We start from the raw sequence: 71,131 nt of genomic DNA, 5'->3' as shown, positions 1-71,131 counted from the left end.
CAATACTTGTGTTTCTCACAGAATTGAGCAGAACGTCTAGCGAGCACGGCACGTTGAACGCGAACAAAGATCGTATGACTGTCGGGTGGTATGATTCTAGCTCTTTCTATTAACGCTTACTGTTTGCTAATTGGTCTCTAATTTTAGATATCCGGTTTAACGCGCTTTAGATTCTTTCTCTATTTTGTTCGCGATGTCATAAAATATCATAAAACTTTTTAAAATTAACTTTTAATTTCTCAAATATACTTTCTAATAAAATATAATTGTTGAATAAACGAACTTTTGTTACAGTAAAATTCTTAGAGTAAAATTCTCAATCTATCCAATAAATTTCAATTATCGTAGCACACTGACAGAGAAGGAGGTTAGTCATTTCAGTTCTATTCCTCACTCCTTTATGCTTTCCCTAGTAATTATGACATTGTGTCAACTAATTCCAGCAGCCAACTAGTTTTCTTGCCGTCATCGTCGACATTTCTAGCTAGATAAATGAATAAATCGAAGGTGATTATATATGTGTCATTATCACTCTTGAGACTCGTGCACCCAATCTCTTTTCGGCAGCTAAACTTCTAACTAGGCACGACTGCTAACTAGGCTGTACGCGTATTCGAAAGCAGTGGCGTCTCTCTCTCTCTCTCTCTCTCTCTCTCTCTCTCTCTCTCTCTCTCCTCTCCTCTCCTCTCTCTCTCTCTCTCTCTCTCTCTCTCTCTCTCTCTCTCTCTCTCGATATATGGTGTCGACGTAGACATGTGCATGGTTAGAGTTACAGTTAATAGTGAGGTTTAATAATTATTTAAGACTAAATAATAAATAACTAGATTAAAAATATATTTATAGATATCCGTCTTCTAATGTAAATACCTTGTGTTTTGTGAGTGTCTTGTGTGCGCATGTGTGTGTGTGTGTGTGTGTGTGTGTGTGTGTGTGTGTGTGTGTGTGTGTGTGTGTGTGTGTGTGTGTGTGTGTGTGTGTGTGTGTGTGTGTGTGTGTCATTGTGTGTGTGTGTGTGTGTGTGTGTGTGTGTGTGTGTGTGTGTGTGTGTGTGTGTGTGTGTGTGTGTGTGTGTGTGTGTGTGTGTGTGTGTCACTGTGTGTGTGTGTGTGTGTGTGTGTGTGTGTGTGTGTGTGAGTGTGTGTGTGTGTGTGTGTGTGTGTGTGTGTGTGTGTGTTTGTGTGTGTGGTGTGTGTGTGAGTGTGAGTGCGTGCGCCCGGGCAGGCGCGCGCGTGTGTAGTCAAGTCAAATAAATAGACTGACTAAAATCAAAAGTTCTTAATATTTATACAAACGAATTTCATGTTTTTCATCTACTATGTTAAACATTGATAAGGTTGTAACTGTATTAGTGAATTTGAGAGATTTTTTTGTAAAAAGGAATATTTTTACGAGAGTTTAGTGTGACACAGCATTTCAATTGTCAGTTTTCTAAAATTTTGTGATTTATGACAGAATGGGTTTTGCTCATATAAAGTATAAAAAATACGATGCGCTGCTGGTTGTCTGAGCTGTCTATCTATGTGATGCAGAACTTTATCTATTGTCTATGTAAACTTACGGAATCTCCAAAAATCACATGAAACAACAAAGTTCAACCCTCTAGTGAAGAGTAAAATATTGTAATTTTAGTAAATATTAAATCTTAATCTTATTAAGTAAAGTCGCACAATTGGACATTTTCGTATATTTTTATTTGCTAGAATTGAAATGACGAAAGCAGTAGCTGTTGTACACAGTAATGCAGTCCGTTATACGTAAGCAATTCTGGCCTATTTTGTCTCTAAAATATACACTATTTATACACACATGCATTCAACACTAGACGTTCTCTTCAGTCCGGCAACATGCTAGTTGGCTTCTGAGTGATAACGCTCTCAAAATGGTGACTGCAGTTGCACGTGAGTGATCATAACTAAGTGAGACAATGTCATATTATTACTGTAGAATTCGTTGACTGTAGTGCTTCAACTTCACAAGACTAACAAATGTACCTGCTTTCCCAATAGTAATGGCTCAAACCGTAATTGATTGTCCAACGGAGGCAATCATCTGCAAAATTTACTTTCGGTTTTAATAAAATTAATTAAATTAGTAGCCTATCCAAATCATGCCTATTTATAGCTCCATCTTCTGAAATGGTCAGCCTGGATAGAAGTAGAGGTTTCATCCATTGATTCTCCACTTCCTAACGTATAAAATATATCAAATTAAAAGTATATAAATTGGCTACATCTATTTAGAATAAGGTTATAGTATAAAATTGCATTACTTGTGATTCTTATTCTAAAACTGCAGACATGATTACTAGCCCAACCTCACTATTGTCTTTCTCTTCGTCATTTAAAACAAGGAAGAGTATGTCGTCAAATACTAGAGAACGTAAAATGATGATTTCAATAACGATATCGGTTTGCAATAGTTAGTTTAGAACTGCATGTACTGTGAATAGTCACTGACAGCCAAGACACGAAACAGTCGCATTGTTGCAGCTTTCGTGCTCACGGGCTAGGATTGATCCACTTGACTGTCTCTTTCCAAGCGTATGTCTCCTCGTTGACAATAACACGTGCTCCCATTTAAAAAATCAATTTTAAATTTTAATTGATTTTATTTATCATGGTTATCTATCATATATTAAATAATTTTATATACAAATAAAACTATAAAACATGGAATAAACAATATGGACAGTCGAATATCAACAACAGACCAGAGACAACTGCTATTAAGTTTAGTATATTATACCATTATTGCTGTTTGTATTATTATATAAATGTCATATTTTCCTGGTTACCTCATTAGAGAACACTTCGAATGCAAGTCTCCTGAACTGTTGCCACAAACGACACTCACTCCCATTTTCAATTTGCAGGAGCACCAGACTTGTTGTATGTGCCACTGTCATCGGCTGTGACGAGACCGACATTCCTGACCAAGACGAATCGACACTCTCTTGTGAAATGTACAACTGATCGTACAAAACAAAAAATGACATGAAATATACCGTAGCCATGTAACATAGCCTACTTGTAAGACTCTATTTTTCTTCATGCTGTAAATATTAATATTAATAATATCTAAAATAATTGTTATGTTATTATTCAGGGCTAATATATAAAAATATTTGTAACCGTTTCGCTCGCTTGGATTTCTTCTTCGTTCAAGGAAGTTGGTGATAGAGAGTCTTCTCTTCTATCAGAAACTTCTACATTCTTGACTATTTCGTCGATCATTTCGTGCAACAACCTTATTTATGAAAGAAACTAATGGCGCGTTGCATGACAATTCGCTGACAAAACATACATTTCCACTTCGTGTCTTGGTTCTTCTCGTGCTTCGTCGATATTTTTGTTGCAAACTGTTGCAAATGTCGCAGATTCTCTCAATTTGATCTCGCTATCAAAACGTTCATCGACGACTCTGAAACAAAAAATTAAGAAATTAATCAGTAATTGTCAGAATGCGACGAGTGCTATCACTCATTGTTTTTATATGTCTTCGTAGTAACTACGATGTATGCCATTAAATGCTATGACATAATTCGTGATCGCAGAATGCTTTTCATTTTAGCAAAACTAGACGTTAATTTAGAAATTTATATTCTACTCAACTGATGACGATATCGTTGACCTTGAAACATTGAGGGTAACATGTTCGGGAAAGTGTAACATGACCACCTTTAACATTTATGCATGAATATCATTTCAATTTGTTGTTTTGAAAAGCGAGAATAATATTTTTACCGCGGATCATCACTCTAACACAGCAACAAAATGTACCGCTTTACAATTATGACGTCATAAATGGTTACCACGACTACAAAAACAGTCTTGGTACTTTGTGCTTCTTACCTCGCACGTACCGATGCAGTTTCTGAGATCGTATCTTTATCATACAATGCAAAAACACAAATTTTACTATTTTGTCAATTTTTTTTGTTTTAATTTATAAATTTTATTGCCTTCAGTAACTTGCTGATCTTTATCCTCATTCTTACATCTAGACCAACATCAGCCCATTTGTAAGTAAGAAATCTCTCAACGCGCTTGTGAACAACAATACGATGCAATCGCACAATGCACAATACACAAAGTGACGCAAACAAAGGATGTCGATATTAATTAATTAATAATTGACATGCTATATACAGCGTGTACAGTAATTAATTAAATGGAATACTTAGAAATATAAGTATAATTATATTTACGCGAACAGCAACAAAAATGCACTTTACTGCCACTTGTTATAATTATTGTCATTTTTAGATTAATTAATATTGATGCCATTATTAGCCTAAGGCTTTCAAGAGTGCATGCGAACAAAGCTTTCTGTGTGTTTACAGAACGACACACAGTGACGCGATTTGGTTAGTGCGTTTGCTAGACATTTGTTTGTTGATTGCTGGTTTCCTTGGCCAGTCTACGCGCCTAATTAAAAGCAGTAGTATGAGAAGACTCGTGGCACGCACATGCCTCGCTTGACAATAAAAGAAGCACGCTACTGGGTGCTGTCAGACGGACTGGGCAATTGGAATTGTCTCAAATACTATTGCTATAAATTTGGTACATCAGGTTAGTGTTTTCCTACAATACATTTTATGTGTACGTGTACACAAGTTTTTTGCCTCATTGTAGGTGAGCCTGATGTCTGAACCAGTTGTACTTGTATCACAGGCTACTAAAACTGATATTTATGCTTCAATTAATCAATTTGATGCCCCATTTAATGAAGGAGAAACTCTTGCATTGCATTCAACGATTGCATTTGATACATACATTTCATCCTACGGGTCATTTCAGAAACGTCTCTGTTGCTGTTGCTTTTCACTATCAGCTCGAAAATTTCCTGAACGTTTATTAACTAATTAGGCAGCTCGTACGCAAGTTGAATTTGGAGTTGCCAGGAAAATCACTACATCCGTAGCGCGCAGTTAGGTTGTGTTGATTTCTAAGGAGTCGATCACAGCTGCGTAAGAAGCCATTGCTGAGAAGGGCACATAATTTTTCAAATAATTAGAATTCCTCTCAACTGTGAATTACTACTAATACATGAATTATCGGGCTAACATAAAAGCATAAATATCATGTATATTTATTACATAGGCAGACTCAAGTTTACTTTGTAGTCATTACTAGGAAATTAGAGAGTTGCAAATGACATAGTCAAATGCCATTTCGAAAACCTTAACCAGGGTTTGTCACCGGATCCACTTCGATGTGTCATATGTGGAACGGCTGGTACCGGTAAGTCGTATCTTATCGGATGCTTAATTTCTCTACTCAGAGGTGCATGTTGTGTCGCGTCTGCGACAAGGGTAGCAGCGTTTAATGTGAATGGTAGAACATTGCACTCTTTGTTAAAACTGCCTCTCGACTTTACGGCAAGTAATGAATTGCGTGGTTCTACACTACAGAATCTGCAAGAACGGTTAAAGCAATGTCATTATCTAATTATAGACAAAACGTCAATGATTTGTCGACGTTAGTTAGGCATTATACATCAGAAGTTGTGCCAAGCGCGTCCTGACCATGCTACAGAGCCTTTCGGTGGTCTGTCTTTGGTACTGGTCGAAGAATTTGGACAGTTGCCTCCAGTGGGAGACTCTATGTCGCAGATTCGAATGGTATTTTGTCGAATTTAGGTAGAGCCATGTACACAGAATTTACGGAGTCGGTCGTGTTGTCCGAAGTTATGAGGCAGGCCGGCGGTGAAGATGCTCAAGTCAGATTCAGAAAGGCCTTCTGCGACTAAGAAATTCTGCCGTCGCTGAAAATGGTTGGCAACTTTTTATAACCCGTACCATTGAGTAGGCACGGGTAAATAGAGAAAATTTGACACTGTTTGATGAAGCAATCCGATCATTCTCAACAGTGGAAAAGGTGGCCGAATACAATGTCGCTTACCTCCGTCGACTAGGCAGGCCTATTGATCACATCAAAGCTATACACAATTGTGCGGTAGCCAAAAATGCCAGTGAAGATTAATCTGGGGGTTTTCATGCGAGTGTAGTCTTATGCGAAGGTGCCAGTGTTATGTTGTCTCCCAATATGTGGACAGAGCAAGGGTTAGTAAATGGGAGCATGGGAACGATTGTGGCTATACTGTATCGTTCTGGTGGACCTCCTGACCTTCCGATTGTTGTTGTAGTGCGTTTCGACAAATACCATGGTCCCACATGGGGAGGCGAAAGATGCGTTCCCATCGCACCCATCAGTCGATCGTGGAGAACAGGAAATAGGGAGATGTCACGACGACAGCTTCCACTTAGACTGGCATTGTCAATCACAGTACACAAATCTCAAGGTCTTACTTTTGATCGAGCTTTGATTGACTTGGGTAAAAATATTCGTTGCGTGAGTTTCTTTTGTCGCGTTGTCACGTGTAAAACGTTTACAAGACCGTCTTTTACAGCAGTTTGCTTTTAAGCGGCTGAAGAGTCTTGCAAAAATAAGAATGTAGAAGTGAGAAAGAATGATGAGCACAAGCTTGCAGCCAAACATTTAGAAAAAATTGTCATGCAAGCAGAAAGCCACGACTTAGTAGAAAGCAGTCAGAGTAATGTTACCCAATTAGAAACTGGGTCATCGCATGTTACTTGTGCGACTCCGACGACGATACTAGCAATGTCGAATGGCGGTCGATGTCAGTCTTCACGCAGTCAAGCACACAATATTCTCTTTGCACAAAATTAAGAAATTTTTCAAGATGGTGGAAGGGGCGATTGGTTATAATATTCAAATGCTTTTCTCAAGCTCTTATGGGGATACAACGATACCGCCAAACTTACAGAGAGCAGATTGTAGAGTTCATGAGAGAACGCGCTGTTTCAATTGCTGTCTACGTAGATGGCGATTACAGTAAACACGTTGAGTCAATGTCAAAGCAAGGTACATGGGGAACTGATGCAGAAATTATGGTGACTGCCACCTACTTCGGCTTACCAATACACGTTTTCTATTGGGCAGGCCAAAGTAGGAATGGCATACGCATGAACCTCAGTTTTCCTTTCAGTTTCCTATGGATGTACCTGTTGACAGTATAGAATTGGTCAACTATGATAGACATCACTATGATATGGTTCACTTGATTCAATGAGTTCCCTCTTTAACTTAATTTTGCTTAGCGGTCAGAGGTCTTTTACGTAGAGGCCATGTCCTTTGGAAAGATAACAACTTTGATGACAGAGACAAAATCGATGGACAGACGAGTTTGTAATTTGTCCCTTAATTAATTAACTTGTGTGTGTGTCACTGTGTGTGTGCATGTCTGTCCAATGTGTCAGATTGACAACTAGTCTTGCTGAGGGTTTACTAGATGTATGACAAAAGAAACATACCTTGCAAAAGACACTTACAAAACAGACTTCTTAAGCACATGAGACAACACTATCACCTACCATGCATAGATAACTTGTCTGTTATGAAATCAAGTCAATAACTGATTGTAGACCACTCTTTCTAATCCCTGACAAATATTCGGTGGATCGTGTCATAATGGGGATTGCTTGGATAGTCATCGCATTCAAAACGGCCAGCTCCTTGAGTAGGTGCAATTGCCCAATGATAGCGATTACTAGTGTAAAAGACAGATTCTGTAAATCCTGGTGTTGGTCGTGTGACATACCAAACACCGTTGACTGCATTTGGAAGGTATGCTGTGTGTCCAGGTAACTTTTCGGTTTTCGAGCTAAAATACAATCAAACCGTCTACATCAACTTTTCGTACGTGTCGCAAGAAAAAACCTCCAGTCTGATGCAGTAAAATGCTTCTTTCCATCATAAGCTGTGAGGATAATATTTCTATTGCTTGTTTTAAAATGAATGACTCGATTGTGATGGCTTGTTGTGCAGTAAAATCTCAACTCTTGTGCCCACCTACACGTAACATCGAGTTTAGAGTTTAGTCACGTGACATAACAATACCAACATATTTTTAACCCTGCAGATATTCCCATGTTGTTGAGTAGTTGATGTGAATATCCGTCAGGGCTCGTCGGCAATGCAGTAATCACATCGAATTTAGTTCCTCCGTTGTGTTTGTATGCATACAGGAGCATCCAACCACCTCCGTCTGTTCTCATATCACAGTAGGCCTGCACAAACAGATTGACTAATCAATTGAATTTAATGTTGTTTCAGAAATCTCACCTGAAAGGGAGACTGAGATCCCGATGGTTGTATCCAGTATACTCCATTTTCCACCGCCTGTCTTTGCTGTTTGATTTGTTTGCATGACAGCGCAGGAGAGACTTTTGTGCCCACTAGGTAAGAGTGACCATCGACTCCAACCCACTCAACAGTGTTACATGCCTATTCAAAACACAGAAACTCCTCGGAGACACAGTTCTATGGTATGCACGCACAAGACCTAGAACCGGAAAGAGTCTCTCGTGGCCAGACTCTAAATATACCGATGCATGTACTATTTTTTCCAAGTACAGAGGATTTCATCTGGCTGCGAGACACTAGACTAGGCTGTGTAGTCTAAGCTACCAGCGGCGTAACAAGCTCTCTGACGTTGCATGGGGGGTGGGGCACACGAAACGACTGCAAGTGAGCGAACAAAGAAGCCAGTCATGAACAGCAACACCTTAAATTATTTTTTTGAATTGCGGTGAGCTCGAACAATTATGTTCTTTCACAATACAGGCGGTTGAGGGCAGTCAAGATGACGCAGCTACTGGTAGCTACCAGCTGTTACAAGGCGAGTTTGGTGCCCACAAGACTCAAACTCAATTAAAAGCCACAATTCATCGAAAGGTAGAGAGAATCACCACAATCACAGAAAGTTGACAAATCTGGATTTGTGGCAAGACAACACTCAAGGCGCAAATTGAGAGTGGACTAGATCGATCGAGACAGTAATCGTAGCCGACATATATAGCTACATTTCCCATAATTGAGTAGACATTCGATCAGCTCAAGTAAAACATTATTGTTGACTTGAACAGAAGATTAGAAAGACAGAAGATGGAGCGTCCGTCTGGTGGAGTAATTACATGTGGTGGTTGAGGCGGAGCTGTTGTGCCCTAAATGGTAGTTTAAGTTAGCGTCAGGTCGAGAAGACGGCGGCCATAGGAAGCCGAGAGAAAGCTGATCAACACTCGAACAATGACTTGACAACAACAAGCTTAAGAAGGCAAGGTCTCCTCAATTGTCTAGACGTAGAACATCAAACTAACGGTTGTAGGTTGTTCTCTTGTGCTGCATGCGATATGGTAACGTCAAAATTCTACTTCGTGCAAGCTACAAGTACCTGGTTTATACCAGAATTCTATATTTAGCTAACGCGTGTTATTAATTTAATTAATTATCACAGGTACGGCAGTACCCTGTATGTAGGGATTGACCAAGTTGTGTGGGCGTGGTCATATTTTAGACCTCCAGAAATCACCTTAAAACGCTGCTAAATATCTTGAAAACGACAGATAGAAAACCTTACAAGTTCAACTACGCTTGAATACTTCTGACTTAATCTCAGCTTGTCTTCAGAAGGAGAAAAACGCTCGTCAATTTCGGAGTTTTCGCTGGATTTTGTCTTATTTCTTCTTCTTCTTCTTCTTCTTCTTCTTCTTCTTCTTCTTCTTCTTTTTCTTCTTCTTCTTCTTCTTCTTCTTCTTCTTCTTCTCCTTCGTCACGCATAACTCTTGACTACGGCATATCTAAAGCTAATACTTTGGGAAACGACGTACAATAAGCCGACCTGTATGCTTTTGATGATAGAAAAAATAAAAATTTTTAAAGAGAAAAGATTTTTAAAGTGGATTTAAACCTGCTACCCTACTTACGTTCAACCGCAATTGTTGTAAGCAATTGTAACAAACAATAACCCGTCAGCCAATCACAAACTCTTGCTACGCTACCGTCAGTGAAGCAAGCCACACTCGTTTTCTGCGCATTCCTCTGGCAAAACCAGGCAAACTAAACAATTAATTTCCAAACTGTGCAAATAGATGTTACCTTGTGTGTTTGTTTGTTGTGTGTGTGTGTGTGTGTGTGTGTGTGTGTGTGTGTGTGTGTGTGTGTGTGTGTGTGTGTGTGTGTGTGTGTTGCGATAGCTCAGTTGGTTAGAGAGTCATCTTATGGAGTGATACATCCGGGACATGCAAAGTTGCATGTTCAAGTCGCAGTAATGGCGAGATATGGCATAATTTTCTTGGGCATGAAACTTACACACAACTGCCTGTCTGGACTTACGAGTATGAATGAGTACCTGGTCTTTGGTTGTGGTGGCAAGCGCCTTCGACTGCGACAAAGTCTAACAGCCACAGCGGTCCGGGTAGAACTTCGGGTGCCCACACCACAGTCTCAGTCGGTGCTCCTGCGAGCACCTGCCCAGGCTCCAAGAAATTGCTAAGCACGACCCATTGCTCCTGCTTAGTGCACAGGAACCCAGCCATCTGGAATGGGGGGGGGGGGGGCATTACGGGTTTAACGGCAGCTCCTTATCCATTTGCCATGTTGTGCTATTTTTGCCATTTTTGGGTGTGTGCTTGCATGTGTGTGTGTGTGTGTGTGTGTGTGTGTGTGTGTGTGTGTGTGTGTGTGTGTGTGTGTGTGTGTGTGTGTGTGTGTGTGTGTGTGTGTGTGCGTGCGTGTGCGTGTGTGCGTGTTTTATTGTAGAGAATGTAATATTTCTGACATTTCCATTCTTGGTTGTAGAGATATCTATTAAATTCGAAAAAAATATTTATTCAAAACGAGAAACATCATCTTTACGTCAACCATATATATATAATACTTAACTTGTCTATTGCAAGATATCTTCCTGATACGAATTTGAAGTTTCCGACTTAAGGAATGATTGAAGTTGTGCTGTTTCCCCTTCTGCATATATTCGTTGATCGTTGACTTCTGCTTGTTTCCTTTTGTCTACTCTCCTTTTCTGAAACCAGCAGCAGTTAAACTATTGTCCTTTTCTAAAGATGGTATTTAACATTTGAGGTATTGTATGTTCTTGAGGTTGTGTCATCTCTCGAAACGCTATCTGACCATATTTACATTATTCGTTTGGAGACCGCGCTATACAACCAAATGCCACTGGAATGAGTCGCTAATGATAGAATCACATTCGTTTAAGATTGAATGCCAAACCGGCGTGCGAGGTATGCGAAATTTTGACCAATACCGATAGCACTGTTCAACTCGATACCGATACTGATGCCATTATAGGTGGAACAATAGAACAAATGCAATTTTATTAGGTCAATATTATGAGTGCGCTTCAGGGGAACTAAGTGAGAGTGTCAGGTAGAGAAAAATATTTTAATACTGTGCCCGAGAGACCCAAACAATATGTCGAATTTATGTTTAATATCTTTGTCGATTGCAACTACTGTAGACCACAACACAATTCACAGTTTTGCAACACACATTGTCATGTTGTCCATTGATAAGTAAAATGGATCGTATAGTAACGTCATCATGTTAATAAGAAAACCGCAAATCTATTGTAAATTATAGATACTATAGATGTAACCTTACTGTTATTGAACCTTAAATTGATTAGCCACGTTTACTGTGTTTATTACGATAATTAGCTCTCTTCTGTTCACTGAAATTCTCCCAGTTTATGCAAATACAATACATTACCAGCGACGTTTACGAAGATTTCTTCTTTCCCATGCAAATGATCACATGAAACAATCCGATCCGCTATATGATTCCGGTTTGACTTCTTCAATACTACTCGCATTAGGAGTGGGAAGTAGGGACGTCGAAATAGATGATTGCGGCAACGTTTTTGTCACGGTATCAAGCTAGTCAGTTTCCTTCGAGTCTGTTGTTGCTAAATTTGCGGGATTTTGAGCGTGGGTTGAAAGGATGTTAAACGGTTTCTAAACTAAGAATCATAGTACCTTCTTATGCCAAGATTTCCTTTTTCTTTTAGGAAATGTTCGTACTGCGTTGATAACACAAAAGCAAATTCATATGAAGAACGTCTTTCTCTCTAAATTACGTAGATAAGTGTCTATGGTCCATTTTGTGTTGGAATGGCAGGTAAGACTTCTAACGTTGCGACTTCTCTCTTTTTGAAGAGAACTGAACTTGTCAATAGAAATGATTGACTTTGTAAACGATTACCACGTTTATTGAAAGTCTTATAACGCGACAACACAGATGCAATCCGATGTGATTTTGTTCGAAATTCTTCTGATCGTATATAAAGTAACTATCTGCTGATGAACTGCTGCAGTACTTGGAGAAGATCTTTGCTTTGTGATTGGCTTTGAAGAAATATATACGGTACGAGAAATAGAATTAGTTTTTCGCTTAGAAGTTGCAAAGTTTAAAAAGAAGGTTAGTGGACGAGAAACAGTCAGAGAACGACAAATTTTCCTGAAATGTCTTGGTAGCAGATACGTTAGCTGTAACGGAGATGAAGCGTTTGACCGGAAAACTACTGGGAAACGTCACTGAAATGCTTTTGGTTTTGTGATCTACTGCGTGGTTTCACTTGACGTCCGACTTCAGAAAAGCGGCGTCGCGTAATAGGGGCTAGAGGGGGCTGAAGACCCACCACTTTTGGGGGGCGTTTTCAAAATTTTTAATATCAAAGACCAGAGCCAAAGTCTAAGCTGCAAGTCAGCCCCACCACTTTTTACGCCCACGCGACGCCGCGGCTTCAGAAACAGTTCGTTTCTTTTCACTTGAAGTTTCCTATACACAGTGACAGCTTGAAGACTATCCCTTTCGTCTGAGCTAGAAGAAGAATATGATGTTGGTGTTGAATCAGGTGATACGTCAGGCGTGTCTATGTGCCAATACGGCCAATTCGAAATATTGTCAAGATAGAAGTGTAGCAACCAATCGCTTCTTTCCTTCAATAGTTTTTGTTGTAATTTCGCTAGCATGACTCTGTTCATCTATACGGGTGCTATATATTTGTCTCTAGTAACCATGAGTCTTCTCCTAACTCTAATACCGCATATGTCAATAATCGTTTGAGTAACCTACGATAGCGACATTTCTACAAATATCAAAATGGTACAGTAAATGAAATAATATATCATAAATACAACAAATATGCAATAATAATAAGTTTCGAATTTTTCTTAACTTAATCAATCAATAAATATAAATACATGGTTTTGCAAAAGTAAGTTTGACAGTTAGATAATATAAGTTCTCACGCATTGTCTTTCTATCAAATCTGTTCCCATGTCTCGGTTAGGCCCAAAAACACATTCTCTTCAAAGCCCCATTCTTTCCAACAGGGTTCTACTGTAACAAAGCGACTCCTCCACTTTCTGCAGAGGATTAATTTCAATTTAGAAACCAACGACGTTCTTCCAATTTCATGGTGGCGACGTCTATATTCGATAAATGGATTGTTATTCTGCTTCATGTCTTACGAATCTATAGAACGTGTTGTCTTTCGATAATAAGGCGACGATTCTCCGCTCGTTGTAGCCATTTTATAGAGCAACGTCGAACAAAAGACCGCTGCAAATATCTTGATGCAGATGATGGCAACCGGTTTAGTATTTGGCAAAATGACTGCTTTTAAATATTGATGACCGGCAACTGCTGTCTATAGATACTGCATTTCTTTCATTATCCGCCGCGCCGTATATTTTTAGCTAGAGTTCGAACTGTGGCGCTAAATGAGAGCAACGCTTATTGGAGGACGGCGTCTATTTGTTGAAGGTTCTGTCTCCGTGCTATAGCAGTGTGCTAAACTGTTTACGTGTAACATTATACACAGGGCCGAATCTAGAGGAGGGTTCAGGCGGTTCAACTCCCTCTTTTCCAATAGGCGTCGTTTAATAATTTCATATATTTTCATTAGAAAAGAGAAAATTAGTAATGCTATAAATATCTGCTAACGGTGAACCCCCTCTTTCAAATTCCTGGATCAGGCGCTGATACACTATAGGTTTGACGTATTTCTCATGTCATCCTGTAGACTAGAGAAGAGTTTCCTTCACTACGTCATGCAACAGAAAAAGCCATACTATTTTTTATTCAGAATTCTTACCTTAAATATATCTTTTTAGATCTACTAGAATTCAATAAAAAAGTGGCGTTTATTCGAGAGAGGCGTTAAATTAAATTTGTAGTATTTGACGAGGCGTTTAAACAAGTGCGACGTTAATTCGAGAGATCATTAATTCGATGGCTGTGTATAATCGACGAAATACGGTTGGCTAATTATTTCATTAAGAATAACCAATATAGAAGCAAGCAATATTTGTCTTCGTAAATAGTTTTGGTTGAAACAAACATGAAAATGTTTCTAATTTATATCTATTATACAAGCAAATTTTAAAATGGTTATAAATGAGTATAGATACATTCATGCAAGATAGAGATGAAATACAGAAAGGAACTTTCCAGAAGATTGCTAATTTTATTTCCACTTGCTAAATTTAAATTTTTATTTAAAATGCTCGAAAATCGCAGAGTCCAACATTTTTAAAACGTATCATTAATGTGTTGCAGGTTTATTTGAACGAAAACGAGACTAGCCAATTCATGAAATATACCCAAGACATGCAGCAATATTGTACATAAAATGGCATATTAAAAACATCACGAAATCTGGTTAATAGCAATTTATAAATAATTTTAGATCAAGTACATTGTTTAAAATTGCTATTGTACCATTGAATCAATTTGTGCTATTTTATGCTTGAACATTCACACAGCATTTACTATTAATTTTCTTTGTTTTGACAAACATGTATTCGTTCGTCTTTAGACAAAAAGTATTATATGAAGTAAAAAAGTTACGTTTATTCAAATTTAGAGACATGTTAATCGAATTAGTTTTATGTCAGTATCTGCTAGCTATTAAAGTTGAGGCTCACTGGTGTTTGTACCTTCAATGTTTTTATCAGGCAGAGAAATTCCAATCTCAAATTTAGTATCTTTATCAAACAATTATTTTATCTATTTTACAAAATACTACTAAATTTGTCTTACCACATTGGGCTCTACACGTAGTCTCGCGTAGCCAGACTCTCTCCGTCATCGCTATGCCGAAAAGACTAGTATATACACCAGAGCCGTATAATACGGTTCTTATATACACTACGGTAAATGTGCATTGTTAACATGTTTGTTTGTGTGATTCATTGGGCCAAGAGATATATATCTGTAATCAGACCAAAGCCATTTAGCGACAACTAATAATGAGCACAACTACGACTTACTAAACTCTCGCTTACTAAACTCTATATTGATTTCATGCTCTAGTCAACAGCAACAGCTGATTATGACATCAAACAGCTGTTGTAAAGTGGTCGCAAAAATCCCGTATAACAGTCTCGCTCACGTGGTCTTGGTCTTAGCCAACCCATTTAAAGAGGTATGCTAGTTTGGTAGTACCTGGTCCAGCAAACAGATAAGTGCTATTGCCATAGGTGAAAGCAGACCATCTAATTATGCTTGCAACGGTAACATGTTGGTAAGGCTGAAGGCCAGCACCATTCACGTTATAAATGACAGAAGAAATGTCTCTGGAACTGCCGTCGTAATGGTTAGCAATTGCAATGTATGTTTTGTCACATGCTGAAAACGCTTGAAAGTCGCTTGCTCCTTTGGAAGCAATAGATTGAAATTTCTCAAATTTAGCGCCATTCCAAATATAGACAATGGAATCGATGTTGTAGCTTTTGGTGTTGTAGTTGTAGGAATTAGCAAACAAAATAAAGGTAAATTGATTTGACGTAAATGTTTCAACATCGTATGCACCAAACGTTGGAATAAACTGAAATATCTCAAACTGTGCTCCTGACCAAAGGTAGATCTTAGAATCAGTGTTGTGTGTTGATCTGTGTAATGATGAGCAATGGCAATGAAGTGTAAGTTTCCAATTTGAATGTACTTAATTGAGATGGCTCCCAAAGAAGGAATGGATTGGAATAATACAAACTGACCAGATATCCATTTGTAGACATGCGAATTTACGCTGTAGGAAGAATCGTAGTGATTAGCAAAAGCTATAAAAGTGTCATTTTCGACATTGAAATGTGCAACCGAAAAGGCGCCTTTCGTTGGAAGATATTGAATGTGCTCAAACCTTTTGTTTCTCCATTTGAGTATTTGAGAGTTGACACCGTATTCAAGAGACGTTCTGTCTCCATAATATTGTGCGATTGCAAGATATCGCTGCCTGTTAATTTCAAAGTATTTTGCATCAATAGCCCCATCGGTTGGCACACTCTGATATATCTCCAGTGCATTTCCATCAAAACTGTATATTATAGAGTCTATTCCATATTTGCTGTCATCGTTCTGAGAAACGACCATAACGTAGAACGATCCATCAATTTCGAACGTTTCTGCTCGATAATCGTCCCTTTGCAGGAATGCTGGTAATTTTTCTTGCGTACTGTATGACACCACACTTGCCGCAATTCTAAAGCGTTTAGAATAAAATTTAATTTAAATTTAATAAAACTAAATAAAGTCATTCAAATTATTTGATCTGACCTTTTGCAGTGCTCGATGAAAAGGGGTCCGCCTTCCACTTGTTGACCTGTATTATGTTACCAAAGACGCTCATGGAAAAATACAAGTGACAAATACTTTCTTAGATTACTGTTTTAGGGAAAAGTGTGACACAAATATACTAACACATTTATTATTTTTAGCTACTAATTAATAATTGCATTTTTTCTTCAACTTGATTGCAAAATTGCACGAGACTGTGCACTTTGTACGGAATTGTATTTGGCACTGTTTAAAGTCAATTTGCCATTTGCGGCATAACCATATATTTGTATGAATCTTCTTATTAAATAATCTGCGGTAGAAATACATATGTTAAGTAAAGAACTATTATTGTTTTCGAAACTTTACTTAAAATAGAGTAATGATAGATTACTTTAGTAAAACACATGTATAATCAATTCATTTGTTTATAAGAAACTATTGCATTACTACAAAATCCAATTATAGCATTTCGAATTTTTACTTCAAAAATATGGTCATACTTTTTAATTCTATGAACTTTCAATTTTATTGCGTAAGACTCTAAAATGACTTAAGAATATTACTGAAATATTTGAATTATAAAAATTAAAGTTACAATTATACTGTAGGTCGTATAATTAAAGTAGATATATATCTTATAATATTCTTACTTGAGTTTTTAGTTGCATCACTTCACTTTGCAGATGTTCCAACTGCATTCTACTTAATGATATTTCTTGTTTCAATGTTTCTTCTTGGATTTCCTACAAAATTTTACGAATTGCTATTTCCATTTAATTTAACTATATTTATGTATAACAAAGCCCTTCCTTGTTGCAATTATATGGTTATCCTTTCTGTCCCTGCAAAAGAGCCGTTGCTGGAAACTGTTTCTCAAATTTTTTAAAATTATTTTATTTAAATTTCGATAAAATGTTAAAAACCTAGTAACTAATTACGACAAACTGTATTTCTAGCAGTTAAGTACTTTAGCGCTATTTTGTCCATCTGGTCCGTCTCTTCCATCTCTTCCGTCTCGCCCGTTTGCAATGCATAGCAAACGGTCATCCTACATGTGATACAAGTTCTTCATTTCATTTCGTCATCAATGTTGCAAGAAATTTGTAAGCAGAGTATTAACTTATTTTTATTTTAATAATAGAAATCAAATATTACATTTAAAACTCATTAACAACAGCTTTATAATTCACCCTTTCTTTGCACCAACTAAACACACTTCTAGAATATAGACGTGCCAGCTAAAAGACACTAAGATAAAAGATATTTAATCTTTAAATATTTTACAAAAAAATTTCAACTTTAATGTAAAGACATTGACTGCTTTCTATCTGCAGTGCAGAGTCTGAACAAACTTCTAAGAAGGACTATTAATTATCAATCAAGTAGTACTGCCTACATTTAATAATTTCAGTAATGACTCCACATTATAGTATTAAACATTCAGAGACATCAAACTTCCGCGTATGATACATATGACCCTACACAAGCATTCAATTTAATTAAAACAGAAGCACGTGCGTCACGGGAACTTAATAATGGATGTGACATACTGAGTATCACGACACTGTAAGAACGTTATATATTAATATCGAATTTTATTTAGTCTACATTAATGAACTAAAGATATGGCAAACATTTAGAACCGTGTTCTGAGGTAACGTAATCTCAGCCGGAAGCAGACTAGACTCTTGTCAGCTCCGCCTACAATTCTTACCTGACCACTAACGCCTAGCTCAGCTCGCCTTTCTCTCTCATGTCTCTTGAAATTTCGGGTAGACACTATGTTGCCTCCGAAGGCAAACAAACAAAATATCGTTAGCCTCATAAAATTTGACTTGCGAAAAGACATCTTGCAACTTAATAATTTCCAACGTTAGTTGCTGTACGTAATCTAGTTGCGTCATTTGAGATTTTCCAATACTTGTGTTTCTCACAGAATTGAGCAGGACGTCTTGCGAGCACGGCACGTAGAACGCGAACAAAGATCGTATGACTGTCGGGTGGTATGATTCTAGCTCTTTCTAGTAACGCTTACTGTTTGCTAATTGTTCTCTAATTTTAGATATCCGGTTTAGCGCGCTTTAACCGCAATTTAGTTTCTTTCCGTATTTTGTTGTTAATGTCATCAAATGTCACAAAACGTTTAAATATTTAATTTTTGGCATGTGCAAGTATACTTTTAGATAAAATATAATTATTGATTAAAATAGACTTTTGTTATAGTAAAATTGATTGACAATACGTTAGTTACATTAGACGCAACTTTGGCATTTTATTCTAATTTATGTCTTCTTTAACTGTAGTCTAACGCAAAACTTTCATGTGCAACATATGTTATTGCCAAAAGCGTGGATATGGACAACCGTGGATTTTGTTTTTATTTCCCGAGAGCTATAGAGTTACGGGTTAGGGTTAGAACTAAATTTAGGGCTACTGTTAGGGTTGGGGTATTGTTAGGATAGGTAAGCATGGTTTGTATTTGTGATCAATGGTTTGTACAGGCAATCCATGAATTGCATGGATTGCCCTAATCTGCGCTTTGCGCATAGCACAATATATGCCAATCTACAGAAAAATGTTCCTACATGCATCATTTTACTTGGGCAATATCTCTTAACTTTTAACTATGATTACCGCAATTTATGCAATTGCAATTTTTTAATTTTGTATCTTATTTGTTCTTATCTTTACGTATAGTTTTCCATTCTAACAATATTATACTATTCCGTAGCATTCGTATCTATAGTGTTACAGAACAATAGGCGCTCAATTTTTGGTAATTTGCTAAAAAAATTGGATGTGCAAATATCAGAACACGTTTCTACTTTTAGTGCAGTTTGCACATTGAAGAGCTGCTTGGCATTGTCTTAGAGAGCTCTAAAGGCGCAGTTAAGATAGTTTACTTTTCGTTGGCTTCCTTGTAACTCTCAAAAGCCGGAACTCTGAAACGGCGATAAGCAAAGAAGCGATCTCAAATTATGACAAGGTAGACATATATTGCTTTCACGAAATTGTGTGTGTGTGTGTGTGTGTGTGTGTGTGTGTGTGTGTGTGTGCGTGCGTGTGTGTGTGTGTGTGTGTGTGTGTGTGTGTGTGTGTGTGTGTGTGTGTGTGTGTGTGTGTGTGTGTGTGTGTGTGTGTGTGTGTGTGTGTGTGTGTGTGTGTGTGTGTGTGTGTGTGTGTGTGTGTGTGTGTGTGTGATTAAGGCAAGAGGGTACGAAAGAAGAGAAGAGTGAACGTCAGGAAGTCGAGGTTATTTTTCAATGCACTGAAAACTTTAGCATCAACGTACAGAGTTCAAAATCTTACTAAACTAAACTTAGTATTATATTTCTAGCATAGATAAGTGTAATTATCACCAAGGAATGACTAGTGCTAGCAAGCTTTGCAAGTTTGGTCCGCTTTCCACGTTTATATTACGTGACGAGAGACGTCATCGTCTTTGACTGCGTAACCGCAACAACAGAATTTTTTGTTCACATTACCTTGGCTATTCTTCACGTATCACAACTGGCAGCAGGTTTCTACTTCCGTCCTTCAGAAGTACAACATATCCGCATGCTAATTAGTTATTTTGTAGACGACACTAATCATTGTCGGCCATTGAGTTGTCCGCAATGTACACAAACAGTTTCCTCTTGGGTTGCTACAATAGACAGCAAGACTTACAATCCGACTGTCTGCACTTGCTGTAATAAATGCAAGTCAGTTAATTAAGCGGGTCTGTGAGATTCCAGCGACTCGCCTACCAACTCGACCGTTCGTGCGGACACATACAATTCATTGTCATGTTATCCGTTTGATGCAGAGCGGTCGCTGCCGTGCTCGCAAAACTGGAGTACATATGTACTTTCATTTTCAATCAGATAGGCGTGGCCTTGTATGCTTACATATTATCGGCTGCTGTAATTTCAGGTTCATCGTCAATGAGGAAAACGTTGCTCACTTATACTCGGATTACTTTTCAGTCGTGGACCTTTACAGCATTTCTATGTACCTCAATGAAACTTTTTCAGTTTCTATATTAGGTTAAGTACTTAAATCATATACACTCATTATATATTAATTTTTTTCGTTGTACAGTACCTACCGACTATCACATTAACCATTTTCTTACGTATAATTTCCGGATTGTTGGTATACGATTCGGCGATGAACTTCCAAGATTCTTAATCAGAAAAACAAAATGTGTCTCCAAGTTTGGAACAATCATGGAAGACAAAAATTCAAACATCAGCATGACGTTCTATTTTCCAATATCGGAGCCAACCCCAGCGGTTGTCTGGAAACACAATGATAACCATTTGGAACTGACATATTGAAATAGTATCCAGTGTTGTCCATCAGATAAACCATTTTATGCAGGAAACGGAGTCATCGATTTAGTTCTACCCATAGAGATCTTTCAAGATGGCGACTATGTCGGTTATGTTTCTAACTATAAATCATTGCTGACCTGTAATTCCAATTCTTCTTCTGTTATCATCGACGCTAATTTCGATACCCAAGTCAAGATTTCAGCTATATCGATTTCAAAAAGTTAAATTTTTCGTGCGTTTCAAATGGTAGTCGTATAACACGCGAGCCTCCGACGGTACCGGTTGGACATACGGTCACGTGCACCCTAAACAAAACCACGTGTTTACAAAATTCGAAGCAGCTGGACTGTGTGAAAAAACTGCTCGCAAAAATTTCTATTTGTCAATGCAACACTGTCATTGTACGATGTAAACAACATCGAAGGAAGAGAATGGAAACAATTGCTATCCACTGGCACTCCCGTGAACTACTCAGTAACTAGACGAAGTTTTGAGTGGAAGAGTCCAACAATTCCCGAAATTCTAAGAGCAAAATAATGCAAACTTAGATTTCAGTTGATAATGCTAAATCAAGTTGTGGCAATAAAAGACAAAACGACGACCCCAACAGCAGAGTTTGCAGTCGAAACTAATTGCGACACTGCAGCTGGCAGGTGTACTCTTGAAAGAGGAAAATGCAATCATATCACGTTGAAATGCGACTGCAGAGCGACTTGTGGAGCTCTCTATGTTCGCTACGAAAGTCGACCAGTGCGATGGCGAGCCGTGGTGCAGAATAAACGTTCCGTGGATTGCTGTCGGAATCGGAAGCTTCGCCTTCTGATTACAGCCGCTGCCACTCTCTGTCGTCTACACACGCGGTGCAAAAAGCGCAGAGAACATGGATACATCGAAGTACCAAGTACGGAGTGACCATACGATTGTGTTGCAGTCCCATCCTTTCATGTTGAGCCTAGATTCTAAAAATATTATCAAAAAATATTGCCAAAAGTCTTAATTAATGCATGTAATATAGGACTGTTTGCATAATACATAATGTCTCAAAACAAGTGTTCGAAGGCTTGAATCTTTACCAACCCGGCCCAACATTAGCAATTCTACCGCGTCCAAGGATTCAATGTCAGTTTGTCATCAGACTTTCAAACGACACGGTCTCTAGAATCACCAGTCTTTTTGTTGTAATACAGAACTCGAGCAATGAAGACTTGCATGTTCTTTGGCCTGCGTCTCCTGTACCCTCATGGTAATGAAATTGTGGAGCACAAAGAGCAATGGATGAAGGTTTGTGTAGGGTGGTGTGTGTGTGTGTGTGTGTGTGTGTGTGTGTGTGTGTGTGTGTGTGTGTGTGTGTGTGTGTGTGTGTGTGTGTGTGTGTGTGTGTGTGTGTGTGTGTGTGTGTGTGTGTGTGTGTGTGTGCGCGCGCGCGCGCGCAAAAGGGATTTCCTTTGTATTGACATATTCATACATAGAGACATTGCTGAACACATGCATCAATAGATCTCTAGATTTTTTGTTTAGAAACTAGATTGGCTTTGTACAAACTAAAGATACTCCAAATGCAACATAGTCAATGCATACGTATTTTACATTTCATTATTTCGTTTCAAAAAGATTTACCTTCGACAGAACATCCATCCACTCGGCCAGATATCGGCAACACCTGTACTCTGTACTATTGACATGTTAGCAGCGTTTCCCTCGCCCTCCATAACTTTAGGCGTGCGAATCTCATCCATATACACATATCTGACAGTCCAAGTACACAATTCGACCTAATTCTAGATGTATTCATTCCACATGCTAGTTATCCCCTTCTCTGATATGGCAGTCAACTCAAGCAAAATGTGTCTCAAATATGATGAATACAGAATTGGTGCTCAATGTGATGATATCATCAAGTCTCAACACCAAGGCTCAAAAGGTTAATTACGACACAGTCTAATAAGGAGGCCACAAACGACTGAAAGTGGTATGACGTCTTCCAATTTATGACATCACACACTCATCAAGTAACACAATACTCGGACAGGCGTAATTAAGCATCAGTTTATAGCGCATATGTATATATTGGAAAGTCAACACAAAAGTTTGGACAAAGAATTTAGCAAATGACATGATTTTATGTTCTTTAGACGAGGCCTGGTTTTAGACTATAGTCACTACAGTGCGTACGTGCACGTACTGTGCATGAGTCTGTCATGGTTTCTCTTAAACATGAATGTCGTAGACACTACCTAGAGACATAACGGGATGCTCATTCGCTGTTTCTCCACAAGCTAGCTGCCATCCAACGTTCTAAATTACAGGAAAACATGCACCGCAGTAGTAGTCAGCAGAAGGGCAGTAGGCTTACTTGCTACTTTAGAGGTTCTAGCTACTACTTACTAGCTACATCTAATAAATAAGTCAATATTTATCCCGGATGTGCTCATTCCAAGGACTTACTAGTCTTAGCATGGAAAGGGATTGCTCTCTGGCAGATCTTGTGAACCAGCATATAGGGAAGCTACGATGCGACGCTCTGATTAGATTTTAGTATCTCTGCAAAGTCTCCAGTATGCGGCAATTGAGGACAGATATATTATACAGAGCAATTGTTAATGTGAGCGCTTCTGAAAGAGGCACGTGCCCCCAATGTCTCCATCTAAATACGCTACTGACACACCTGTGTACATCTAATGTGTACGTTTTGTTTGTCAGACTCATTGGGCAAAGAAGTAATACCTGTACTCAGACCAAAGCCAATTAGAGACAACTATTAATGAGCAAATTTGTGACTTTGTAAACTTTTGTTTACGAAACACTATATTGATTTCATGCTTTAGTCAACAGCAACAGCAGACTAAAAGACATCAGCAAGCTGCTGTAAGGTTGTAGCAATAATCCAGTAACAGTCTCACTCGCATGGTCTTTGTCTTAGCCAACCCACTTAAAGAGGTATGATAGATCGGTAGTACTTGGCCCAGCAAATAGATAAGTGCTATTACCATAGGTAAAAGCAGACCATCGATATATGACTGAAACGATAACATGTTGGTAATACTGAAGGCCAGCACCATTTACGTTATAAATGGCAGAACTGCCGGCGTAATGATTAGCAATTGCAACATATGTTTTGTCACATGCTGAAAACACTTGAAAGTCGCTTGCCCCTTTGGTAGCAATAGATTGAAATTTTTCAAATTTAACGCCATTCCAAATATAGACAATAGAATCGACGTTGTAGCTTTTGGTGTTTTGGTTGTAATAATTAGCAAACAAAATAAAGGTAAATTGATTTGATGTAAATGTTTCAACATCGTTTGCACCAAACGTTGGAATAGACTGAAATATCTCAAACTGTGCTCCTGACCAAAGATAGATCTTAGAATCAGTGTTGTGTGTTGATCCTGTGTAATGATGGGCAATGACAATGAAGTGTAAGTCTTCAATCTGTAAGTGCTTAATTGAGTTGGCTCCCAAAGAAGGAATGGATTGGAATAATACAAACTGACCAGATCTCCATTTGTAGACATGCGAATTTACGCTGTAGGAAGAATCGTAGTAATTAGCAAAAGCTATAAAAGTGTCATTTTCAACATTGAAATGTGCAACTGAATGGGCGCCTTTGGTCGGAAGATATTGAATGTGTTCAAATCTTTTGTTTCTCCATTTGAGTATTTGAGAGTTGACACCGTACCCAAGAGACGTTCTGTCTCCGTAATATTGTGCGATTGCAAGATATCGCTGCCCATTAATTTCAAAGTACTTTGCATCTCTAGCCCCATCGGTTGGCACACTCTGATATATCTCCAGTGCATTTCCATCAAAACTGTATATTATAGAGTCTATTCCATACTTGCTGCCATCGTAGTAAGAAACGACCATAACGTAGAACGATCCATCTATTTCGAACGTTTCTGCTCGATAATCGTTCCTTGCAGGTATGCTGGCAATTTTTCTTGCGTACTGTATAACACCACACTGCGGCAATTCTAAAAAGTTAGCAATAAAGCGTAATTTAAATTTAATAAACAAACTAAAGTCATTCAAATTATTTGATCTGGCCTTTCACGGTGGTCAATGAAAAGGGATCTGCCTTCCACTTGCTGACCTGTATTGTGTTACAAACAACGCTTATTGGATAATAAAAGTGCCAAATAATTTGTTTAGTTATTGTTTTATGGAAAAGTGTGACACTAATATACTAACACTTTTATTGTTTTTAGATACTAATGAATAATTGTATTTTACCTTCAATGTGATTGCTATTGCACGGGTCTATGTATGCACCTTGTACGGAATTGTATTTGTCAGTGTTTGAAAGTCAACTTGCCATTTGCGGCATAACGATATTCTTACTTGAGTTTTCAGTTGCATCAATTCACTTTGCAGATGTTCCAACTGCATTCTATTTGATGATATTTCTTGTTTCAATGTTTCTACTTGGATTTCCTATAAAATTTTACTAATTGTTATTTTGATATAATTGAACTATATGTATAACAAAGCACTTTCTTGTTGCAATTATATGGTTCTCCTTTCTGTCCCTGCAAAAGAACCGTTGCTAGAAACTGCATCTTAAATTGTTTAAAATTATTTTTTTCAAATTTCGAAAACATGTTAAACAATGTAGTAATTTCATTAAGAGAAAACGATATTTCTAGCAGGTAATACTTTAGCGCCGTTTTGTCCATCTCGTCCGTCTCTTCCATCTCTACCGTCTCGCCCTTTTCCAATGCGTAGGAAACTGTCATCCTACATGTGATACAAGTGCTTATTTCATTTCGTCATCAATGTTGCAAGAAATTGTAAACAGAACATTAATTATTTCTATTTTATTAATAGAAGTCAAATATTAAATTGAAAACACATTAACAACAGCTTTATAATTCAACCTTTCTTGACACCAACTGAACACAAATCTAGAATATAGACGTGCCCAGTAAAGCTAAAAGATATTTAACATTCAAAAATTTTGCAATAAAATTGCAATTTTAATGTAAGAACAGTGAGTGCTTTCTTTCTGCAGTGCAGAGTCTGCACAAACGTTTAGGAAGAAATTTTAATTATTGTCAATAAAATAGTACTGCTTACATTTAATAATTTTAGTAATGATTACACATTATAGTATTAAACATTCAGACACATCTGATCAAACTTCCACGTATGATACATATGATCCTACACAAGCGTTCAATTTCATTAAAACAGAATCACGTGCGTCACCGGGAACTTGATAATGCATGTGACATACTGAGTATCATGACACTGTAAGAACGTTAAATATTAATATCAAATCTTATTTAGTCTACATTAATTTATTAATTAAAGATATGGCAAACGTTTAGAACCGTGTTCTGAGGCTAGGTAATCTCAGCCGGAAGTAGACTAGACTCTTGTCAGCTCCGCCTCCAATATGCAAAATACAATTCTTACCTGACCACTAACGCTTAGTCTCTCATGTCTCTTGAAATTTCGAGTAGACAACATGCTGCCTCCGAAGGCAAACAAACAAAACATCGTTATCCCCATAAAAGTGGACTTGCAATAATAGAGCATTTTGTAACTGAATAATTTCCAACATCAGTTGCTGTAATATAATTGTGTCATTTGAGATTTTCCCTTACTTGTGTTTCTCACAGAATTGAGCAGGACGTCTAGCGAGCACGGCACGTAGAACGCGAACAAAGATCGAATGACTGTCGGGTGATATGATTCTAGCTCTTTCTAGTAACGCTTATTGTTTGCTCATTGGTCTCTAATTTTAGATATCCGGTTTATTAACGCGCTTTAACCGCAATTTAGTTTCTTTCCCTATTCTGATGTTAATGTCATAAAATGTTACAAACGCTTTAAAAATTTAAGTTTTTGCATGTGCAAGTACACTTCTAGATAAAATATTATTGTTGATTAAATGGACTTTAGTTACAGTAAAACTGATTGACAATACGTATCATTTGACGCAACTTTGGCATTTATCCTAATTTGTGTCTTCTTTAGCCATTGCCTATTATATACATGTACGCAATTTGGCACAAACAGAAAAGAATGCCAATCTCAAGAAACAAAGTACAACAATAGATATACAATGAACACTGCCACTCAGCCAATGAATGTCTACGTTAGTTCAGAAGTGATCTATCCTCCCAGTATTCGAAATTCCTTTCACTCCATATAAAGAAAGACGTGCAGATGCATAGTCAAGTGGTATCATAGGATATTGGTGTTATAAATGTAGTATTTTTCACCAAGTTTCTCAAGACATTGAAGCATCGGCAATCAGTCATCCTTCTTAACAAACTTCAAATATGTGGACAGAAAAAGACCATTTCATTAGGTCTTTCAACATACATGCATATACCATACATGCATACAAACGTGCCAGTGGCTCAAACTGTTGTTTTTGTCTGCAGCTGAAATTAAATTTTCAGAATGAAAACTCTGTCAAAAGAAGCTACTGTCTCTAAACAGAAATCTACTGAAACAACAGAAAATGTCATCGTGACAGACTCTCAGGACAAAGAACAGGCAGCCATTGATGTGACAGACTCTCAGGACAAAGAACAAGTAGCCATCGATGTGACAGACTCTCAGGACAAAGAACAAGTAGCCATCGATGTGACAAACTCTCAGGACAAAGAACAAGTAGCTGCCAATGTGACAGACTATCAGAAGAAAGAACAAGTAGCTGCCGATGACTGTATACCACCACTTGTGAAGAAAAGAAGGACAACCCACAACCAAAGTGTCAGCGACAATTTCAAGTACCAGATGAGATCAAAGCTATAAAAGACAACAGAGTGAATGACAACTGTGACAAATTCCATCAGTTGATGAACTACCTGCCACAAAAGTACACCTACAAGATTGATAAATTTGAAAGGATTGAAAGTGAAGGTTTCCTTGGTGCTCCACCTATTGCATTTGAAGTTCATCTGTGGTTGACGATTGACACAGCAATTGATGCACAAACATGGATACAGCAGTTAGAAGAGAAAACAGAAACTACATACAGAGTAAGCAAAGGAACTTCATATCGAATGAAAGGACAGAAAGTAGTATACAAAACAATTAGACATTGTCAGCACAAACAGAAGAAACCCGCAAAAAAGATGACAGCAAGTAGCAGAGACAAGAAGTTTGGTGTACCAAAGGAAGGGTGTGAAAGAAGCACATGGGAGGAAAAAACTGGATGTCTATCCAACCTGTCTGTTTCAGTATTAGCAAAACAACATCCCTTAAAATACCCACAGTATCCATGCTCTGTCAAATTACACTTCAACCACAATCATCCACTGCACTCAGGACATGCATTAAATTTTCGACCAGTGTCAAAAGAAACCGAAGATGAATACATACGGCTATTTGAGAATGGAAATTCTGCATCCAGTTCAAGGCATGAGCATGTGAGATATCTACAATTGGAACATGATGGAAAGCCAGATATCCAAAGACTATTAGCTGATCGATCCACAAATCCTAATGTTCAAGTTGTCCAAAGGTTGTTTCGAAACTGGAGAGAATCTACAGTGGGACCTGAGAATGGCAAGGCCATGCTTGAGAGGTTAGACCATGAGGTAAACAGGTACAACAAGACTGTTGCTGCTGATGGTGGACAAGCATATATACAGAGGTACACTGCCACTCTGAAACAAAGATAGAATGGAGACAGCGAACTGCAAGAACATGCATATTCCAAGTCAAAGGTGGACCAGCAGCAACTTGAGAAACCATTTATACTTGCCATCGTTACACCTCTTATGGCAAGAGCGCACAAGCTTGTCCTACAAGCAGGAGAAATGGTCTTCTGCAATGCTACTGCAAGTCTGGATAGGCTAAATACCCCTGTTTTTATTATAAGTGCAGCAACTGCTGCTGGAGCTGTACCATTAGCTGCAGTGATGACTTCAGGAGGAGATGTAGAAACTTTAGCACAGGCTTTTGAAACTCTCAAAACAGTTTTGCCATCAGACACATTCTTTAGTCGAGGAGTAAAAATAGGGCCCATGGGATTTATGACTGATGACTCAACAAGTGAGCGACAGGCCTTGAAAACAACATGGCCTCAAGCTACACTGTTTTGTGTGCCTTTCATTTTTTGCAAAGCACTTGGCAGTGGCTATGGAATTCATCGTCAGGCATTGCCGGTAAGGACAGACTATTGTTTATGAGCATGCTAAAGGAGCTGCTATTTGCAGATTCTTTTGAAAAGTTGCTTGCTGCTAAACAAAGAATTGACAGTAATGTAAAAGTTCAGCAAAACGTTAAGTTTCGAAACAGGTTGCAGTCCTATTGGGAAAGGCGAGAAGAATGGTGTGTTAACCTTAGAAAAGATTTTATAACTCGAGGAAACAACACAAATAACTACTCTGAGGCAGCAATTCGCATTACTAAAGATATAGTATTTGATCGACTGAAGGCCTACAACAGTATCCAGATGTTCCAATTTGTTACAACAACAATGGATCTCTACTGCAAACAGCGTTTGCTTTCTCTGGCTAACAATCGTCTTGATAACTTCGTTGCTCTTCGATTTACCATTTCAGGTAGTACAGCAGATACAGTTTCATCTCATAGCATCCAAGCCACTGACTCAGATGACGTATTTCACGTTCAAAGTAGGACAGACAATCAACAAACATGGAGAGTGGATTTGACTGTAGGAACTTGCACCTGTCCAAGAGGAAGAAACGGTCAGCCACGTGGACATCAGCTGGCAGCTTCATTAAAATACAAACGTCACTCTTTAAACAAAATACCAACATCATCAGTATGTGCCGCCAACTGTATGCCAAAATAGCAATCGGAGAGGCAGCACTACCAGTTGCATTCTACAGCTATCTGCACCAGGAAAAAGAAGATACCTATGTGAAAAATCTAGGGATGCAACCAGAGTGGAGTAAAAGAACCGAACCATTTCCAAGCTCTCAACACACAGAAATTGAAGACCAAAAAACAACTATTGACTATGAACCTGCATCACTAGAATCTGATCATGCAAGTGAAGACCCACAACAGCATCAGAGACACACCACCTCTAGCAATTTTGAAGACACTCTAACAGATTTGACATACGTCATGGCAGACATTAAGAAAGGATTGGCAAGTAGGGACACTGTATTTACAACAGCTATACGAGAATTTTGCAGCCAGTACAAGAAAATTAGAGGTGCTGATGGCAAAGAGAAATCTTACACAAAGCCATTGTTAATATCTGCTCTGCACAAGTTTGGAAAGGAACACGGACGTAAAATCAGAAGTAACAAATACACCATTACACCATTACAGTACAACCAACAGCTGTAAGCAGACGAGCCATTAAAAAATGTGGAGGAAAACCTCTTAAGGCTGGTCGTCCTTCATTAATGCAGAGAAAATCAAACAATACCAACATGAAAAACTTATGTCGTCACACTCTACCAAAAAGAAAGCTCCGGTTAAAAAGAGTTCACAGTCTTCAAACAACTATTGATAATAGGAGACAGAACGCTTGCTAAATGGCCGGTATCAAGCAAAGTGTGATGCTCTAGCACACAATAATTGTTTGCCTCCTCTTGTTTGATTCTTGTCTAGATTGATTATACAGTTACTTGTTCTAACTTCAGTTTGTTTACATCAGGTAGTTGTGCATGCACTTTTGATTTGAGTAAAGCAGTCACTCATAAACTTTACTAATGTTTGCCTTATTGCATGATTTCTTTCTTGTTTGTGCTCTTGCAAAGTGAGTAAATTAGTTTTAGTCGAAACGACTGTGCAGACTATTTGTCTTAGAAAAGCATTGTACAAGGAATACTTTGTCTAATTCTCCGTCAGCAAAGCATGTAAGGAAATTGAACATGTACAAACAACATGTAAAAAATAGGTTCTTTTAATAACACATTTAGAGATTGTTCAAAGTCCAAGGTAGAGTTCACCATTAATTAATTAACATAACAAATTTCACTTTCACTAATGGCTATACAACTATCTGTAAAAGTAAGCAAATATAAGGTTCCTAGTCATTGGCTGCAAACATATATCATGAGAATTCTAAAGGCAATTCAGACTGTACAAAAACAATTAAGCTGCCGATGAAAGCCATTCTAACAGCATTTAAGTTCCATGTAACATTTTTAAATATTGAGTATGCCGCTACCCCTGACTTTGGCCAAGTCTCTAAGATTTTCCTGCCTTTAGAAGAACCAGTTGGCACCTGTCTGATAGGCCTTCTGTTAGACTTCTCCCCTGTACAAATACTCTATTTCAACTTCCTTACACCATTACACACACACACACACACACACACACACACACACACACACACACACACACACACACACACACACACACACACACACACACACACACACACACACACACACAGTATACTAATTATATAACTCAGTTACTGTCATTCATGTCACCAACCATATAACAACCAATGCCTAGTTTGAAATATAATGGCAGTTGCCAAAATGCATATTCAATGTATACACCTATAAGTGTCACAACACAATGACTGATACCATCAACTTAACTAAGAGTCATTAACTTAACTTAACTTAATTAACATAATTTAATTTAAACCAATGTGTTAGCTCTAAATATAGATTACCTCAATAATAGCTAGCTGTGTGACAACCAGCAGTGTTATCAATATGTCGTCATCATCATCATCATATTCTATGCATTAGTAATTAGTACGTTGTTTACATTAAATGATCCGATTAGTAATGATTATGATAGTACATTATTTTGTGTACGTGTTTATCCAACTAGATGATGCTTAGTAAATATTGTGTACACACACATATCATATGCTGTTATTTTAATTGTACATTACCTTATTAGAGTGTTTATCTGTTAATAAATCTTTTTAGCAACTTAGTTGTGAAATAGAATTAAATTACCTGAGTACTTTGCACTTTTCTGCATATTATTTAATTAATTGCACACAGGAAATAAATTTGCAATAAATAGTACATGATTTGATGCATGCAGTGCATGCAACAGTGTCAATATTGACGCATAATTCAATCCAGTTAATAGTGTGCGTAGCACATGCACCCGAAAAAAGATTTTATGAAAAATGAAAATTTGCTTAACTGTGAAGAATAGTAATTATAAATGACTTTACCTGTCGTCTAATTAATTGAAGTTGATTTGTGTCGAGAAAACCACGTTCAGCAGACGACAAAAGCTGAGGCCCCCTTTCAATAAACGGCGCAGGTTACTGCTCGAAAGATGCGCAAAAAGACAGCACTTCGTTTATATCAAAATCGCGGTTGCAAGATGTCCATTGACTGCCGAGCCTCGTACTACCAGACCACTGCAAACCGCGAGGATGTGCATACGGGAACAGCTAAAGCCACACCCAACTGGGCCCAAAAAAAATTCGCTCGCTCTACGGCTCTGGTAGTAGCCAGAGCCGTATCTAGAGAGAGAGTTGTGACAACCCGGATTATGGGTGCCAATTTGTGTCCAGCCAACGGTAGTAAAAATTTTTGTATAAATTGTACGAGCATCGACAAAGCTTGAAGTTAGTGGAAATTATTACTATAGGTATGAACAACACTTTCCCTAATTTTGAGGGACTTTGTATGTAGGTAGAGTATTTTTCGACAGCGGCTATGTAGAATCCAGATGACGATAGATGGGGTTAGAGCTCACTTGTCGTTTAAAATATCTGACGTTGCTTTCCTTGGTACTTGAAAAACTAAGTGATGGCATCAGCGGGAAGTGAAACTTTGAGTGGTGTGCGCTGCCTTGGAGTTCTGACTGTCTCAGTAGTTAGGCTTTCCCAGATATTACAAGCGCAGCCAGACTGAGATTAGTCAACGAAGGGGCACAGGAACACCTTTAAAAAGTGGTTTCTTTATTTTTGGTTTATAATATATTAAAAATATATTACATTTTAAATTTCTAATTACCTCTCATGTTAATTACATCCAATTATGGTCCATGCACCATATAATTTCAATACAATGGGCTTGAGAACAGTGGCAAAAGTAAAATTGTCAGTAAAGTAGTAAGCAACTATCTGCTTCCACCGTGATGCTAACCCACCCAACCTAAAAGTGCGTGGCATGCCCATGCTTAACTTGACCAGGCAGTGTGACTTCACCTCTGACCACTACTTGTATCAAACTCAATCTGAGGCAACGGACATTTCATCCATTGTCAAACAGCAACGTTTCTCCTGTTGACAAAGATACTGCAGTTTTGAGTGAAGATGGTCTATGGTAGAGTTAGAAGAGATGGTTGACATTCTTCGTTGAAGAGTACGAACAGATGGCAATGGATGCTGCTGTTTCAAAAGTAGGTTGTATTCAACAGATCCACAAGCACATCAAAGTTCTTAATTAATGGTTGACGATGTCCAAAGCATGCCTCTCATGCTATAGGCCTCTTGAAAGAGCAGTGAGCTGGTCTTTTCCAAAACATGTCAATCTTTCCTTTATTTTCAGTTTCTGATGCAAAATTGTTCTCTTCTCGTGTTTAGCTTGAACTAGCTCTCTCGTCAGTTTCCTTAATTAATTATTTTGCATTCTAGCTAAGACAGGGTGTCAACTGAGGAACCTCATCATCACACAACTACTTCTCCTGTATCATCAACTGCAACCACTTCTCCTGCAGAACAAACAAATAAATGTTTTAATAATTGCCAAAGAGAACAAGTGCATTTATTTCATCACAAGTACAAATTCATATATTTTGTATATTGCTCACCGTCATTTGAAGAAACTTTTGCTCCCAACCTCCATGAAAGAACAGAAGGAATGATCCAACGAGGCGAGGGGAGCTCTTGATTCTGGATCTACTCTTCGTCCTAATTGGAGGAGACTTTCTCTGAAAGTCAGCTTTGCGATGAGGGAATATCGTCGAAATGGCATACTGTATTCCCTTTCAGCTTTCTCTTCCTGTCAGCTCTGCGTGCAATTCTCGAATTGGGACTCATCAAAACAAGCCTAAAAGCGACACAAGTAAAGAAACAACACTCCCTAAAAGTTTTCATGCCTTTTACATTACCTAGTAGAGAAATAAGCTCGTCAGAGATGCCGCCCAACAACGTCGCCTCACTTTCGCCTCCGAGATCTCCCTTCCTTCTTGCAAGGTCTTTTGGAAAGCAACACGGCTTGTACCATTTTACAGTTGTATTGCTGCATCCCCAAGCGAAACAGCAAGGCTTTCCGCAAGCAGCGACTACACAAAGCGACTATAGCTGGATTTACAATATGGGAACGCTTGAGCGTCGCGTCGCGTGCGTCCAGTCACGTTATCTTGCGTGGGAGTGGCACGAACGCGTCACACGCGTCGTCCCATTCACAATACGATTTCAGCGCACCGTAGACGTCGCTGCCTGAATTATTGAACTGACCACTCGCGCTTCGATTTTCTACTAGCAGAACTCTGCCGGAACCCCCAGCTTGCTCAAAATCAATTTCTAGGCGTTCTCCCATGCACCCAGGTCTTTGTACGTCTTGCAGTTGATCATCAACAAGCAAGGACAGCTCCCTACACAATCTATAGACCGCTCAACGTCGAGTACAGCGGCCAAATCAACAATCATTGCCCAAGGAAGCCACACGTGCATTTATAGTTGGCTGTGATTGGTCGAAATGAAGGTGCTACTTCCGACGCGACGTGTACAGCTTCCGATTCGACGCTCAAATAGAACTTGGTTCTATTTGAACGCGTCGCGTCGCGTAGACCATTTACAATTTGAATTTGTACTACGCGACGTGACGCTCAAGCGTTTCCATATTGTAAATCCAGCTTATCTCTTGATTTCCCGATGCGTTCACTGCGCAAGTGCACACAAAATGGCGCCCGTACATCACGTGACCAAATCGTCACGTTGCAACTCTCTCTATACGGCTCCAAAACTTCGGCCGCGCAAAACTCACCCATGTACACATATTTCACCGTCCAAGTACACAACTCTAATTCTAGATGTATTCATTCCACATGCTAGTTATCCCATTCTCTGATATGTGAATCAACTGAAGCAAAATGTGTCCCTAATGTGATGAATACTGTAATGGTGCTCAATGTGATAAACTATATCATCAAGTCTCAACACCTTAATTATGGCACAGTCTATGAAGATACTCCATGTTCCCAGTGACGGCCTTGTGCTCTGATTGTGCCTCTCGGATTGGTCTTCAGTGGCACTTTCACTTCCTCAGTGCTCGAGGTCTTTGCTGTCATGGGTGCAGGCAGTTTGTACTCCAACAGCATGTGGTTCTGTGGATGAAGACCGACACAAGCACGAAAGATGTTCTCAATACAAGCTCTTTGGCGGAAGAGAGCGTTCACTACTGGAGTGTCTCGTGGCACCACCGGAGCTTTGAGAAGATAGCTGAGGAGTGAGAGAACAGAGTTGAAGCCTGTGTACTCGGCTTGACCATCTGAAGATATTAACAACATTTAAGTGGTGTGTGTGTGTGTGACAGCATGCTTCCCATATTCATGGCAACGTTTACAAAGTGTCATGACATACCATCCAAATCCTAGGGTTGGATATGAAGACAGGAGTAGTGGTGTGTGTGTGTGTGTGTGTGTGTGTGTGTGTGTGTGTGTGTGTGTGGTGTGTGTGTGTGTGTGTGTGTGTGTGGTGTGTGTGTATCGCATGACAGCATGCTTCCCATATTCATGGCAACGTTTACAAAGTGTCATGACATACCATCCAAATCCTAGGGTTGGATATGAAGACAGGAGTAGACACACAGTACTGTCCAAATTGTACTCAAGTGTTTGATAAACGATAATTCAAGTTTTGACAACCAAGAATTACATTGCAATTATGTACATTCTCAGGGATTTCGCTAGAGATTATAGGAGCGCAGTGGGATGGATGGGAATATGACGCATGCAGTCTGCTCAGTTGCACAGTCCAAGTCAGATATGCGCAATTGAGCCGATTTCAAGTATCCTGGCCAAGAAATCAACTTTGATTACCACTAAGCCTTCTTCTTAGTGATGTCCATAGGTTGTAAGTGTACAAGTTCCATGGACGACTACAGAAAGTCTGTCTAGTCAGGTCTTGATTAACGTGCATGGACTGCTGTTGTTGATTTGTAAGAAGGCATGACTAGAGTAGTCTAGATTAGATTGTAGGTGTTCCACTTTTCGGACAAGGTGTGCTTCCATATCTTGGAAAAAGCATCTGGAACTGCAATCAACATGAGTACAGTAATGTACACATCTGGAGCTAAGCTATTATCCCGTAATATTTTGTAAGAGCTTGGAGTTGTGGCTAATTTCACCTTTATTAAGTAATATAGTATTATGTTTCAGTGCTGTAGTATCGAATTCTCTTAGGTATTTCTCAGCTGTAAAAACTTAGTTTGGATTCCTATAGTGAGAACCCTGCATACTTGCACAACACTCTCGCACAAGCATTAGCTGTTACAGTAGGAGTCACCCATAATTACAATGTCATTATCATATTGAAGCCCATCTGCAATCCGCCAATAATTTCAGTCTGCTCACTAATACCAACCTATACCATACATGCCCTCAGTTGCTTTCGCAAGTGCAGCATGATATATTCTGCCAAATTCATATGGGTATCCGAGGGTCACTCGCATGTTTCACACACCCATGTTGTAAAGCATGTGCCAACCGCCCTGTCCAAGAATCGTTCACTGGACAGCTATGCTGAATCAATGCCAATGCCTTGGTACATGGAAGACCAAGACCACCTTGACTCTTCTCAAGGAACAAACGAACAGTACAAGCCGAGCAATGCAGTATGGTCCATTTCTTTAAAAAAAAAGAGGTAAACATATGGTCCAACACAGTTTCTAACCAAGTCTGACTTAAGGTAACGAGACAAAGATGCCAAGAGATCCTAGGAAACAATCCTTGGGAATACAATTGAAGTTTGTGATGACATGAATCTTTACAATCATGAATCAATCTTTACAAGGCTGTGAATTTTGCTCTATAGTCATTCTTGACTTTACTCATGTTCAAATGAGAACTGATGGGTAAACCCACGTTGAAGGACTTGTTGTCTACACACTTTATTGGTTGAGCAGATATAGTAACAGATGGATCTTTGGCATGAAAACTTGGCTTAAATGACAAACTGAGACTATGACATTTTGACGTTAAATGCAAGGCCTGTAAGACCTGACCATTGACACCATTCAGAAACAGAATCGCAAAGTTGTTGGAGACCTTGAGATGACTTGGACAGCAAAGAGATGTCGTCAGCAAAAAGAAAAGGACTCACCGAATTAGACTCGTGCCCAGTCCTCCTCCGCTAGGTTGCTTACATCATGTGCGCTAGCTGTCACGTGTGTATAGGTCCATGTGGTTTCACACGTGTGGTTGGCCTAAGCACGTAGGAGAACTGGGACCATACCTCATCATGTGACATGCTTTGAGTCTAATTAAGTTATTTAGCTCAGCCCGCTGGTCTCAGCTAAGATTTCTAATAGGTTGCAAAGGCTCTGCTAAACGGCACAGAAGGTGGTAGATTAGCAAGAGCCTAACAACATGCCTACAACCGGTCAGGTCAGGTCAGGTCAGGTCACCTGGCCTCACAAATCAACGCCATCACGCACATGCATGATCCTCTTCGCAAAACTACGCCGGCTAGCAGAGTCTAGCGTAGGATAACGCAGCCCATGATGGACATATTTTGTACAGTTGACTACCTTCACAAATCTAAAGCAGATCTAAATCTAAATACAAATTCAGATTGTCATATACCCAGATGTGTGTCTCTTTTGTGAGCTGCTGTACAATGTTCCTTTACATACACAATTATTGCTCATGCTCCAGTTTCGTAAACGAAACTACTGAAAGTCTGTAGTCAGGCATCGAGTGACGTGGACCACTGCTGTTGCTTTGCATGAAGCCATGACTAGTCTAGCGTACATTCTAGGTGCTACTTCCCAAGCAAGAAGTGTGCTTTCCGGGTCACTGGAAGGCCATCCGGGACTAGAATCAGAGGCAGCGCACCTGGGACTGCAATGAACACTTGTGCGTATGTTTGGAACGAGGCTATCATCCCGCAATATTTGTAAGAGCCTAGATTTGTGGCTTTGTCGCCTTTACTGAGAAGTAATATAGTATTGTGTTTTATCAATATGGAAACATTCCTGAGCTGTAAAACTTTGGAATCCTATCTACCGTTTCTAAGCGTGGCGAGAACCTTGAAATCACTAAACCCTTCTATCTTGGCAAACTAAACCAATTCACACCATAATCAGCTTTCAGTTGTCCCATCTCACAAGCATGAGACATCTGATACAAAACAGTCCAACTATGATGTGATATCGATTAGAGTGACTCATATCAAGATGTTCATGGCAAGACAAGAACAAGCTATGTTTACTGCACAGCAATAATCTGAGTTGTGTGGCCGTGTCCCGATTCAACCAATAACAGTAAGGGCTGATTACAACTGTACGCAGCACTAACATTTAGATAAATCATGAAACGTCCGACTCACCCGCTTTCATTGTAATTCGTTGACACATTTCAGCAAGAATAACAAGATCGAGGATAATAGGCGAGGCCAACAGGGAATCCTAAACACGTCACAGATTGCATTACACGGTCAACTAACATACAACTAACACACAACCGTCTATTCATCATACCTCACACGTATTGTGCAAAACAATCGTGTTCAATCCTCCCATAAATATTTCGGACGTATACTCGTCCAGAGCTCGCTTGCTGTCAGCCACATAGGGCACATACTTGATAACCACACAGTGATCTGGTTTCTTCCCGTCTTCGTACAGAATCTTGTTCGATCCCACCATATCGTCGACGACATTGCTCTTGGAAATTTCCTTGGAGCGAAACTGTTTCGGTGCAGACAGGTTCTTGCCGTCGTTGTTACCGAGATGATTGTAGCTCACGATGGACACAGGCTAATCAAACAGAAATATCTCAAAAGTTGTATTCATACCGAACACATCTGTATTTGTAGAACAGACGATAGCAACGAGAATCGTTACTGTTTTACAAACACATCCTTAGTTTTTCTATTACTAAATAAGAAAGCATGTTTTAGAGTCTATAAGAGCAGGCTGATGGCTAATAGATCGATGGCTTGCACATTCGTATACAACGCCATTGGACTTTCCATTCCCACCAAGTGAACCTATTAGTGGTAATAGTCAACTTGCTTGATAATTCCTGTAAACGGTAATGTGTGGACACACAGCCTTATACAATGACAAGTTTCCTTCCCCGATTGTGTACACAACAAGGGCAATTCTTATCGACAAAACTCACAATACGACTACACTTAGGTTATGTTTGACCAGTGAACAGAAATAAAAGACATGATTCCAGACATGTCACTGGAACCCTGAAATAAAACGTATGCAGGAAACTATCGACAACAGTCAATCGTATATGAAAATGTAACCACTGAATATGAGCATACCCTGAAATAAGTTTGTGTGTGAAAAAAATTGTGTTATTTCATGCAGACAAGTTGCATCACACAATTTTTTGTTTGTGCATAATTGGCTGTGGTAGATTATGGACGAGTGATGACGCTTCTCAAAATACTCAAACAATTCTATTTCACACAATTCATTTCAGGGTATCGTGTATAACATGTGAGCTCGTGCAAACACACATACGCATGTACACACATGCGCGCATGCACGTGCACAGACACAGACACAGACACACACACTCACTCACTCACTCACGTGTACACATACAAAATCAATATCAACCAATACCAATACCAAACTTCTCACCAGAGCTGTCAAATTTCCAACTTGAAGGCTACGAAGCCTTTCCATTACGAGTGTCTCAAATAGACACCCCTATTTCACGCGCTACAAAAAATCGGTAATGATTCATAAAAAGAACTTTCTGAAATGAACCTGGCAGCAATAGCACGATCGATTGAAACACGTATGTGTCCACATTGATGTCACTCGGACTCCAGTAGTTTGCTCATCCGAGCTTCAGCAGGTAAGATGTCATATAAGACATTCCTACCACTCGTCATCCTCATCAATTGCTCACACAGACAACATCTCATGAGCAGCACTGACTTCCTAACACTGCCAGATATTGCCGAGCCTTCAGAATGAAATAATCAAGTTCTATGTTATGTACAATATTACATACATAGGGCCGAGATACATCTCGACATTGGGGGACATCGGTCATCATCACTATATACTCAATAATATACAGAGAGTTGTGGATCAAGACATAAATCAGTTGGCATTTAAGTAAAACACAAGCAAACATTGAATATTCATACAAAAGAAAATTTAATTACATAATTGTATGACAGACCAAGAGTTGTCACTCAGACTTATGTGGTGTCCGAGTTGGTGTACACTAAACTATCAGTTGACATACTGGATACCATCACACAGACGCAAACCACACACTGCATGCCTCATCAGGAAAATGACTGATGTTGTACTTGACATGCACTCAAATCGTTTTGACCTATACTATATCACCTAGTAATGGACTGCTATTAGTTGGCGAAGTCACATACCCTAGAATACTGTCCACGGAACTGCAACCACATCAAAGAGTAATTACCTTAACCCCTCCCACACGACTTTGACATTACACATTATGAAGTACCTTGATGCCAGCACTGACAAGAAAGTCGACGAGAACCGATTTTATCTTTGTTTGACCCGACTTGAAGTCATCACCGCTGATGTACACCCCGTGTTTCTCTGCCATTTCTACGACTCCTGGTACTAGCGTGTTCTGCGGTGAACCATTGATGTAACAACATCCCTCCAGGATGCTGGCAACAGCAAACATGGTGGACGGCGACACTTCCTCTTCGCCACGTTCGATGGAAGCCATCAGTTCATCGGCTGTCATGTTCAGTCCCCGTTTCACCTCACAGAAACGTTCAGTGTTGGCTGTCCAAAGAACAATTACCTAGCAAAAAAAATAAAAAGGCAATACTAATTAATAACAATATAAATAAGTCAATACCTTGTCTAGATTCATGGTTGTTTTGAAGTCTTGAATGTCGGCCCTCAACTGCTGAAGCATTTCCCACTTGGTACCGGTCAGTACATTGTCTGCTCTGTCTTTCTGGTTGGCAGCAATGAAATCGGGCAAGTAAATGGATGGCCTTGGCTTCAGTTTCTCCATGTAAGGTTTGAGTTGCTCCTATAGTTCAATCGCCTGAATTATTTATTACACAAATACAAATGAATGTAATTTATTATTCAAGAAGAGTTGCCTTTCTTGATTGTTTCGTGTCGTCAAATATGAACACAAAATGAAATCTTTATTGTACACTACAGTACTGTACTATTTCCAACTGTCATGGTAAGAAAAATTACTCAACTGTGTAGTCATTGGAAAACTACTCAACTGTGTATTCGTTGTCTGTAAAGCTGTTGCCTAACACAATAGCCAACATCAAAGTCCTAACATCAGCATCGTCTCATTTTGTATTCATATTATCTCAGCATTGGTGGTTGTGTAGAGTGAATTAGTGTGATTTGGAAGTTGTGGTGACTAAGCACATAAGGTGTGTATCATCGCCCCAGATCGTCGTCAAACACGCATTCGCCTATACTTTGAGAAGACCGTTACAGTGGTCTATAAACTGGGAATCATGAATGGGAGTGAACTTATGTGACTGACACGCGAGTGTTAATTAAATGGAATCTAAACAGGTCAAGAACCAGCAGGAAGAGTGAAGTCGTTGCTGAAACCGTATATGACGATTTTAATGAGCAACTTCATCCTGACCACAGCGTACAACATTCTAGATAGTCGAGCTTACCTGTAGGTTGTAGTCAAGTACACGTGCATCCTCCATAGCAACAGCCAGGTTCCTCGAGCTGATGTCCCAGCCGTCAAACACAATGTCGTTCGGTTGAACCATCGGCAGCAGCTCGCCGAGCGCAATGAAATGCTCTTGACCGTCGGAGGAGGTGCCAAGACTGACAGTAGACGCCTGAGTGACGGACCCATAGTAATTGGCACGCTACACAAAACGGTGGATAGTAAAACAAAACGTCGGAGCAGCAGCGGAAAGACACCAACTTTCACTCCTTCTTTTGTGTGCCACTGAAGACCGAGTTTGTTGGCCAGTGTGGCTGCCGTCACGGTCGTGCCGTTGTTTCCACCCCATCCGACCAGCATGCACCCGAGACGGGGAACCTGCGCAGAAGCACACGGACAGTCAGTGAGCTCTTACATGAGGATAGTGAATGAATGAATAATTTATGCAAGCGTAATGCTCGAGCGAAACCGACGAAACAGGTTTCCCGAATGGCGTTTCAGGTTTCGACAGAGAGAGCTTACACATACTGACTGGCGCATTCGGGTCTGTCGAGGCGCGGGAGAAGGCAGTGCTCTTGATGCGCTCACCTTGCGCTCGGTTCGGAAGTTGAAGACGGTCGACTGCGGGGTCACCACGGTTTGGCCTCTCGCGTTGACGCTGACGTTGCTCGTGCGGTAGATGTAACGAGACTCGATGCGGTCTGCAGAGTACTGCACGTCGGGGCTACTGACTTCGAACACGGACGCCATCTGCGAACTACCAAACCAAATGTACGACTGTCGTACTATGAGCGTTTCCCAACGATAATGACCTATTCGTTGGGAAGAATTCTAATTGTCTACGCACATGTGAGAAGGCTGTGGCTTGAGAATTTGACCAATGGCGCGACGAGCTACTCGTGATGTTGTAATGTGTACATGCCGATATCACGTGGAGTCGAAGTTCGACGATTTTCTCGAACGTTCGACGTAGTTCTGAGTTAGCCTCGTGCCCAGGCCGTTTTGTGCGCCCTGTTCGCCTCGCTCCTCCGTGCAGCGCTCGCGCGTGACTAGGCTGTCGTTTTAGCAGAGAGGAAGACCGCCTCTACTGCTACTAGTGTGTGCAGAAACTAGAATTTTAGGTTTTTTGGAAAAATTAAAAAGAAATCAGATTCTTAACGAACTCAATTTTTATTGTTAATTGACCTAAAACACCTTTATTAGTAAGCGACATTTGTAGCTATGATTGGTAGGAACACCCATCTATACCAGAGCCGTATACCCTCGACCTCCCAGACCTCCCGGACTCGTGTAGCGGCGGGAGGCCGAGCAGTAGATGTCAGGTCAGATAGCATAAATTATTTGTAGCAAGACAAAGTCAGAATCGATGCAATGCATAGCTAAGAAACTATCAGCAATGACTAGTAGTGATCAGACACAAGTCTGGTCTACTAAATAGTAATTATATAGTATTATCAATAATGCATGCAGCCCTGGGTTTGACAAACTTGTATGTACATGTATAAAGAATTTTTTTATTTTTAGAAATTTTTCAGTTCATGTATCTAAAGTGGTTACATTTGTTTTGTCTGTGTGCAGCATGTCCTCATTTAGTCATTTAAACGCTCTGCAGCGTTTGTCCCTTTCAGCCCTCCTAAGGGTGCAGCGTTTATTCGGGAGCGAGGTTTATATCTTTGTGGTTACCGCTAAACAAATACTAATACAGTTGTGTAGCTCTCATCAATTCAGACTTTCTGATAATACAGCTCTTATTCAAGGGCGGCGTTTATTTGAGTATGGCGCTTGTGTGTGTGTGTGTGTGTGTGTGTGTGTGAGAGAGAGAGAGAGAGAGGGAAAGGGGGGAAAGAGGGGAAAGGGGGGAAAGGGGGAAAAGGGGGAGAGAGCGTGCGTCACCATTAGGAAGTAAACATTCATATACATATACATTTACAAGAGAGTACAGTATTTGTGCTCAGTGCTACAAGGGTTGGGTACAGTCTCATAAAAGCATTAGCAACTGTTCCAATGCTTTTATTTGCTATGCCCCAGAGTCGGGCACCATGTGACAGAAACCTGACCACCAGCATCTCCCTCAATATCCACACTTTCAGGCAACAAAATTCAATTTATATGTCAATCATTTTGTGACGTCACAGGAAGGATACTACACATCATGGCAAACTCTGACTGAAAGTAGGTACAGAGAGAGAAAATAAAACATCAACACACTACTACACTGTCATCAATAAAGTCATTTCTAACTCTTTCAAGAGATAACTTCCAGTTCTGCAAGAGGTCAATGCTCTTACTGCTCCTCTCTGATTGCTCACAAGTGGTGCCTTCACTTCGACGACAGCAGGAGACTTAGCTGTTGCCAGCTTGGCGAGTTTGTATTCCAACAGCATGTGGTTCTGCGGGTGGAGGCCCACACAAGCACGAAAGATGTCTTCAATACAGGCTCTTTGTCGGAAGAGAGCATTCACTACAGGTGTTTCGCGTGGTACCATTGGAGCTTTTAGGAGATAACTGAGATATGAGAGAATCGAGTTGAAGCCGGTGTACTCGATTTGACCCTCTGCAAAAACACAAACAATAAAGTGTGTGTGTGTGTGTGTGTGTGTGTGTGTGTGTGTGTGTGTGTGTGTGTGTGTGTGTGTGTGTGTGTGTGTGTGTACGTCAAGTAGTGAGTTGCAGCAGGTGGTAAATATTTTCATGATACATGTATGAAATGGGGTATGCGAATCAACCCTGACAAAACCAAAATCCTGAGTATTGGTGCTGAAGAAGCAAACATCTCGAATTCTGGTCGTGTTCTAGAGAATGTTTCTGAATTCTGCTATTTGGGCAGCATTGTGAGTAAGTCAGGGGACTGTCACTTAGAGGTTGTTGAACGTATTCAGAAAGCTAGCAGGACATTCTGTTCTTGGAAACGTAGAGTGTTCACAAACTGAGGATTTAGCAAGAACACAAAACTGAGAGTCTTTAGGTCACTAGTGATGCCAGTTTTACTATAAGGTTGTGAGACTTGGGCAATCACTCAAGTAGATATTCGAAGACTGAACACTTCTCATATGCACTGTATTAGATCTATCTTGGGTGTATCAAGACTGAACAAGATAAGAAATTCCTTCAATTTGAAATCTGCCAAGGAAGAACCAATTGAACGTCAAATTCAACATCAAAGATTGCAGTGGCTTGGTCATTTACAACGGATGAATGTTTCTCGTCCACAAAAGTTGTTACTGAGAAGCAAGTTGCATGATGTCAAACGCCCTCAGCATGGTCCAAAGAACAGGTGGATTGATACCATTCAACGAGACCTGATGTCATTGAATATTGACCCGTCACAAGTCAATGACCGCTCTTCTTGGCGAAAAATTCTGCGATGCTGAAGCCCATAGTGGGTATGGCAGAATTCCAAGTGTGTGCGTGTGTGTGTGTGTGTGTGTGTGTGTGTGTGTGTGTGTGTGTGTGTGTGTCTCAGTGGGTCTGTGTGTGGGTATGACCTTTTGCTTATAAATGGTGACAACCACAACATGCTGGATAACGAAGCTAATCTTGTGCTGACTAGACTGCTTGCTCAACAAAGCAGTCTTTCTCGCTTCAATTTCCACTAAAGTCACGACCACAACTATCTGACTTCACCACCCATTAACAACATTACCGTGTAAGCTACTGTACTATAAATGATGGCATAAAGGTCTCTGAATAAATGCTCACGGTTGGCTAAAAATCACAACTAAAAGTTTATTTCCAAATATGTGAAATGCATATACAAAGACCCATGGCCAAATAGCGTCTCCTGTATCTTGACCTATAGCCAAGCACAAAGAGGGGAGATGTAGATGTTGGCTGCGTGAGACTATGATTGATGCAATCCACATATGTCTGACAGAGTGTACACTGTATTTAGTTCAGTTAACTGGCAAACGTCAGACAAAAAGCCGACGAATGGTCTAGTACTCTCCAATCCTGCATCATGACGAGTTTGTTGATGTGTACCACAGAGTTCGTTGTGATACTGTGCTCATAATGTGTTGAGCAGCCCAAGGTTCAACGAATGCCATTCTGATTCAGTATGATTCACTCTTTCATCTCGTGTCTATCAACTCTACCAGGACTGCTACAGTGGATAGTTGCAACAGAATAACGAACAATTGATGACTTCAGCACTAAAAACTTTATTACAGCCGCTATCTGAAAAATGCCAAAGGCATCTATCCGTAAACACAGGGTTTGTGTCGCTTCAAAAGAGATTAAATCTTTTTCATTTGACGTCTGGGGCTTCTATAAGATCCTTTACAGTAATTTAGAAATAAAATGCTAGAAGGGTTGTACAGTATCCACCACAGCACGGCAAAGTGCAAGGTGTAGACACATGATTATGCCTCAACAACAAAAGAGCCAATGGTATCACTGAGGACTCACCAGCTTTCATTGTAATTCACTGACACATCTCGGCAAGAATAACAAGATCTAGAATAATAGGCACGACTAAGAGAGAATCCTACAGAGAGAGAAACACACTCCTACACTGCAAACGGATACGAAACCCGACTGTCTTACCTCACAAGCATTATAAAGAACTATCGTATTCAATCCTCCCATAAATATTTCGGACGTATACTCATCCATGGCTCGTTTACTATCAGCCACATAGGGCACGCACTTGATGACCACACAGTGATCAGGTTTCTTGCCGTCTTCATACAGAAGCCTGTTCGATCCAACCATGTCATCGACAACCTTACTCCTAGAAATTTCCTTGGCTCGGAACTGTTTCGGTGCGGATAGGTTCTTGCCGTTGTTGTTACCGTGATGATTGTAGCTGACAATGGACACGGGCTAATGATAATCAAACAGAAATGTTTAGAAAACCAGATTATTCGTACAAAGTCATTTGGCTTTGTACGAAAAGGGTTATGCACCAGTATTAAGGTATCCCACGACAATTCTTTCTGAATAATCATTGTGACCTAACTGGATTACTCTATTTTGCTATGACTCCAACATGCCAAGTGATGTGTACCTAACTGCTTGTATACTACGTGGCACAGAATACTAACTAATGTACCGTTCACACCAGCACGGTTATGTAACCAAACTGAACCAAACCAAACAGTACTAGGTACACCAGAATGTCACTAATCTGACAACCCCGTGCCAAGCACTGTTCAGACTAGTGAATTTGTTCGAATTATCACAAAAGCCAAACCGCGTAGCCTTGGAGGTCCAGACCTTGCCTCACACATCTAGACCACTGGTGCATTTTAGGATCTCTACACGTATGTCATGTTTGTAGTAAAGGACACCACTACAACGACTACATGTATTTCTAAATAATGTAACAGTCAGAATTTAAAAGTTAGGTATGCACATTTGCTAAATATTAGATATAACTGCAACACGGATCAGACTGCCCAATAGGATCTGGGTACACAAGTCAGGGCACCAAAGGTAATTCGCATTAGTGAGGTTTGACTGTAACAGTGCTAGTCTTTGTTCACACAGCGAGTTGGAAAAAGCGAGCTAAGACTGTGGCGTCAAAGCAAGTGGGCATGTCTAACTGCATAGGTGGGCATTAGCTTTCGCTTTTCGTGTCATGTGATGTGTATTAAGTCATACAAGTTGTTAAGCCACATAAAGTGTTCAGAGTCATATGAGTTAGAGTCATCTTCTGATTGAGTGCTAACTAGTTTTTGTTATATCTTGTTACATGAGCATGCACCAACTCCAGCACAGTTCGGTTTGCGTTCACACTACACAACTGAACCCTAACCGGTTACACTAACCCTTACCCTAATCAAACCGTGCTGGCATGGCAACTTGAGATAGACCAGCTTCAATTAGGCCAGTTGTTCGCAATATGAAGTGAAGCCCTACCTAGTGTAAATGAGGTATAAGTCATTTCATCCTGTTTTCAAAAACAAGTAAAGCTACATGACTGTAAACTCAACAACGAGTCGTCCACAATGTTGGTGAACATAAAGATTGCGATGCATATCAAGGCAGTACATCGTGCCACATTTTGTACATACAGATAGATGTCCCTACACAAAAAATGTGTAAGTATAAACAAGAAGGATGTCTTTCACTTTGCAATGTGTTCCGTCTCAACCCTAGCACCAGACCTTAGTGACAGTGGCAACAATGTAACGCTGGCAATGATCATCCCATATGAGCATAAAGACTGACAACAAGTCAATATTCAACATAAGCCATATGCACCCGTAAAATCCAACTTTCTTACTTACCAAGGCATTTAAACATTCCAAGTATCCAAGTTGAAACTAACTAATTTTTTAGACCTCCGGTTCCTGTTTCTGTAAACTCATGATGTTGCAACTACAAGGATAAAGATTCCTAGAATGGAAGCCTCAGAATAAGGATGAGCAGTCATCACATGACTGTAACACCATGACTAACACCATTGCTTCATCACCAAGTTGCTCTTGTGGCTTTCCTGACTTTCTGCATTGACACAGACATTTGAACTTCCTGCATGGGAATCCTTACCAGCATCAATTGCTCAATACAACACAACTTTAAAAGGTACTACTCCTCCCACCATAATCAAATAAAATTAGGCTTTTAGCAACAACAATCAAATCTATGACATGTAAAAAAGGTACTGCACTTACTACATGATGCTAATGTGCTTGGTCACTCATATTTCTCATGTCAACCATCACCATCCAACCAAAAATGACATCAGTGTTCGAAAAAGTGTTCGTCAAGTGACAACTTGAAGACTAAATGGGTTCAAGTGACGACCAATGAAATTAGTTATGGCGGAACAAATACATTTTTGTTTTTATGCTGTAGAGCAGGATAGTGAAATAAATCAAGTCAACTGAGAGTGACAACTCAAGTTCTGACGTCATGGAATTTCGTTTACTTGTCTAAACAATCAGTATCTGACTATCACTATTTGATATTATAAAATGTATGTAAAAGTCTTACACTCCTTGACAACAAATTTTTTTGAAGTTGACAAGATTATGACTTTGTCTGCTCTAAAATTTCAAACACTGTAATGCACTTCAAAAGCATCAGCGTTCGAAAAACAAATCGCCAAGTCGCATGGCGATCTCTGTCACAGGAATGACGACTAGTCAAGCCTAGGTAGTCGCCATGCCGGACGGAATGGTAAACTGTGACAAAGATAGACTTTCCAGATTTCCGAATTTAGTAGAAGCCTGAAAACTAGTACGACGTAATCTGGGTACACAAAAACCTCAACTTTGCCACCTACATGAACGTAAAGTTAAAACTGTCCACCCGTGTTTCAGCGCAAAGCGATCATAATACGAAGCACGTGCACAAGCAATGACACTTACCTGCAGCTGGGAAACACTCACGCAATTAATTAATTAAAGAAACCCCACAATAGGATCGATTTTGACTGGCTTCCTGCACAATGGCGTGCATTCAGCACTTACGTAACTTGAAATGTGCAACAGAAGTCGAAGCCAGAGCAATTCTAGATAAGATTGGCGAATTCCAATATTCCCAGAAGCCAGCTACTAGTTTCTTGTCTCGGTGCCAACTAGATTTGCTGGCTAAAGATCTGATACCAGACGATGCTCCTGCAAATCTGCTTCCAGTAGCTGTGGGCGCAGACAAAACTGCCTCTATCGGGTCGTTTCTTTTTTTTTTTTGCGGGGCACGAAATTGCCATCAAGAACTACGGCTTCGCACTGTTCTTGAGCTCATGCTCAACAAAGAGTATTGCATCAGTTGCTGCAAGGAACATGCTGACAAGGGGTCAATGGAGTCTGGCTTCTCTCCTAGCAGCTGCCTCACAATGTATTTGTCTAGTGTTACTCCTGGTAAGAACTTCAAGTATGAGATAACGGGAGTATGCATGTGTGCATGACGTCTGCACACGCTAAACCAACTAAACCAACTAAAAAACCTTTTACATTCTGCTTGCATACAGTAAGTAAACCTTGTAACTTGCAAGTATTTTATGTCTCCGTAATTAGGCATAATTAATTAGGTTTCCAATGTGAACAGCGAAGCATCGTTATTCCTAACCGAACGTTTTGTAATAACATGATTGGCAAGAACCTAGCAAGCTTTACTGTCCTGGACACCTTATCTTACGTCAATGTTTTCAAACAGGTGATGGAAAAGATGAATGTAGATGACTGGCAAAGCCGATTGATTGGGTTGGCAACAGATGGTTGCAGTGCGATGAGAGGAAGAAAGGATGGTTTTGCTGTTAGACTGCAAAGACAAGTAAGTGTCAGCCTTGACCACAGTGCACTGCGTAGCGCATAGACTGCAGCTTTCTGTTCTGCACGTTACAAAAGAAGTACCATATCTCAGCGAGAAGTTTGAGCCAATGCTTAAGAAGCTTTTCAACTTTTATCATTATTCACCGCGAAGGCAGAGACAGTTGAAAGAAGTAGCAATTATTCTTTGACCAAGAAATTTCCAAGTTGGGGGAGATTCATGCTGTGAGAAGGGTGGCCAACAAAGTTGAGGCACTTATGACTCTAAAGAACAGTTATGGTCCAGTAGTCTCTTACCTACAGAGTTTAGCAGGAAGAACAGAAGGGTACAGGCTGTCATCTGAAGACAAAAGGTCTTCTGTCTGTCATTAAATCTGAGAAGTTTGTGCCAATGCTTCATATCTTGATTGACTTGCTCACAATTATGACCACTTTTTCTCTGTTTATCCAACAAAATGACATATGCATAAGCCAAATCCCTGACAAAATCATGGCTGTAAAAAAGAGCTTCAGTTAAAGCAAGATAAGCCACGTGTTGGTGGAGAACTTGAAGCATTTCTGTCTGCTTTTGACAGTAACGGACGCACTTTTCAAAACCACAAATTAACTCAGGAAAGAGGTTCGCGAACTACTAGTGTAGCTAGTTTTAGTTCCGATAAAGAGCATTTGGTTGCTAGTACTATTCGGTCACTGGACAAGCGATTTGATGAACTGCTTAATGATGACACAGTACTTGTTGCAGCGATCTTTGATCCATTAAACTGGCCAGCCGAGACTGAACAGACCTGGTACGGAAACAACCTTGTTGCTACCCCTGCTAACAGATTCAAAAACCACGTTACAGTGAGTCAAAATCCTGATGGCATCAGTAGCACTGTTGTGTCCATTGCTGTGGCAGAGTGGCAAGATCTTTTTCTTGTACTACAAGGAAAAAAGGTGGCTTCATACAGAGATGTTTACGATGCCGTCGTTTCCGCAAGGAGGAGATTTCCAGTCATAGCCGACTTACTGCAACTGGCAGCCACGTTGCCGCTGTCGACTGCTGAATGTCAAGGGTTTTCGACAATGAATTTAGTGAAGACTAAATTGCAAAACAGACTCGACACTGCAACTCTGGATGATCTCCTTTTAGTGAAATGCAACAAACCATCAATGGCTGACTATAATTGTGTGCCAGCTATACATTCTTGGGCAGAATTTGGTTCTGGACCAAGACATGTAAGAGGGCATGCATTAGGAAGTGGACGAAAAGCGTACATCACCAAGTCTTGACTGTCTTGACCTTTGCACGCGTTGAGTTGACACGGAAATGAGTTAAACTGTTCGTTGCTTAGCAATTTTCATTACAGTTGTTTAGTGTAGCAGACTGTTGGTCAGTTGGTCAGTTTATACACTCTAAGATGTCCCAACCGTTGAACCTAGACATTAATCTAGAGAATGAAGCGCCTTCTGTGCCTGCATGTGGTTACATTGCCGCATCGATCCTGCTATTGAACTAGGGTGAGTGTAACTAAAAGTAAGTAGCTATAATAAGCTTATTAATTAATTAAAGAGACTTTTTGACTAATAGCTTCTGACCATCACAAGTGGACATGGTCAACGTAATTTATTGAGGGGCGTGGTATAATAAGAATTGCTTTGCCCACCAACATTTCTTAGGTTTTTCGAACCCTGAGGATCCATTAAGTTGGCAGAAATTTTAATAAAGTGTAAAACAGACATCTAAATGCAACTCAATTCCTCTAGTTGAATAATAATTTTAGATCTCCTGTAATTTAGTTTCTTATCCAAATAACAAATGCAACAAATTACTGATAAACAAGCAACTACCTAAAACAGCAAAGCCTGGTTCACAATTATGACATTGATGCTCAGCTGAGAGTCAAAACTTTAAAGACAGCGCCTGAACGGAAGCAGCATCCTTTGATGCATGCTGACGCTGAAGCTGGAATAGCCTTCATCTATATTTCAGGGTTAGCCTCCGCAACAATGTCAGCATCAGCGATATTATAAACCAGGCTTAACTGTGAAACTCTTCCTGTGTTAGTGTTAGTGCATTACATACATCGGATTAATTACAGAACATGCAGCAATTACCTTGATGCCAGCACTGACTAGAAAATCGACAAGAACCGATTTCATCTTTGTTTGACCCGACTAAAAGTCATCACCACCAACATACACTCCATGTTTCTCTGCCATCTCTACGACTCCTGGCACTAGCGTGTTTTGCGGTGATCCATTGATGTAACAACATCCCTCTAAGATGCTGGCAACTGCAAACATGGTGGACGGCAACACTTCCTCTTCTCCACGTTCGATGGAGCCCATCAGTTCATCGGCAGTCATGTTCAGTCCCAGATTCACGTCGCAGAAACGTTCCGTGTTGGCAGTCCACAGAACAATTACCTAATAAAAAGGAAAACTAGAAAAGGCAATATTAATTAATTACAATATAAATAAGTCAATACCTTGTCTAGTTTTTGCTAATTTTGAAGTCTTGAATGTCGGCCCTCAACTGCTGAAGCATCTCCCACTTGGTACCGGTCAGTACATTGTCAGCTCTGTCTTTCTGGTTGGCAGCAATGAAATCGGGCATGTAAACAGACGGTCTTGGCTTCAGTTCTTTCATGTGGGGTTTAAGCTGCACCTGTATGATAAAAGACAAATTACAAGAATTAACAGTCTGCATAGACAAGAAATGTGTATTTCATAAAATAATTCGGAATTAAAATAATTCAGAGTTTGTAACAGTAACCCATGCTCCTTACCTGAAAGGTTTAGTAACTAATTAGTTAATTAGATTAATTAATTAACCACAACTCAAAATCATTCCAAAATCTGATATCAACCACTTGGTGCATATGAATGAATGATGTCATTTATGTAAAAATATAATGCATCTTGTTCAGCACTTCAGTGTATTTATATTCAGGTGGGATCAAATTAGTTGTGCAAGAGTGTGCATGGATGATACAATAGCAGTGACATTATTCCTATCAACTGTCCTAACTATAGACAGTCTACTTTATAGTTACAATGGAAAACACAGCTTCAGTATACCTCCTTGCCACTAAGTTAGTTCAGTGCTGGTGCAACAGCTCTACGCCAAGGCACGTCCCAAACATTCTCTTCTCAATACATCACAAGTCAACGAAGAAGGCATATCCTTCACAGTGCATCATCACTGATTCAGACTGCATGATCTCAGACAGACACTGTATTTTTGCATGATACACAAAATTGATCCATGATTATAAATATTAATGTAATGCACTGATTAATTAATTACTAGCTGGAACTGCCGCCACCTCAGTTTCAGTGCTCTTCATGCACTTTCATTTTATGTATTACAACACCATAACAGGAAGAGTAATTGTCTGAGGTACAATTGACAACAACCTACGTAACTAGCACAAACATCTCAAATAATGTTTCATCATTAGCTGTAGGTTGTAGTCAAGAACTCGTGCATCCTCCATAGCTACGGCCAAGTTCCTAGAACCGATGTCTCACCCGTCGAAGACAATGTCATTAGGCCGAACCATAGGCAGCAGCTCGCCTAGCGCAATGAAATGCTCTTGACCGTCTGCCGACGTACCAAGGCTTACAGTAGAGGCCTGAGTGACGGAACCATAATAATTCGAACGCTACAGACACAAACGGCGGCTAGAGATAACCGTTGAGTTGAGTTACCCGTACAAAACACAAACTTTCACTCATTCTTTCGTGTGCCATTGAAGACCGAGTTGGTTAGCCAATACAGCTTCCATCGCAGTCGTACTGTTGTTTCCACCCCATCCGACTAGCATGCATCCGAGACGAGGAACCTAGACAAACAGAGAGAAAGAGAGCTTCAAAACCTGAAGATGACGTTGGACTCCATGCTGCGATTCAGTCATGTGCAGAGCTCGAGCGGAACTGACGAACAGGTTTGGGCACTGCCCATTCAGGTTTAGGCTCGGTCGTTCCAGGTTTGAACAGTCAATGTGATTTAGCGCGAGACGAAACCTGCTCAGTCGCTGACCTTGCGATCGGTACGGGAGTTGAATGTCGTCGTTTGAGGCGTCACTATTGTTTGACCCCTTGCGTTCTTGCTCATGCCGCTCGTGTGATATTCGTACGTAGAGTCTAGAAGGTTTGCAGAGTAGGGTAAGGGCGCCTAATTGGGAACGCCTACACGTACTTCCGCCTGTGTCTCAAGTTCTTTACTGAAAAACCAATCTCACTGCACCTAACGAACCATAGCGTTGAAGCTTGATCTTCACTCTACACCCTCTAAGCAGCTGGCACGCTAGCGATCTACCGTGTTGACACAAGAGCTGCTAACCAGTGGGAGGTTCACATTACTGATATCTACGAGGCGTGTCCTAATTGGGAACAGTTCGTTTCTGGTTGAGTAAGCCTTCCAAGAGAATTATAAGACTGTGATCCAGTAGTCTAATATCTTCTGTGTCATCAGAATTTTTCCAGGCATTGGAAACTTTTGGTCTTCCCTACTACGATCTTATCTAGCGCGTGCCTAAAGTAGGTCTGCTGTGTGAAAGGAAGAGAAATGACTGAACAGTTATGGATGTGTCCAGAATGTAGTCATTGAATTTAACAAGTAGATTACAAGACAGCATGTTGTAGCAGCGGTTCCACATGATAATAGTAGTGTAGCGAGTTTTGCTACTGCAATGTTGGATGATAGTAAAGCTGTTAGTTTTTGTTCACGCCAGTGTCTAGGTGAATTCCAGGAGCATGTGGGAATACCTTCAACAATTCATAGCCACAGTTCCTTCCAACTAGTCCGTTTGCGACGTTTCGCAACTTGTACTTGAATATCAATACAAATACCATCATGTTAGGCCCTTCAGAGTCTTGATTCTCCCTTTCTCTCTCTATCACATGCCAATCCAGCCCCTAGAGGAAATTGGAGCCTACGCTCAAAGTACAAAGACATAGAGAGCTAACGATCAATCAGTACAATACAGAATTGATGCTCTGCAATGTTGTAGCGCTGGCTTACTCCACCGCTGCACAATCGTCAAGAACTCTGCCGTTCCCAATTAGGGCACTTTGCGCAGATATCAATATCTCAACGCTCGTACTTCTAGAAGCTCTACCTAGACAATGGAAATTTTCGAGTCTGCAGTTTTCAGTTCTTGTTTAGCCTAAAAACTAAGCTTCAAGTTCATGCGCTACTTAGTGCACAGCTGTACGGCTTTCAAGTGAAACTTGCTGGAGAAGTCGGCAATGAAAGTAGGCGTTCCCAATTAGGCTCCCGTACCCTACTGCACATTTGGGCTATGGACTTCGAATTCGGAGGTCATCGTCGTTTGCAGCTTCTACACAGTATTGCGAGCGTTTGGCCGTCGGAGTCTCCCAAGAGTGAATATATGCTTTGGGAAAAACTAAATTTCGGTTAGATCATCTGATGTCATCATAATACGTGTGGTAGGCACGTGCAACCAATCAAAGAGCATTGATTCGAATAGGTCCACGTTGTGGTCACATGTTGTGATTTGAAAGGTCTCGATGCTGCAATTGTACTGTGTGTGTACATGTAGCAAGCAAGCATGCACGTGACACTTACTGTCTGTTCGTGTTCACTGTGAATTTAGAAGTACTAGTCCGTAGGTAGCACCTGTGTTGGTGTAGAAACACGTAATTAATTAACTAATTGGCTGTGACCTACTAAGTAATTATGACATCAATCTGTAATCGTATTCTAACCATAACGTTGCAATGGTCTTTGATATGCAAAAATCTTATCTTCCTGGGTGTGTCTTATTTACATGCTATGTTTAGCGTCTAGAAGAAATTCGGGCTCTTGCGCTTTCGAATGATGCCAAGATCGTCGCTTACCGACGAACGACACAGGAGATATAGCGATTTTTGCAAATATACAGTGAACGCGAACAGAGAGTAGGTGGGGAAGTCAGATTAGCCGCGCCTCAGACGCAGTGTGGATTGCTGCCCCGGATGCGCCACTATCAAAACGCGTAATGGTGATGGCGGCGCATCCGGGGCTGCAATCGACAGCGTCTGGGGCGAGGCTTTGTTACATTTAATCGAATTAAGTTGTCAGTATAGTAGAGTCAAAACATATGCGAAGAACATTTGGTAATTGGTGTGTACTCTAGATAGTACATTAAACTGTGCACTTTCTGGTTGTTTAATTAACTACAAAATACAAACTTTAAATTAAGAAATAGAAAATAGAAATAGAACAAAAAATAATAATTTTCTGGAAAGTTGATTTTGGTAATTGATCTCCAGTTGCTAATTGAATGCAGCTATATTCATTTATCAAAATTATAAAATTTGCCTTTATACGAAAAATAAATAAAAATTATTGTCGTGTCTTGTTCAACTAGTAGTATTTACGAAAGGTTAATATTGCATGCTTCTAAATTGGTAATTCCAAATAAACTAGCCTTTCGTATTTCATCTCGAGACACCGCCCCTCGAATAAAAGTTTCCCTGGAATTAATGCCGCACTTGTTTAAATGTATCGACCAACACTACAAATTTTAAATGCTCCATTTGAATAGATGCGGTATTTTAATGAATTCCGGTAGATCTGACAATATCACTTAGATATTTAATGTTATTTTAACAACGTTAGACAGAGTTGATTCCAGCCCCGAGTCGTGCGCGCTAGCGGTGCCGTAGCGTGCGTTGTAGCTAAGGGCGGAGTTATCCGTCCAAAGTACTAAATACTTGGCACTGCAGGCGTGTTGCGGTCATTGTAGCAATTGCAAGCGTCAACGCTTCAGAAGAATTTGTTGTCAGTGCTCAAAAAAAATTGTGATGGAAGACCAGGATAGCCCGTCGGTGACCATGTCCTTGGCTGAACTTAAGGTCCTGATGGCAGAGACGGCCAAAGAGGCTGCTCGGGCTGCTCTGTAAGAAGATCAAGAGAAACTCGCCTCTCAGTCTCAAGCTGCCTCAGGTACGTTCGGAGCTAGGGAAATAATACATAAACTGCAGCCTACTATAGGCACCAACGCCGGGCAGCGTAGCAGCGCAGGAAATAAGAATGAGTTATCGAGACAGCAATCATGTGCTTGTAGTTACATATGCACCGGTGTAGGTATAGCCACGCAGCGAGCAGCAATGCGCCGGAGGCGGTTGGACGCTTATAACCAGAGACAGTCAAGGCTATAAACACAACTAAAAGTTTATTTCCAAATCTGTGAAAATGCATATACAAAGAAAGACCCATGCCCACATAGCGTCCCCTGTATCTTGACCTATAGCCAAGCACAAAGAGGGGAGATGTAGATGTTGGCTGAATGAGACTATGATTAATGCAATCCACATATGTCCGACAGAGTGTACACTGTATGTAGTTCAGTTACCTTGGAGAGGATGACTAGCCTGAAGAATGTCAGACAAAAAGCCGACGAATGGTCTAGTACTCTCCGATCCTGCATCAGTTTGTTGGTGTACACCAGACAGTTCGTTGTGACAATGTGCTCATAATGTGTTGAGCAGCCCAAGATTCACCAGTATCACGAATGCCATTATGATTCAGTATGATTCACTCTTTCATCTCGTGTCTATCAACTTTACCAGCACTGCTGCAGTGTATAGTTGCAACAGACTATCGAAGAATTGATGTCTTAAGCACTAAAAACTTTATTACAGCCTCTGACTGAAAAAACGCCCACGGCATTTATATGTAAAACACAGGGTTTGTGTCGTTTCAAAAATTATTAAATCTTTTTCATTTGACGCCCAGGGCTTCTATGAGGTCACTTACAGTAATTTAGAAATAGAATGCTAGAAGGGTTGTAAAGTATCCACTACAGCAAGGCATGCTTATGCCACAACAACAAAAGTGCCAATGGTATCACTGAGGACTCACCAGCTTTCATTGTAATTTGCTGACACATCTGGGCAAGAATAACAAGATCTAGAATGATAGGCGCGGCTAACAGAGAATCCTACAGAGATAAACACAATCCTACACTGCACACCGATACGAAACCCGACTGTTTGTCTTACTTCACAAGTATTATGTAAAACTATCGTATTTAATCCTCCTATAAATATTTCGGAAGTATACTCATCCATGGCTCGTTTACTATCAGCCACATAGGGCACATACTTGATGACCACAGAGTGATCAGGTTTCTTGCCGTCTTCATACAGAAGCCTGTTCGATCCGACCATGTCATCGTCAACATTACTCTTAGAAATTTCCTTGGATTGCAACTGTTTCGGTGCGGACAGGTTCTTGCCGTCGTTGTTACCGAGATGATTGAAGCTCACAATGGACACGGGCTAATGATAATCAAACAGAAATATTTAGTAAACCGTATTATTCGTAAAAGTCATTTGGCTTTGTACAAACAGGGTTATGCACCAGTATTAGGGTATCCCACAACAATTCTTTCTGAAATAATCATTGTAACCTAACTGGATTACTTTACTTTGCAATGACTCCAACATGCCAAGTGATGTGTACCTAACTGCTTGTATACTATGTGGCACAGAATACTAACTAATGTCCCGTTCACACTAGCACGATAATGTAACCGAACTGAACCAAACCAAACAGTACTAGGTACAGCAGAATGTCACTAATCTAAACAGCCCCGTGCCAAGCACTGTTCACATTAGTGAAGTTGTTCAAATTATCACAAAAGCCAAAACGCGTACCCTTGCAGGTCCAGACCTTGCCTCGGACATCTAGACCACTGGTGCATTTTAGGATCTCTACACGTATGTCATGTTTGTGGCAAAGAACACCACTACAACGACTACATGTACTTCTAAATAATGTAAGCCAGAATTTAAAAGTCAGATATCCACATTTGCTAAAAACTAGATATAACCGCGACCCAACAGGATCTGGGTACACAAGTCAGAGCACCAAAGGTAATTCGGATTAGCGAAGATTCAGAATAGTGTAGTTTGACTGTAACCGTGGTAGTCCTTGTTCACACTGCGAGTTGGAGAAAGCGAGCTGAGATTGTGGTGTCAAAGCAAGTGGGCATGTGTACGTGCATAGATGGGCATTAGCTTTCGAGTCATGTGATGTGTATTGAGTCATACAAGTTGTGTAAGTCACGTGAAGTGTTCTAAGTCATATGAGTTAGAGTCATCTTCTGGTTGAGTGCTAACTAGTTTTTGTTATATCCTGTTACATGAGCATGCACCAACTCCAGCACAGTTTGGTTTGCATTCACACTACACAACTGAACCCTAACCGGTTACACTAACCCTAACCCTGACCAAACCGTGCTGGCATGGCAACTTGATATAGACCAGCTTTGGTTAGGCTGGTGTTCACAATATGAAGTGAAGTTCTACCAAGTGTAAATGGGGTATAAGTCATTTCATCCTGTTTTCAAAACAAGTAAAGCTGCATGACTGCAAACTCGACGAATCGTCCACAATGTTGGTGAACATAAAGATTGTAATGCATATCAAGGCAGTACATCATGCCATATTTGTACATACAGCTGTCCCTACAAGAAAAATGTGTAGGTATAAGCAAGAAGAATCTCTTTCACTTTACAATCTGTTCCGTCCAAACCATAGCACCAGACCTTAGTGACAGTGGCAACACTGTAATGCTGGCAATGATCATCCGATGTGAGCATATAGACTCAACACGAGTCAATATTCAACATAAGCAACTGCATGGGTAAAATCCAGCTTTCTTACCAAGGCATTAAACATTCCAAGTATCCAAGTTGAAACTAACTAATTTTTTAGACCTCCAGTTTCTGTTTCTGTAAACTCATGATGTTGCAACTACAAAGATAAAGATTCCTAGAATGGAAGCCTCAGAATAAGCATGAGCAGTCATCACATGACTGTAACACCATGACTAATACCATTGCTTCGTCACCAAGGTTGCTCTTGTGGCTTTCCTGGCTTTCTGCATTGACACAGACATTTGAACTTCCTGCATAGGAATCCTTACCAGCATCAATTGCTCAATACAGCACCACTTCAAAAGGTACTACTCCCAACCATAATCAAATAACATTGAGCTTTCAGCTACAACAATCAAATCTATGATATGTAAAAATGTACTGCACTTACTACATGATGCTAATGTGCTTGGTCACTCATAATTCTCATGTCAACCATCACCATCCAACCAAAACTGACATCAGTGTTCGAAAAAGTGTTTGTCAAGTTGTCATTTGATGACCAAATGGGTTCAAGTGACGACCAATGAAATTAGTTATGGCGGAACAAATACATTTTTGTTTTGATTTGTTGTAGAGCAGGATAGTGAAATAAATCAAATCAACTGAGAGTGACAACTCAGGTTCTGAAGTCATGGGATTTCATTTACTTGTCAGAACAATCAGTAACCGACTATCATTAGTTGATATTATGAAATTTTGTCTTAAACTCTTTGACGACTAAAAATTTTGTGAAGTTGCCAAGATTGCAACTACGTATGCTCTCAATTTCAAACACTGTAATGCACTTCAAAGCATCCATGAAGTTGGTAGGAATTTAACAAAGTGTAAAACAGACATCTATATGCAACTTAATTCCTCTACTTTAATTATAATTTTTAGGTCTCCTATAATTTAGTCTCTTATCCAAATAAGAAATGTAACAATTTCTGATAAACAAGCAACTACCTAAAACAGCAAAGCCTGGTTCACAATTATGACATTGATGCTCAGCTAAGCATCAAAACTTTAAAGACACGGACGCGAAATCCTTTGATGCACGCTGACACTGAAGCTGGAATAGCATTCATTCTATTTCAGGGTTAGCCTCAGCGACAATGTCAGCATCAGCGATATTATGAACCAGGCTTAACCGTGAAATTCTTCCTGTGTTAGTGTTAGTGCATTACATACAGCTGATCAATTACAGAGCATGCAACAATTACCTTGATGCCAGCACTGACTAGGAAATCGACGAGAACTGATTTCATCTTTCTTTGACCCGACTTAAAGTCATCGCCACCGACATACACTCCATGTTTCTCTGCCATCTCTATGGTTCTATGACTCCTGGCACTAGCGTGTTCTGCAGTGATCCATTAATGTAACAACATCCCTCCAAGATGCTGGCAACGACAAACATTGTGGACGGCGACACTTCCTTTTCTCCACGCTTGATGGAAGCCATCAGTTCGTTGGCCGCCATGTTCAGTCCCAGTTTCACATCACAGAAACGTTCAGTGTTGGCTGTTCAAAGAACAATTACCTAGCAAAAAAATAAAAAAATTAAAAAGGCAATACTAATTAATAACAATATAAATAAGTCAACATTTTGTCTAGTTTTTGGCTAATTCTGAAGTCTTGAATGTCGGTCCTCAACTGTTGAAGCATCTCCCACTTGGGACCGGTCAGTACGTTGTCTGCTCTGTCTTTCTGGTTGGCAGCAATGAAATCGGGAATGTAAACAGATGGTCTTGGCTTCAGTTTCTTCATGTGGGGTTTGAGCTGCACCTGCATGATAAAAGACAAATTACAAGAATTAACAGTTTGCATAGACAAGAAATGTGTAATCAATAAAATAATTCGGAATTAAAAATAATTCAGAGTTTGTAACAGTAACCCATGCTCCTTTAACTGACAGGTTCAGTAACTAATTAGTTAATTACTTAATTAGATTAATTAATTAACCACAACTAAAATCATTCCAATGTCTGATATCATCCACTTGGTGCATATGAATGATGTCATTTATGTAAAAATATAATGCATTTTGTTCAGCACTTCAGTGTATTTACATTCAGGTAGGACCAACTTAGTTGTGCAACAGTGTGCATGTATGATACTAGAGCAGTGACATTATTCCTATCAACTGTCCTAACCATAGGCAGTCTACTTTATAGTTACAATGGAAAACACTGTTGGGGTAAGCTTCAGAATACCTCCTTGCAAATAAGTTAGTTCAGTGCTGGTGCAACAGCTCTATGCCAAGGCTCGCCCCAAACATTGTCTTCTCAATACATCACAAGTCAAACAAGAAGGCATATCCTTCACAGTGCATCATCACTGATTCAGACTGCATAACCTCAGACAGGCACAGTATTTTTGCAGGATCCACAAAATTGATCCATAATTATAAATATTAGTATACTGCACTCATTGATTAATTACTAGCTCAGCTGGAACTGCCACCGCCTCAGTTTCAGTGCTTTTCACGCAATTTCATTTTCTGTATTACAACACCATAACAGGAAGAATCTGAGATGCAATTCACAACAACCTACGTAACTACCACAAACATTTCAAAAAAATTTCATCATTACCTGTAGGTTGTAGTCAAGAACTCGTGCATCCTCCATGGCTACGGCCAAGTTCCTAGAACTGATGTCCCACCCGTCGAAGACAATGTCATTAGGCCGAACCATAGGCAGTAGCTAGCCTAGCGCAATGAAATGCTCTTGACCGTCTGCAGACGTACAAAGACTTACAGTAGATGCCTGAGTGACGGAACCATAGTAATTCAAACGCTACAGACACAAACGGCGGCTAGAGATAACCGTTGAGTTGAGTTACCGGTACAAAACAAACTTTCACTCATTCTTTCGTGTGTCATTGAAGACCGAGTTGGTTAGCCAATACAACTGCCGTCACAGTCGTACCGTTGCTTCCACCCCATCCGACTAGCATGCATCCGAGACGAGGAACCTAGACAAACAGAGAGAAAGAAAGCTTCAAAACCTGACGATTGACGTTGGACTCCATGCTGCGACTCAGTCATGTGCAGGACTCGAGCGGAAATGACGAAAAAGGTTTGGGCGCTACCCATTCAGGTTTAGGCTCGGTCAGGTTTGAACAGTCAATGTGATTTCTATGTAGCAGCGCGGGACGAAACCTGCTCAGTCGCTGACCTTGCGCTCGGTACGGAAGTTGAATGTCGTCGTTTGAGGCGTCACTATTGTTTGACCACTCGCGTTCTTGCTCACGCCGCTCGTGTGATATTCGTACGTACAGTCACTAGGGTTTGCAGAGTACTGCACGTTTGGGCTAGGGACTTCGAACTCGGAGGTCATCGTCGTTCGCTGCTTCTACACAGTATTGCGAGCGTTTGGCTGTCGCAGTCTCCCAAGACTGAATATCTAGGCTTTGGGGAGAAACTAAGAATTTCCGTTGTAGCACCCTAGCTTTGTCTGCGCCAATCAGTGTCCAGTTTTCGCTTACAATAAATGACATATCCCACTTCCGCTACTTATTGACCGGTCAATAAATCGGGCGGTATAACTGCCTGGGGCTACTGGTTTATCAAGATGTGAATTGTTTGTGAACTTAATTAACAATTAGGCTACTGAAACATATCTGTCAGCCAGAACAAACAATACGTGGGTCTACGGATCCGTACGGAAATCCTAATGAGTTCTTTCATGCGTGTAGCAAGTGCAGACCTGAGCAAACTAAACTGAGAGTCGTCCTTCTGGAAAAAATTAACCGTGGTTAGGCGTCCAGCAACAGAATGATACTCGAGCGCACAGAACGCTGTAAACCAGCTACATGGGAGAAGGTGGATACGGCTTTCCACCTTGCCTTCAAACTTCATGCACAAACCTTGCAAGCCAGTAGTTCATTTCTCTGTTGTTCATAACATGCAGATCATACACGTACCGCCCGAGCGCTCCCTCTTCAGTTGGCTGCTTGTTTCTCCATTTCTTCCATGCGTTGAACACTCTAACCGCGCACATGCAGTAGCGTTTGTGGTGCCAGGGGGAACACGCGAATCAAGAAACTTCTGAAAACTACTGGATGAAATTGGAAACGAGATTCAGAAGACTGCTGATCAGAAACAACATCAACGTCTAGCAGTTTACTAGCTTCCAAAAATCAATAACTGGCAATTCTGCTGTTTCAATGCCCAAGTCGATTTCAGAACATTTTGCTACACACCTGATTTGAACTTCCGTGCCTAGAGGATATCACCGCCTCAGATGGGTGCTACAAGCCGGGTATAGACCTTTTGGCAAGTGTATAAACGAATACACTCCGCTGCGCCCAGCTCGTTGGCACTCAGGCTTGTTCGCCCTCGTGCCAACTCGTGGGCGGAGCGGGGTGTATTTCGTTTATACACTCGCCAGCGGTCTGTAGTGACAGATTGTGTATCTACGTGAAGAGAAGCCACTTGAGATCGGTTCTACATCAAGACAAAGCAAAGAATTATTTGGTGTGTACTGAACGAAAGTCTTGTTATATTATAGAAACTATTTATATGCAAAAATAAAATTTGAAGGCTCAAATCATTTCAATAACAACTATCTATAGCAGTTATAGAAAACATCACAAAACTCTAAACGTACCACAAATAATGACATTGACGTAAAAACGTTACATGACCAATTGTTTTATTTATAAAATTGTAGATTGAAACAATAGTAGTCGAAAACAAATTTGTATTATAACAAATGAAAAATTTATCTAATTAAAATATTATTCTACACGATTACATAAAATTTATGAAACGTTAGTTACCTATAATATGATCATATTTAAGTATTTAAATATTTTTATTGTCTGTTATATTATATATTTATTACAAGTTTTTGTAAAAATATTAGAAATATAGAAATCTGTTAACTTATTTCAAAATATTCTCGAATGATAGAACAAAGTACATCGTTATCTGATTTTATATATTTATTCACTAAGTACGAATCCATAGACTTATTGAATTTTCTATATGTAATAGATAGATTTAGACGTATGTATTATCAAATTTTTTGTAATATTTTAATGAAATGGATCTAATATATTATATTGGGGTCTGGAGGGGGAGTCTCGCAAAAACACCTTTGCCTCCATGATCCAAAAGTTAACCTTGACAAGAGAATTCGAATAGTGTCAGTCCTAGAGTCATTTTAGAAATGATTTCTGTGAGCCTATTGATTGTCTCAAGTTACAAGTGACTAACTAATGAAAAGAAGTACGTATTCAATAACAGGAAATGTTGATATGTAGCAGATGAGTTGTATGCTTGCTGTCGGTTTCTTCGAGAAAGTTTCGTAGTCTAGACAATTCATTGTGTTAGTTGTGGTAAAAACGAGTAACGTATGCTGTAGAACCTAGCTATAGGCTCCTACCTATCCTCAGCGCTTTGTTGAGTCGCTTTCTACGCCTACGATATGAAGTGATCCTCCTCTCTAGTAAATGCTTTCCGTGGGTATGAGACACTTGTGATTTGTAGTCACACAAAGAAATTATTTCTAGTTCAACAACGAAGACACTCTTGAACGTAAAACATGCCATCTATCTAATGTATGCAGTAACTCCTAGTTGACTTCTCGAGGTCAAATAGTGAAACTACCCTCTCTAGGTAGTATAGCATAGTAAGTTTTGTAGTGTGCGTAAACAGCTGCAGTCTAGTTTCCGTCTTGTTCTATTTGTTCTGTTTCTCGTAATGTGTGTATATACAGAGTCAAATTGTGTAGCAGAGTACAATGGAAGATCAGACATATTAGTCTGAGTTGTTAGACATATTTACATATATATATATATATATCAACTAGTCGAAATGGCTGTGAGGTGCTGTTTCTAGCGCTCGTATTGTAGTTGACGGTTTGTCTTCAGAGACGCACGTTTCGTTTTCAGTTTACTTGATACAACGTACTCTCCATCGGGTATTTTCATGGGTGTGTCCCTGGAGGTCTACCGTTGTCGAATTGGATGTTTCGCTCCTATTGCTCATCTCCTATCCACTTCAGTGTCTGAGAAAGTACAGCTCGGCCACACAACCAGCAGGAATAGGAACGTGAATGCTCATACCGCTCCTAAACGTGTGAGATGTCTTTTCAGCTGTTGCTTCTGTCTCACACTGGCCGCCATTTTGATACTACGTTGTGGTGACGTTCACCCACATCCGGGTCCTCCCACACGTCCTGAAGAGGACGTCCATTCTACAGTCGACCTCAGCACAGTTCGAGACTGCTCTTCTGGTACTTCCGATGATGTGAGTGTTTTAGAGGATTTGTGTACTCTATCCTCCCAAGCTGCGTCAAGCAGTGGTGTTTTGCCACAGTGTCCACTTTGTGCTTCTTCCTTCAGAGACATTGGGTCCCTGTGGCAACATATAAATGCTAGTCATATTAGTCGCCATTTATTTCCAAGCAGAGCTTTTCTTCAGGGTCATAATCGTCGTCTTTGCTGTGATTGTGGATTTGCCTATTCAAAGAGATTTCAGTGTTGCAGACGTTCTTTGGGATCAGGAAATCGCTGTCGTGGCTTGATGGAGGACCCTGTTTCTTCATTATGGCTGAATGGACAATCAGACCAAGATTCACTTTCTTCCTCCTGTGAGAATTCTCATAGTGATCTCCACCATGACACACACCTGTCAGCTTCTAATAGGCCTGACCCTTCTTGTGTGGCTTCTTGTCCTGCTGACTTGGATTTGGTATTAGAGGGAGTTCATGCTGCCTCTATGTTGTCTCCTCCCACGCAAGATGAATCTTTAGTATTCACGTCAGTAATGGATGAAATTGCTTCATTACGTGTTCAGACAGTTAAGCATGTGCCACGTTTGACTCGTCCATTACTTGCTGAAGTTCTTTCTGGTGAATTCTTACGTGCCTGTGAAAATGGTATTTGGGGTTTTGTTCGGCTGTTCATGTTTGCAAAAGCTGTGTTACGCGTTCCTCCTCGGGGAGGCAGAAAGAAGCGTTTGGTCATTAAGCAGCTGTTGTTATCTCGCCTGCGTCAATGGCAGCAGGGTAACTTGGTCGCACTGTGGACAGCAGCCAGGCAGGAGTGTCAGTCCCGGTCAACCCGTCAATCAGTCTCTATTGCCAAAAGTAATGCTCGTCGTTCACTGAATTTGGCACGCGAGGGTAGGTTTGGTGATGCTATGAAAGTGTTGGGCTCTTGTGGTTGTGCTTCTCGTGATGACCCAATGGTGCTAGATGAACTTAAATCACGTCACCCAGAACATGCTTTACCTGAATGGTCCGATGATATTCCACCTCCATTAGTTGTGGATTCTCTTGCAGTTTTATCAGCCTTAGAAAGTTTTCCCAGAGGTTCCAGTCCTGGTTTTTCTCAGCTTCGGGCTCAACATCTTTTAGATATTATGAAAGGAGCATATGTCCCAGATGCTCAGTTGTGCCTTGCAAATCTTTCAAGATTCATGACAAAGCTTTTGGCGGGTAAGTGTGATCCAAGAATCGCACCTTGGTTGTCTGGAGCACCACTGACTGCCCTCTTAAAGAAATCAGGAGGTTTTCGGCCAATTGCAGTTGGAGAAGTACTCCGGCGCCTGGCAAGTAAACTCTGTTGTGCTTCTGTGAAAGACCGCCTTCCAGACGTCTTTTTGCCAACTGGCCAAGTAGGAGTGGGTATTAGAAGTGGTATGGAATCAGCTATTCACACCACACAATCGTTTCTTGATGCTAACTGGGATAAAGAAGACTTCTGTTGCTTGAAAATTGACATGACTAATGCTTTTAATGAGTGCTCCAGACCAGCCTTTCTTTCACGTTTGCGGAGAGAATTTCCAGAATTATTTGCATGGGCTCAGTGGTCCTACCACGTACCTAGTGAGATGCGTTACGGTAGGCATCAAATCTTATCTACAGCTGGTGTCCAACAGGGAGATCCCTTGAGCCCTCTTCTGTTCTCACTTGTGATTCTGGAATTATTGGATTCTATTGGCGCTATTTCGAACCTACACCTTCAAATTTGGTATTTGGATGATGGGACATTTTTCGGCTCGAGAGAGTCTGTATCTTCTTTATTACAAAGTGTTTCGGAAAAGGGTCCCAGTTATGGCTTACATGTCAACTTAAATAAATGTGAACTATACTGGCCGTCTGGAGACCAAGCTTTTCCCTTGTTTCCCAGTCAAGTCAGACGTTTGTCAGAAGGGGTTGAGTTGCTAGGATCACCAGTCCATGGCTCTGTAGACTTTTTCAGATCATCTATATCCAAACGTGTTGATAAAGTCTTGGAGTCTCAAACGCTTCTGAGTAACCTTGAGGATCCACAAGTTGAATTGCATTTGCTACGGAGCTGTCAGAGTATCTGTAAAATCAATCATTTGTTACGTACTGTGACTCCTGCTTTGTTGACAGACCAATTACGCCGTTTCGATGTCGGCTTACGTCGATCTTTGGAAATCATCTGTCGATCCTCCATTACAGACACAGCATGGTTGCAGGCTACACTACCTGTACGACTTGGGGGTCTCGGTTTGAGAGAAGCAGTCAAGTCTGCACCAGCTGCATACGTGGGGAGTTGTAATTCCACAAAATTGTTAGTCCAAGATTTCCTTAGGAAAGCTTGTAATTCTCTGGCCTCAACAAACGTACACGTTCCGACTTCACTGCTTTTTGAAGAATCTGAAAGTTATCTTCAGAGTTGTTCCTTTCTGAAAAACGAACACAGTCATTTGCTTCTAGATTTCAACAACTCGACTCAACGACAAATTCAATCAAAACTCGATGCTGATTTATTCAATTGTTTATTGAACAATGCCAGCTTGAGAGACAGAGCTCGTTTAAATTCCATCAGTACACCCCATGCGGGAGCGTGGTTGAGGGCAATACCAAACCCTAATCTCGGCCTTTCCATGCTTTCTCATGAGTTTGTCATTTCTATACGGCTCTGGTTAGGGATTAAGATGTTTCCCTCTCCTCCAACTTCGATCCTGTGCACTTGTCGTCAACACATCGATCCTTTTGGAGATCACCTCATCAGCTGTGGTACAGGTCCAGAACGCACCAGAAGACACAACGCATTGGCAGAAGTCATTTTCCAGGCGTTATTAGTTGAGAATAAAGACGTGGTAAAGGAAGTGAGATGCAGTGGTAGTGACGAAAGTCGTCCAGGTGATGTTTTTCATCCTGACTTTTTAGAGGGCAAACCAGCTTATTTCGACATAACAGTCAGAAACTCATTGCAGCCATTGTACGTGACAAAAGCAGCAGTAAGGGCTGGGGCAGCAGCTGAAGCAGGTGAAGAACAGAAGGACACACGTCACGAAGCAAACGTTCTGGCAACAGGTGGTCTTTTTTACCCCTTGGTATTGGAAACATTGGGTTTCTGGTCTCCGTTCAGCATTAAAACGTTAAAAGCTATTGCATCTAAAACTTCAGCTGTCAGCGGAATTCGATTCCATCAAGCTTTCCAGAATTTGACGCAACAACTTTCGGTACAGTTGTGGAAATACAATGCAAGGATGTTGTTCAGAAGAATTCAACTTGAAGTACAGGACATTGATAGTTGGGATATACCCACCGTAGCGTAGTGTAGAATTTGGTAGTTAGTTCTGTTTAAATGTAAAAGTAAAAATATATATATATATATATATATATATATATATATATATATATATATATATATATATATATATATATATATATATATATTCATCATCATCATCATCATCATCATCATCATCATCATCATCATCATCATCATCATCAGAGATCTTTGGTCAATGGTGGTCTAAATCGGCACACACCAGCAAACACAAACAAACTGAATCGCGCTCTAAGCTACATAGTCTTAGTCTCTAACATAGTCTGGCTTGGCATCATTGACAACTTGGGTTTGCTTTAGAGCTGTAAAATACTGTACAAGAATTTTTAGAGCTACATAATTATACTTTCTTTTCACAGAGTTTTGATGCTTTCATGTAATTTGCACTGACAGCTGAATGTCATTGTGACATGTCTACTAGACGTGTTGCACTTTGAACCTGGATCCAAGTAGCTGCTACTGTAACACTATCGTAGCAATATGCAACGCAAACAAATGTCAAAGACATAAAGAGGACATCCCGTGATGCTGTTCTTGGTAGTATTGTATTACGAATACAGGTACAAGCACCATCGTAGCAGAAAGTGACATACGTCAATATCTTTCTAGAGAAAACTAAAATTCTTAATAGCTTGCAAAGTAATAGATCATTTCTGTGGGTATTACGTTGTCACTGTAGATAACTTAATTGTAGATGTAGCTCTCTAGATCGTGCGTGTACACGTACACTAATTGCCTGAATCGCGGCGATAGGTACATTAACTTTTGTTCTAGCGCAATAGCGCGGACATCCAGTATTACTGTGGACTCTGTAGAGATAGTGCGTGCGGGGGCGAGGAGTAGGCGTACCCTGTAGTACCCGTATTTGCCGCCATTTTAGGGGGCAAGTTTCTGTCCTCGGCAGGTATCTCTCTTTGCGACGGCGGCTTGTGCAACATTTCAAAGGACGTTCAACTGTGTGTTAGATAGTACGGCGACAGTATACTAATTGCGAAGGATTTGAACCAAATTTTATTGGTGAATTCGCGAGTTTGACGTAATTTCATAGTATGATGGTCGAGTGTGTTAAAGCTAATTCTTAGACTAAAGATTACGGAACAGAAGTCTAAAAGTCTCTCCGACAAATCGCAGAAGCGATACGAGGAGAAAGTTGTACCTGCGGGCCTAGAAACAGGTAGAACAGAGGCTCAATTGTGGCCGGAGAAGCAAGAAGTATTCCCGACATGAATTGGAGTGACGTGGTGTTGTATATGATTGTATGCTGTTAGGTGTACTAGACCTTTCTTGAGACGAACAAATCTCTCTACTGGAAGTGATCGTAGCAACCTACCCCATCCTTGCAGATGGTACCCAGTCAGGATTAGTTGAGTCATACACAAATAATGGCTTTCTTAGCTAGAATTATTCAGAGTAGCATAGATTACTCTTTTAGTACAGAACATACTAGAAATGACAGCTCTACCAGACAGAAAGTGCTCAGAGCAAACACGCGAATGCTGCGACGGCTTCCAGTCCTTTCTGGCTAGGCTGGAGATCCACGCTGCCCGTTGTCTGTTGCTCAAATGACGCGTTTCAGGTCCCTGACTGGTTGGTGTAGCCGGTATAGCCGGTATAGACTAAAAACGTATGTTGCTGCCCTGAATTCTACGATCGTGGCAGCCGAAAACAGAGCAACTCGTAGCCATGCTAGTACGCTTGCCCCCTAAGATGGCGACTTCCGGGATCTCACGTGATTGTGACGTCAAACGCACTATCTCGTACCCTTGCATTGACCAAGGTGGCGCCGTGGTGCACCTCGCTGTCATGCAGACAAATCATTATTTAGATCGTGTTTCAGCGGTATTTTTTTATTAGTGCATGAACAAACAACAGGCTATGCTTTCATTTGAAAACTATTAACTAAAACAACGCAGCGACTCCAAACTTGTTCTGTCGTCTTCTCCTATTTTTTAGAGTCTGCGAAAAATAGTTGCAAAGCGATCTGCAGAGGAGAACATGTGGGATCCCATTTGCACGAAGTTTCGTGCTAACGGGATCCTTTTTGTAGTAAATCGAGGAAACAACGCAACGACTCCAAACTTGTTCTGTCGCCTTCTCTTATTTTTTAGAGTCTGCGAAAAATAGTTGCAAAGCGATCTGTGACATGTTTCGGTGCATTTGGCACAGTGAAAGGCATTATGCAAATAGCGACCTCCGCGTCGCTG

General features: G+C 40.2%; 6 protein-coding genes, 3 long non-coding RNA genes and 2 pseudogenes across 12 annotated transcripts; 3 read left to right on the top strand and 8 right to left on the bottom strand.

The window, feature by feature from the left end:
- Positions 1–2,919: 2,919 nt before the first annotated feature.
- Positions 2,920–3,412, bottom strand: LOC134181002 (uncharacterized). The gene is made up of 3 exons (XR_009970057.1): positions 3,304–3,412; positions 3,132–3,246; positions 2,920–2,968 (listed from the first exon to the last, which is right to left on the bottom strand). It is a non-coding gene; the product is annotated as an uncharacterized LOC134181002 (long non-coding RNA).
- An 11,677-nt stretch (positions 3,413–15,089) lies between these two features.
- On the bottom strand, positions 15,090–17,261 carry LOC134181241 (thrombospondin-type laminin G domain and EAR repeat-containing protein-like). Of its 2 annotated transcripts, XR_009970107.1 has the most exons (3): positions 17,093–17,261; positions 16,440–16,485; positions 16,280–16,365 (listed from the first exon to the last, which is right to left on the bottom strand). XR_009970107.1 is itself a non-coding variant. In XM_062648482.1 (2 exons), the coding sequence occupies exon 2, from the start codon at positions 16,254–16,256 to the stop codon at positions 15,435–15,437; it is 822 nt and encodes a 273-aa protein (XP_062504466.1). In that variant the 5' UTR covers positions 16,257–16,365; positions 16,440–16,730; the 3' UTR covers positions 15,090–15,434. The 2 variants fall into 2 exon arrangements, 1 of the variants encoding a protein (XP_062504466.1); XM_062648482.1 differs by lacking the exon at positions 17,093–17,261 and having other exon boundaries at positions 15,090–16,365; positions 16,440–16,730.
- Positions 17,262–17,374: 113 nt separating this feature from the next.
- LOC134181242 (uncharacterized) lies at positions 17,375–18,409 on the bottom strand. Its single transcript, XR_009970108.1, has 3 exons — positions 18,364–18,409; positions 18,157–18,230; positions 17,375–17,490 (listed from the first exon to the last, which is right to left on the bottom strand). It is a non-coding gene; the product is annotated as an uncharacterized LOC134181242 (long non-coding RNA).
- A 5,063-nt stretch (positions 18,410–23,472) lies between these two features.
- LOC134181387 (thrombospondin-type laminin G domain and EAR repeat-containing protein-like) lies at positions 23,473–26,434 on the bottom strand. Its single transcript, XM_062648658.1, has 7 exons — positions 26,371–26,434; positions 26,180–26,309; positions 25,418–25,498; positions 25,255–25,290; positions 25,103–25,195; positions 24,809–24,854; positions 23,473–24,735 (listed from the first exon to the last, which is right to left on the bottom strand). The coding sequence occupies exons 2-7, from the start codon at positions 26,300–26,302 to the stop codon at positions 23,678–23,680; spliced, it is 1,437 nt and encodes a 478-aa protein (XP_062504642.1). The 5' UTR covers positions 26,303–26,309; positions 26,371–26,434; the 3' UTR covers positions 23,473–23,677.
- A 590-nt stretch (positions 26,435–27,024) lies between these two features.
- LOC134181096 (uncharacterized) lies at positions 27,025–32,068 on the bottom strand. 3 transcript variants are annotated; one of them, XR_009970075.1, is made up of 4 exons: positions 31,860–32,068; positions 30,879–30,967; positions 27,586–27,748; positions 27,025–27,526 (listed from the first exon to the last, which is right to left on the bottom strand). It is a non-coding gene; the product is annotated as an uncharacterized LOC134181096 (long non-coding RNA). The 3 variants fall into 3 exon arrangements; XR_009970076.1 differs by having other exon boundaries at positions 27,586–27,678; XR_009970077.1 differs by having other exon boundaries at positions 27,586–27,678; positions 30,886–30,967.
- Positions 27,838–29,929, top strand: LOC134181095 (uncharacterized). Its single transcript, XM_062648300.1, has one exon. The coding sequence runs from the start codon at positions 28,803–28,805 to the stop codon at positions 29,541–29,543; it is 741 nt and encodes a 246-aa protein (XP_062504284.1). The 5' UTR covers positions 27,838–28,802; the 3' UTR covers positions 29,544–29,929.
- Positions 32,069–32,578: 510 nt separating the features above from the next.
- On the bottom strand, positions 32,579–42,306 carry LOC134181167 (inositol-3-phosphate synthase 1-B-like). The gene is made up of 10 exons (XM_062648387.1): positions 42,089–42,306; positions 41,762–41,878; positions 41,499–41,702; positions 40,694–40,873; positions 40,325–40,636; positions 38,344–38,622; positions 38,193–38,271; positions 33,752–35,133; positions 33,452–33,690; positions 32,579–33,352 (listed from the first exon to the last, which is right to left on the bottom strand). The coding sequence occupies exons 1-8, from the start codon at positions 42,248–42,250 to the stop codon at positions 34,823–34,825; spliced, it is 1,644 nt and encodes a 547-aa protein (XP_062504371.1). The 5' UTR covers positions 42,251–42,306; the 3' UTR covers positions 32,579–33,352; positions 33,452–33,690; positions 33,752–34,822.
- A 1,084-nt stretch (positions 42,307–43,390) lies between these two features.
- On the bottom strand, positions 43,391–54,670 carry LOC134180666 (inositol-3-phosphate synthase 1-A-like; annotated as a pseudogene).
- A 2,845-nt stretch (positions 54,671–57,515) lies between these two features.
- On the bottom strand, positions 57,516–62,704 carry LOC134180747 (inositol-3-phosphate synthase 1-B-like; annotated as a pseudogene).
- Positions 62,705–65,167: 2,463 nt separating this feature from the next.
- On the top strand, positions 65,168–66,230 carry LOC134180746 (uncharacterized). Its single transcript, XM_062647931.1, has 2 exons — positions 65,168–66,134; positions 66,218–66,230. The coding sequence occupies exons 1-2, from the start codon at positions 65,302–65,304 to the stop codon at positions 66,228–66,230; spliced, it is 846 nt and encodes a 281-aa protein (XP_062503915.1). The 5' UTR covers positions 65,168–65,301.
- LOC134181160 (uncharacterized) lies at positions 66,227–68,953 on the top strand. The gene has a single exon (XM_062648380.1). The coding sequence runs from the start codon at positions 66,280–66,282 to the stop codon at positions 68,911–68,913; it is 2,634 nt and encodes an 877-aa protein (XP_062504364.1). The 5' UTR covers positions 66,227–66,279; the 3' UTR covers positions 68,914–68,953.
- The last annotated feature ends 2,178 nt before the right edge of the window (positions 68,954–71,131 follow it).

Source organism: Corticium candelabrum, chromosome 6 (genome assembly GCF_963422355.1).
Source record: "Corticium candelabrum chromosome 6, ooCorCand1.1, whole genome shotgun sequence".
Taxonomy (NCBI): domain Eukaryota; kingdom Metazoa; phylum Porifera; class Homoscleromorpha; order Homosclerophorida; family Plakinidae; genus Corticium; species Corticium candelabrum.
Note: the sequence above shows the minus strand (reverse complement) of the source record. Positions and strands in the feature narration are given on the sequence as shown.

Bases quoted from the DNA above. Each gene is read 5' to 3' on its own strand.
- LOC134181241 (XM_062648482.1), bottom strand. From the start codon at position 16,256: ATGGTCGTTTCTCAGAACGATGACAGCAAATATGGAATAGACTCTATA.
- LOC134181387 (XM_062648658.1), bottom strand. From the start codon at position 26,302: ATGCTCTATTATTGCAAGTCCACTTTTATGGGGATAACGATGTTTTGT. The intron at 25,196-25,254 runs GTGCTTTGTTAT...AAAATTTTATAG, and splicing joins CATATAATTGCAACAAGAAA to GAAATCCAAGTAGAAACATT. The intron at 24,736-24,808 runs GCCAGATCAAAT...CTAACTTTTTAG, and splicing joins TTCATTGACCACCGTGAAAG to AATTGCCGCAGTGTGGTGTT.
- LOC134181095 (XM_062648300.1), top strand. From the start codon at position 28,803: ATGGCCTCAAGCTACACTGTTTTGTGTGCCTTTCATTTTTTGCAAAGC.
- LOC134181167 (XM_062648387.1), bottom strand. From the start codon at position 42,250: ATGGCGTCCGTGTTCGAAGTCAGTAGCCCCGACGTGCAGTACTCTGCA. The intron at 41,879-42,088 runs GTGAGCGCATCA...GCTTCTGCGCAG, and splicing joins ACTTCCGAACCGAGCGCAAG to GTTCCCCGTCTCGGGTGCAT. The intron at 38,272-38,343 runs GTATGATGAATA...TGACGTGTTTAG, and splicing joins TTTTGCACAATACGTGTGAG to GATTCCCTGTTGGCCTCGCC.
- LOC134180746 (XM_062647931.1), top strand. From the start codon at position 65,302: ATGGGTGTGTCCCTGGAGGTCTACCGTTGTCGAATTGGATGTTTCGCT.
- LOC134181160 (XM_062648380.1), top strand. From the start codon at position 66,280: ATGTTTGCAAAAGCTGTGTTACGCGTTCCTCCTCGGGGAGGCAGAAAG.